This window comes from Peromyscus leucopus, chromosome 2, assembly GCF_004664715.2.
Source record: "Peromyscus leucopus breed LL Stock chromosome 2, UCI_PerLeu_2.1, whole genome shotgun sequence".
NCBI classification, from domain to species: Eukaryota; Metazoa; Chordata; class Mammalia; order Rodentia; family Cricetidae; genus Peromyscus; species Peromyscus leucopus.
The window spans coordinates 130,256,629-130,325,431 of record NC_051064.1 but is presented as its reverse complement, the minus strand read 5'-3'; the positions used below and the strand labels follow the sequence as shown (position 1 = coordinate 130,325,431).

General features: G+C 48.9%; 5 protein-coding genes across 6 annotated transcripts in view; 2 read left to right on the top strand and 3 right to left on the bottom strand.

Annotated features, from left to right (window-relative positions):
• Positions 1-8,159: 8,159 nt before the first annotated feature.
• Hdac1 (histone deacetylase 1) lies at positions 8,160-33,713 on the top strand. Its single transcript, XM_028887605.2, has 14 exons — positions 8,160-8,284; positions 15,306-15,418; positions 19,387-19,504; positions 24,948-25,022; positions 27,129-27,267; positions 27,724-27,865; positions 28,759-28,851; positions 30,780-30,888; positions 30,969-31,109; positions 31,669-31,777; positions 31,861-31,991; positions 32,311-32,463; positions 32,910-32,958; positions 33,179-33,713. Exons 1-14 carry the CDS (start codon positions 8,236-8,238, stop codon positions 33,204-33,206), a joined length of 1,449 nt encoding a protein of 482 aa, XP_028743438.1. The 5' UTR covers positions 8,160-8,235; the 3' UTR covers positions 33,207-33,713.
• Positions 33,714-33,840: 127 nt separating this feature from the next.
• Marcksl1 (MARCKS like 1) lies at positions 33,841-36,233 on the bottom strand. Its single transcript, XM_028887606.2, has 2 exons — positions 35,904-36,233; positions 33,841-35,092 (listed from the first exon to the last, which is right to left on the bottom strand). The coding sequence occupies exons 1-2, from the start codon at positions 35,988-35,990 to the stop codon at positions 34,577-34,579; spliced, it is 603 nt and encodes a 200-aa protein (XP_028743439.1). The 5' UTR covers positions 35,991-36,233; the 3' UTR covers positions 33,841-34,576.
• A 21,053-nt stretch (positions 36,234-57,286) lies between these two features.
• Positions 57,287-58,344, bottom strand: Fam229a (family with sequence similarity 229 member A). The gene is made up of 3 exons (XM_028887604.2): positions 57,907-58,344; positions 57,681-57,827; positions 57,287-57,551 (listed from the first exon to the last, which is right to left on the bottom strand). Exons 1-3 carry the CDS (start codon positions 58,041-58,043, stop codon positions 57,449-57,451), a joined length of 387 nt encoding a protein of 128 aa, XP_028743437.1. The 5' UTR covers positions 58,044-58,344; the 3' UTR covers positions 57,287-57,448.
• Positions 58,345-58,456: 112 nt separating this feature from the next.
• On the top strand, positions 58,457-60,058 carry Tssk3 (testis specific serine kinase 3). The gene is made up of 2 exons (XM_028887602.2): positions 58,457-58,779; positions 59,328-60,058. Exons 1-2 carry the CDS (start codon positions 58,635-58,637, stop codon positions 59,987-59,989), a joined length of 807 nt encoding a protein of 268 aa, XP_028743435.1. The 5' UTR covers positions 58,457-58,634; the 3' UTR covers positions 59,990-60,058.
• A 449-nt stretch (positions 60,059-60,507) lies between these two features.
• Bsdc1 (BSD domain containing 1) overlaps positions 60,508-68,803 on the bottom strand; it is a 31,438-nt gene continuing 23,142 nt past the window's right edge. For both annotated transcript variants that reach the window (XM_037202958.1, XM_037202959.1), the window contains 2 exons: positions 64,397-64,500; positions 60,508-61,913 (listed from right to left, as the gene is read on the bottom strand). In XM_037202958.1, coding sequence (XP_037058853.1) covers positions 61,881-61,913; positions 64,397-64,500 — 137 coding nt within the window. In that variant the 3' untranslated portion in view covers positions 60,508-61,880. The remainder of the gene's footprint in view (positions 61,914-64,396; positions 64,501-68,803) is intronic.

Sequence of the window (68,803 nt, the reverse complement as noted above, 5' to 3'; positions counted from 1 at the left end):
ATGGTCAGAAAAATGATGCAGATGCAGGAAAAAAAAAAAAAAAAGGCCATGTCCAGGCCACAAAAAACTCTGAATAACTAGAGTATGCTTCAAAAATATGTTCAGGTGCTATAAAAAAAAAAGAGTATAGACAATGATAAAAATAAAATAAAATAGATAGCATACAAATAATAAAGTCTTGCTGGGCAGTGGTGGCGCATGTCTTCAATCTCAGCACTCGGGAGGCAGAGCCAGGCGTATCTCTGTGAGTTTGTGGCCAGCTTGGTCTACAGAGTAAAATCCAGGACAGGCACCAAAGCTACACAGATAAATCCTGTCTTGAAAAACCAAATAAAATAAAATAAAAATAAAGTCTTTAAGGAAAAAGAATGTAATATTTAAAAAAAAAAAAAAGCCACGTAAGGATAAGAAATACACAGATTGTCTCTGGATCCTGTATGTTGTTTTGTTGACTTTAAATACTAATGAGCAAAAAACAGTAGCTGCTGAGAGATATTAAATTGTAAAAAATAAAAAAACAAAAAACAAAACAAAAAACCCTACTGAATTAAACCAGCCTATATCTTTTAAGGATGTCTTAACTTCAGAATGAAAGTCAGGACACATGTTGCATTAGGGAAGAGGTTATGTCTTTGTTTCCACAAAGAGCTATGGATTCTTTCAAAATTAATAAATACCAGATTTGATTGGGAGAGACCTCCTGAAAATCTTGGCTACTGACATAAAGAAACCAAACCAAAACAACAGCAACAACAACAAACAAACAACACAATAAGACAGGTGACATATAAGCTGATCCCTCGACGTGGCAACAGCCCTGAGACTGGATGAGACATGATATAACTTGTTAGTTGCAAAGTCGTCATGACTTATTATTACCTGCCATCCTTTCATATGGCATGGATGGAGATTTATATTATTACAGTTTGCTTATGCAATCCAAATGGACTTATAAAGTTGACAGATGCCTTTCACCTGCTTAAACATAGAGCAGAGAATCATCTTTAGCTGACTTGTGTACATCACACATTCCATACTTGTATTAATATAGACATGTATATTTCCTTTAAAAGTGTGTGTGTTTTCAAAACAAAAGGACCAGACACCAAAGAAGACAAGTGATTCAGGTAATCCAGCTTCTCAGAATGCCTCTGTTTCAGTTTCCTCAAAAATCTACATCTAAAACAACTTCAAAGTAGTTAGCTAAGATGATCAAGCCTCACAGACTACTCCAGCCTGGACTTCAGATAAGCTTTGCACTTTCCCATCACACCAAGACTGGACAACAGGTAGCTCTCCCAGGACTGGGTCATTATCTTAATTTTCTCAGGGTCTCCTTAAGTTTGCTGTTGCCCCTAGACAATAAAAATTAATTTTGAAAAAATGATGCCTACATTCCCAAGAGGTGGGATGGGCAGTTTTTGGTCATTTGGTGAGTTATGGATGTTTATCATCATTTAGGGAAGTTGGTTGCAAGTTATTATTAGTTATAGTCAGAGAGGAAACTAAACAAAAGAGGTTAGATGGTTAGATTCAGGGATCTCTTTCCTTCTTTCTTTCTGTCTTTTTTTTTCATTCATTTATTTATTTATTTTTGGTTTTTCAAGACAGGGTTTCTTTGTTTAGTTCTTGCTGTCATGGAACTCACTTTGTAGACCAGATTGGTCTCAAACTCAGGGATCTACCTACCTCCACCTCCTGAGTCCTGGGATTAAAGGCATATGCCACCACTGCCTGGCCAAGGATCTCCTTCTTAAAACATAAAGAAAGGGGGAATAAAGAAGGGTAGATTATTGAATCTATTCTTAAACTAAAATGAAACCATTAATCTCAAGTATTTTACATTGGTATAGATTTTTGTATACTGATACAAATTTAAGATTATTTGTTTTAACATACTGTATATATGTTTCTACTCTTGTTTAAGGTATTGTACCTATACAGATCATTTTAAAATGTAATGTAAAGTTATAGTCCTTAAATCTATTACTATAAACTATTTAGTATAATTAAAAAATACAGGTTAGGCCGGGCGGTGGTGGCGCACGCTTAATCCAGCACTGGAGCAGAGGCAGGCGGATTCTGTGAGTTCAAGCAGCTGGTACAAGTGAGTTCCAGGAAGGCGCAAAGCTACACAGAGAAACCTGTCTCGAAAGACCAAAAAAAAAAAAAAAAAAAAAATACAGGTTAGTATTTAGTCATCTATAACAATCAAACTTTATAGTCATGGTAGGTATGTTTTCAAGATCAAACAGATATACTTTAGACAGATAGATGATTTTCAAACACTTCAGAGACCTACAGAATATGGCATTTGAGATGTTCTAAAGACATAAGGCTTTTCATGACAGTCAGAAACATCTGCTCCTGGCAGCACCAAGCTACTTCAGAGAAGATGATAGACACTGAAGAATCTCCATATGGAATTTGCTTTAATTTGTGGCAGTTATCCACTGGGCAAGAATCTGCCTTTGCTTCAACTGCTGACAATATGCTGTTGAAATTGAACAAGTAGGACACAATAGAAGGCAACTGCCAAACTTTGCCAAGACAAGAGAGGACAGTCATTCAAAATTCCTGCTTCACAGAAAAGTGTCAGAAATTCTAGGCCCATAGGCCAGATAGATGCCCCAATGTTGCAGAGGAACCTTGGTTGACTGTCCAGGCAGTCAAATGTTTCTATCATTTTTATAGTTTGGGAAGTTTTTTGCTCTGCACTTCCTTTTTTTTTTATTTTTTTTTTTTTATTTTTGGTTTTTCGAGACATTTTTTTTTTGCTTTCTGAACTCACTTGGTAGCTGCCTCATCAAAGATCGCTCTCTGCTCCGAGTGCTGGATAAAGCGTGCGCCCACCCCGCATGCACTTCCTTTTTTACTGAGGCAGTATTTTATCCTTCTAGGGTCTCTGATGGGGTTGGAGACTAGATATACAGTTTTCTTTGTTACCAAATTTAAAAAAAGAACTTACAAAAAAATCTAAAGTTTATAAGGTTGAAAGACATAAAAGCTTAAGTTCTTTAAAATGCTTTCTTAAATCTAAGAAAATGCTTTAAGGTCTAAAATTATATTTTTAGTATGGTAATACAATTTATAATAGAAATTGGTTTAGGCTAATATTTGGACTCACTGAGATAGGATAGATAATAGAGTACTTTCTCCAAATTTGCCAAAAACAAATGGACTGGATATTGTGAAAGTAATACTTACCTGATAATTGTTCCTTTTTTGTTTGTTTGTTTTAATTTTTCGAGACAGGGTTTCTCTGTGTAGCTTTGCGCCTTTCCTGAATCTTGCTCTATAGACCAGGCTGGCCTCGAACTCACAAAGATCAGTCTGCCTCTGCCTCCTGAGTGCTGGGATTACAGGCATGTGTCACCACTGCCCAGCTAATTGTTCTTATTATATATAGTTTTATTGTGTTAGGATTAAAACCTTTCTTTTTTATTTAGACAAAAATGGGGAAATGTTGTGGGATATTTGTATACTGTGTGAAGATGTGTCACTGTGATTGGTTAATAAAAAGCTGAATGGCCAATTGCTAGGCAGGAGAGGTTAGGCGGGACTTCTGAGCAGAGAGACGAACTCAGAAGGGTTAGAATCTAGATGCATGAGACACCAGTGAGACATAGAGGGAGTCAGACCTTCAGAATGGAGGAGAGGTAAAGAGCCCTGTGGCAGATTATAGATTAACAGAAGCAGGTTAATTTAAATTATAAAAGGTAGTTGAGAGCAAGCCAAAGCTGAAGGCCAAACTGTCACAATTAGTAATATTGTCTCAGGCGGGGGGTGGGGTGGGTGGGGTGGGGGGGTGGGGGGGTGGGTGGCGGCGCCATGCCTTTAATCCCAGCACTCGGAAAGCAGAGGCAGGCAGATCTCTGAGTTTAAGGCCAGCCTGGGCTAGAGAGTATGTTCCAGGACAGGTTCCAAAGCTACACAGAGAAACCTTGTCTCGAAAAACAAAAATAAATATAAAAAATAATAATATTAAATCTCTGTGTCATTACTGGGGAACTAGCAGTCCCCAAACAGACCAACTGCAGATGTCGGATGTTTTTTCAACCATGGTGATGCAGGAATCTAAGGGAAGAGTTCCACAAATCCTTTAAAATTGAAGTGTTACCTTTGTGCTCTCTCTCTTTCCCTTTCTCTCTCATTTGGACATAAGTTCTCTTTATTATAATCCTAACTGGCCCTTTAACTCACAGAGATCTGACTACCTTCTGAATGCTTGAAGGACCAACCATGCCTGGCACCATTTAAACACATTTTTTACATTTTTTTACATTATGTGTGTATGGGTTTGTCTGTGTGAACACAGATGTGGGGACATGCATGCCATGGAATACCTACAGAGTGAGATGACAGCTTTAGAGTCTCTCTGTCTTCTACCACGTGGGGCTTGGGCAGGAAACTTAGGTCTTCAGGCTTCGGAGCAAGTACCTTTACCAACTGAGCTCATCTCACTAGCCCAGGCCACTGTTCCTCCTCTCCATCTTTACACGGCACCTCCTAAGAGTGTGAGTGTGTCACAGGTCCCTTGTCCCTTTTACACAAGCGTAATAGCTTTTTTCTCTTTTTACAGCTACTCATTTGAACGGTCATGTTTAAGCAGGGCGTGGCGGCTCATGCATGTAATCCCCGCTTTCTGAGGCTGAGGGGGAGTTTCAACAGGAGTTTGAGGCCAGGTTGGGCCACAGAATGAATTCTAGGTCATCCTATGACACAAAGTAAGATCCTGTGTCAAAACAAAACTAAATAAAGGGCTATATTTTATTTTAGATATACAGTTTTTTGTTTGCTTTTGTTTTTCAAGACAGAATTTCTCTGCGTAGCTCTGGCTGTCCTGGTATTTGCTCTGTAGACCAGGCTGGCCTTGAACTCAGAGGTTCACCTGCCTCTGCCTCCCAAGTGCCGGGTTTAAATGTGTGCGCCACCACAGCCTGAGGAAAAACTCCCAAGTTTTAAACTATGCAAACAAACAATATCTGAGTCATAAGAATATGCACTCATCCATTTATACCACCCACTTGGCCTCTGTAGGCATCTAAGGTTGTAAACCTTGTTCTACATTTTACAAAATGCTTCAATACCCATGATCTCATTCCACGATAGGTACTGTGTGTGGCCATGGAGCTGGGAAACTTTGAGGTCTTATTCTCTCCATATTGCAAAGATGGAATTGGAGTCCTAGAAAGGGACCCACCTAAAGACAGTAGGCAAGCAGCAACATAGAGGTGAAATGGGGTCTGTTTCCTGTCCATTTCTAAAGGCTTGAAGGAAATTCCCAAGGGAAAGATATATATCTTTATATATCACTATATAAAGAAGCATACAAGGATACAAGGGCTGGGCTTGGTGGTGTTCAGGCCTCAATCCCAGCTCTTTTTTTTTTTTTTTGTTTGTTTGTTTGTTTTTCCCTAAACAAGGTTTCTCTGTGTAGCCCTGGCTGTCCTGGAACTTGCTCTGTAGAGCAGGCTGGCCTTGAGTTCAGAGATCTACCTGCCTCTGTGTCCTGAAGGCTGGGATTAAAGGTGTGCGCCATCATGCCTAGCAACGTGTTTTTTGTTTATATTGCTTTGAGACAGAATCTCACTATGTAGTCTCCAGAACTCATTATGTTGACTAACCTGGACTGGAACTCTTAGAGATCTGACTGTCTGTGTTTCAAGTGCACACATCTCACACCAGGTCCATCCCAGCTCGTGAGAGGCCAAGGCAGGAGGATCCCTTGAATTCAAGATGTCAAAACCAGGATGGGTCGTGGCACATATCTTTAATACATACTGAGACCCTGTCTCAAACAACGTAAGAAGGAAGATTTCAAGACTAAACTGAGCAGTTGAGTAAGGTCCTAACAAAGAAATCAAACAAAACATAAAATACATGTTATATTGACTTAGGAACGTAGATAAGTAACTAACTCATCATAATATTGGCTGTATAGTTAAGAACTCAGTAAATAGTAAGGCTGCTTCTTCCTCCTCCTCCTCCTCCTCCTCTTCTTTTTTCTCTGATACAGGATCTCACTATGTAGCTCTGGCTGTCCTGGAACTCACTATGTAGACTAAGCTGGTTTTGATTCTCAAAGATCAACACAATGCTGGGATAAAAGGGAAGGGCATGTGCTGCTATGCCCGGATGCTGTCTTTTTTTTTTTTTTTTTTAATAGCATGGAGCCTCGTGGTCTATCAGTAATGGCTACTTGATGATTGATGGATTCAGAATCTGGTGCAGAGGTTCTGTAGGATCATGGGAGATGATTTTTCCCCCCCTGAGACACGGTTTCTCTGTGTTAACAGCCCTGGCTGTCCTAGAACTCACTCTTTAGCCCAGGCTGGTCTTGAACTCACAGAGATCCACCTGCCTCTGCCTCCCAAGTGCTGAAATTAAAGAAGTGTGCCACCACCTGGCATGGGAGAAGATTTTCACCTGCATCTAGACCCCTACACATCCTGTTACCAGACATTTGTCAATGTGTAAAGACACCCCCCCTCCCCCAGGGTCTTGTGCTTGCTAGGCAAGCGCTCTACTACTGAGCTAAATCCCCAATCCTGTCTAAAGATAATTTTGGTCGTCACAGTATGGGGGTATGTGTGGGGTGTGTGGGGTGTGGGGTGTGTGTGGGGTGTTTCTACTGACATCTAAGGAGGCCAAGCACACCAGTTAACATCCACTATGCCTAAGACAGAACCTGTAACAAAGATTTCTGTTTCAAAATGTCAATAGTGGCAAGGTTAAGAAATTTTGCTGTTGTTGGGCAGTGACGGTGCACACCTTTAGTCCCAGCACTTGGCAGAGGCAGGCAGATCTTTGTGCGTTTGAGGCCAGCCTGGTGTACAAATGTAGTTCTAGGACAGCCAGAGCTGTTACACAGAGAAAGTCCGTTTTGAAAAACCCAATCAATCAGTCAATCAATTTTGCTGTCAGCTGGGCATGTCTGTACCTGCCTTTAATACCACCATCTCCAGAGTGAGTTCTGGGACAGCCAGGGATACACAGAGAAACCCTGTTTTGAAAAACAAAACCAAACAACAAAACCCCCAGAAATGTTGCTGTTCTAATCTAATGGTGGGACCATCCCATTACCTCTGGCCTGGACTCCTAAGTCATCCTGGTTGATTGCCTAGGGTGGGGCAGGCTTTGAGTTCATGAAGCTAAGTTCTGGGAGGGTGAGATGGTTCAGTGCACAAAAGTGCTTTCTGCCAGGCTTGAGGACCTGAGTTCAATCCCCGGGACATAAATTAGTGAAAGGAGAGAGCCAACTCCTGACTCTTGCAGCTTGACCCTGACCCACCGCCCGTGCATGCCGTCGTCATAGGAGCATCCCCTCCCAATAAATTAAAGACAAAACAAAGCATCAAGTTCTGCTACTTTGTCACAGTTCTGGGGCATACAGGTTTTAAAAAAATACGTAAATTGGAAATGGAATTTAATTTGTAGCATTGAGTGACTCACACAGACCTTAAGTTCTTCAGCCTTACCTGTAAACTGGCACGCGCGCGGGGGTGGGGGGGTGGAGGGGCTGTTATATTTTACAGGGTTTCAGTATGTAGACCAGGTTGGCCTCAGTTTACAGAGATCCGATGCCTCCCTCCGCCTCCGAGTGATGGGGTTAGGGTATGCGCAACCACGCTCAACTAAAATGGAGTTTTTTTCATTAAAAAAAAAAGTCCATCATCAGAGCTAAATAATATGAAAAACTCTTGTCTCATCCACTACAGTAGGCCTCTGGCAGTTTTCTTTCTGGTCCTTGTCATTTATTTCTCTCTCCCGAGTTCTAATCCAGACCCAACCTATTCGTTTAGCTGAGTGACCTTGCGCAAGTCTTTTCCTCTGGGAAGCCTCGGCGTAGTCTGGGTAAAATAAGAAAGCTGGCCTCTGATCGTTACCCACGATCCCAACTGTAAAGCGGGGCGACAGAGTTTTCGGAGCCGATCCCTCCCCCGGGACTTGATGGTACGGCCCCGGGTCTCCCCCACCCCTCCGCTGTGGACTTTGGTACAGGCCCAGGGGGCCCGCGGCGGCTTCTCCAGGCTGCCCTTGCCCCCCGCCGAGTTCCGGGCCCGGCCCCGCGCAAGGTGATTGGTTGGAGGGAGGCCCGGGCTGTGCGCCTATAGGTGAGTCCGAGGTGGGGGGGCGGGGCGTCGGGGCTGGCCCTGCCCCCGGGTCGGACGCCTTGAGGAGCCGCGGGCGGGCGGGCGGACGGACTGACGGGAGGGCCGGGCGGTGAGCAAGATGGCGCAGACTCAGGGCACCAAGAGGAAAGTCTGTTATTACTACGATGGTGAGCGGCGGCCTGGCGGCGGGGGCCGGGCGGCGGGGAAAGCCTGGGAGAGGCGGCTGGGAAGAGGTCGCGACTGAGGGAGGAGCCTGGGAGGAGGTCGAGGCTGGGGAGGGGGGGAGGCTGAGGAAAAGTCGAGGCTGAAGGAGGTTGGGAAGAGGAAGTCGAGGCTGAGGCCGAGAGTGGGGGTCGTGGGAGGGGTAGCCTGGGGTAATCTCGGTGGGGGAGATTCCAGGGAATCGGACGTGAAGTTGGACCGGGACTCCTGGAGGGAGGGCTGAACCTGGCTCAGGGAGCATGATATGATGGAGATGGTTTGGCAGGATTATCTTTTTCTGCTGAGACTACAAAGGTCCCTCGCTGTCCCCTTGCCCCTTTTTTTTGGTGAGTTCTGCAGGACTGGCCACCCGTTTCCCCTCCCCCACCCACCCCTAAGTCTACGAGTACGGCCTGCAGTTGCGAGTTGGGATATGGGGCGCCCCGGGGGTGCAAGGGGAAAAGATGCAACTTGTTAAGACAGACTTTTCATTGAACCAGTGTGGAGCAGCTTATTCTGTCCTGGGTTGTGTGTCTGTTGGGCTGGAGGACTCATCGAGTCACATTTCCTGTCTTGAGTTCCCGTCTGAAGGGGGAGCTAGACAATGTCACCAGTACCTTTCTGTGTTAGTGCTGGGATAAGGGGATTGATGTTCAGTGTTGGGGAGAGCACAGAGAAGAGGCCTCTGAACGAGCAGGTGTGTGCGGCGCTTTGGACCCAAGAACTGGAGTGACTCACCAAGCCCAGGAAAGTCGAGGGGACAGCACCTTTATTTGAGAAAGGGTCTTACCAAGCAGCTTAGATTGGTCTTGAACTAAGAGTCTTGCTCATCTGGCTGACTCCAGGCCTGCACTACTTTGTCTAGCTTTTGTTTTCATGTTTTAGGAATAACTGTTGAGTTGTTTAGGGGATAGCTAGCCAGCCATCCAGTAGGCGGTTGGCTATTTACGCCTGAAGTTTAGAAGACAGTTATTTTTGGTAATTGTTAGTATAAAATAATGCAGATAGTTAATTTTCCATAGAAAAGGATATGAGCACTCAGGTTGTAGAAGGTGAAGAAACTCTATGTTGAAATTACTATTTTTATTTTTTGAAACGGTCTCTATGTAGCCCTGGCTGTTCTGGAACTCACTTTGTAGACCAGGCTTGCCTCCCACTCAAAGATATTCACCCTACTCTGCCTCTGGAGTGCTGGCATTAAAAGCGTGTGCCACTACACCTGACCAGTTTTAATTGTGAAGAAGTCAGCTAAGAAGATTCTGTGGCCCTGATTGCTCATTTGCCAGGCTGTCTTCCAACTGTTAGCCACATTCCTGTTTCAGGCTTACCTGTTCGGGGGTGGGGTGACACACCTTAGCTTGTTCTTGTTTCTACTTTTTTTGTTTTGTTTTTTGAGATAGGGTTTCTCTGTGTAGACCAGGCTGGCTTTGAACTCAGAGATCAGACTGCCTCTGCCTCCAGAGTGCTGGGAAAAAGGCCTGAGCCACGATACCTAGCAGCCAGCTTTGTTTGTTTGTTTGTTTTTTAATTTATTTATTTTTATGTGCATTGGTGTTTTGCCTGCATGTGTGTCTGTGTGAAGATGCCTGATCCCCTGCAACTGGAGTTACAGACAGCTGTGAGCTGCCATGTGAGCGGGTCCTTTGGAAGAGCAGCCAGTGCTCTTAAACTGCTAAGCCATTTCGACAGCCCCTCTGGGTTTTTTTTTTGTTTGTTTGTTTTTTCTTGTTTCTTGTAGATAATAAGCTTCTTGGAGAAAAATTTCTGTATCCCCGGTTCCTAAAATGTCGGGTAGCTCCTACTCATAATAGACTTAAATTTTTTTCTTTTGAGATTATACTAGGATTGCATGATTCTCCCCTCCTTTTCAATTTTCAGTAGTAGATGTTCAATAAGTACTTGTTGGTTAAATGAAGAAAGGAGGGCCTGGAGATATGGCTCAGCAGTTAATAGTGCATGCTGCTCTTGCAGAGGACCAGCTCAGTTACTAGCACCCTCTTCTGGCTTCCCCAGGCACCTGCACTCATGTATTCAGACATACCTCCACACAGACACACAACACACACATAATTAAAATATAAACTAGAATGACTGGATAAAGGGCTCAACAGTTTTAGAACACTTTTGTACTGAGGATTTGTCAGTTCCCAGGACCCACATGGTCACAACCATTTGTAACTAGTTCCAAGGGATCCAATGACCGCTTCAGGCTTCATGTGTTAGACATTAATGTGGTGCACAGACATACATGTAGCAAAACACTGATATATACAAAATAAATGATAAATTTTTATTTCATTTATCTTTTTAATGTACATTCGTGTTTTGCCTTTAGGTATGTCTATATGATAGCATCTGGCCTCCTGGAACAGGACTTACATAGTTGTGAGCTGCCATGTGGGTGCTGGGAATTGAACCTGGGTCTTCTGGAAAAGAAGCTACAGCTCTTTTAACCGCTGAGCCATCTCTCCAGCTCTCTTTATTTTGGCTTTTTTAAAGACAGGGTTTTTCAGTATAGCATTAGCTGTCTTAAAACTCTGTAGACCAGGCTGACCTTGAACTTACAGAGATCCCCCTGCTCCTGCCTCCCGAGTGCTGGGAGCAAAGGTGTGGGCCACCATTTTTGAAGTGGACAGACAATGGATAGAGAGTGGCTAGAGAAGTAAGTACACCAGAAGGTGTCATCACGGACCCAAAGGTCAGGGAGTGGGGAGTGCTGGCAGGGGCCGGGGCAAAGGCTCACTTGTAGTAAATTCAGAATAAGTGAAGGGAAAAGGACACTTTAACTTGAGATTAACTGTTTTTGAGACAGGGTCTCGGCTGTGTAGCTCTGCCTGTCCTGGAACTAACAGAGATCCACCTGTCTCTACCTTCAGAGTGCTGACATTAAAGATGTGCACCACCACATCTTTGAGATAGAGTCTTGTTTTGTAGCCTTGAAAGAGTCTTTATAAGCCAGACAGTGGTCATAGCACGCCTTCGGTCCCAGCTGGGAGGCAGAGGCAGGTGGATCTCTGAGTTCCAGGTCAGCCAGGGCTACACAGAGGAGACTTCCCCCTCTCCCAGAAAAGAAAGAGTCTTTACATTAAATAATCCAAAGACGTTGAAAGACACAGAAAACGGGCAGCTCGTGATGGGGTTATGGAGGAGACAGGTGAGCTAAGAAGCCGAAGTCCATCCAGGTGTACTAGTCATCAGTTGGTTTGTGGTCAGGACACAGGTGACAAGGACATGTGCAGGGTAAGATGGAAGGGTAGAGGAGGGGGAGAAAGCACAGCAAGTCCTCAAGGCGAGGTAAGAATGCTCGTGAGCACGGGAGGCAGAGGCAGAAAGACCTTGCCGTTGGTTTCAGGCTAGCCTGTGCGATGCAGTGAATACATGAACATTCCTTTCAGGAGGTGATGGAGGACAGTAAGAACTTCAGCAGTTGTGAAGTGGGAGCTAGGAGAAAAGTGGACTTCATTCTCAGCGAAGGGACTAGGTGCCCGAGTTTACAGTCACTTTACCCGGTGGGACTCAGATTGACTCTGCCTGTCAGGATTGCAGTGGTAGGCAAGTCAATACCTTTTATAGGCTACTTTTCTTCCTATTTATTTATTTAGTTTTTTTCCTTGGGACAGGATTTCTCTGTGTAGTCCTGGCTGTCCTGGAACTTAATCTGTAGACCAGGCTGGCCTTGAATTCCGCCTGTATAGGCTACTTTTCTAAAAAACTAAAAGGACAGAAGTTTCTATTAATGAGAAAGTAGTGAGAAAGAACATGTAGTGTTGATGATTCTCTTGATTTGATTCCCAGTACTGAAAGAAAAAGGCTAGGTCTAAAGAGAAGGAATTTTGTTTGTCGTAGCTTTGGCTGACTTAGAATTCAATGTGAGACCAAGCTGGTCTCCATCTCACAGAGAACTGCCTGCCTCTGCCTTCCAAGTGTTTAGATTAAAGGTGTGCGCCACTACACCCTGCAAACAGAATTTCCTTTTTTAAAGTAACCTGATTACAAACCATTAAGTTGGGAGTGGTGACTTGAGCTTCTAATTCCATACTTGGAAGACTGAGTCAGAGAGATTGCTGCAAATTCAAGCTCAGCCTGATCCACAGTGCCACTCTGCCTCAAAACAACAACAACAAAATAACCACTTGAGTTTGGAACCCTGTGTAAGGACTTCCTACCAAATTGTCCCACATAGTCATCCCTCTGTGTGTCTGGTTAATTTGAGACGGGGTCTTACTCTGTAGTCCTGGCTGGTCTTGAACTCCCTTCTCCTCTTATCAGCCTATGTGCTGTGATTATATTTGCAAACCACCATTCCTGGTTTCACAGAGATCTTCAGATTAAATGCAGACTTGAAGTAGGTGCCCAGAAACCTAAGGTGCCTTTTTGTGTTCTAGATTTGGAATCAAAGAGTTGACTTCCAGATCAGTTCTTAGCACTTAATTTTCCTGAGTTTCAATTTAATTCATTGATTGCTTATTGAGCCTCATGATGTCAATAGTGTATTAGTCTTTGCCTTCAAGTCCTATGAATATAAATAAATATGTAAAAACAAAATGAGCCACGTGCTATATATAGATTTCTTTTAGAGAAAAAGATCAAATTACTTGGATCCATGAGGATTGGGGCCTGAGCTGGTCCTTGTAGCATACAGTTCATCAAAAGAAAAGATAACCAAACTGGGTGTGGTGGTATAAGCCCATAATCCCAGCAGTCAGGAAGCTGAAACAGGATGATAAAGAGTCTTTCACCAACCTGCACTACGTGGTGAGGTCCTGTTTCAAAAAATAATTAAAAAGCAAGTAAAGGTGCTTGTCACAAAGCCTGATGACCTGAGTTTGAATTCTAGAACCTGTATGAAAGTGGAAAGAAAAAACTGACTCCTAGAAGTTGCCCCCTGATCTGCACATGTGCTCTGTGGCACATACACGCATACGTATTAGTCACACATGTACATTAGTAATAATACATTTTAGTTTTTTTGAGACAGGGTCTCTCTACCTAGCCCTGGTTGTCCTGGAATTCCCTCTGTAGACCACTCACAGAGAGCTACCTACAGTATCTCACTATGTATGGCAGGCTAGCTCTCTAGCCTTCTACCTCAGCGTCCTGGGTGTAAGGATTACGGGTATAGATGACTATACCTGGTTTATTTAGGCGTTATTTCCATACAATAATAGACAACAAGGGTGATTGATGGTGGGTGGGCAGCAAGCAGCAGCATAGCACACTATTGCTGTGACGAAAAACCAGGACCAAACAGGCAGGAAAGGGTTTATTGGGCTTCCACTTCCACATGTAGTCAATCTCTGAAGGAAGTCGGGACAGAACTCAAACAGGGCAACAACCTGGAAGCAGGAGCTGATGGAGAGGCCATGGAGGGGTGCTGGGGACTGGTTTTGCTCAGCCTGCTTTTTGTTTTATTTTCTTGGAACTTAACTTGATATGTCTGGGGCAAGCCCTTTTTTGTTTGTTTGTTCTTTTTTTCAAGATGGTTTTGGCTATCCTGGAACTCACTCTATAAACGAGGCTGGTCTTGAACTCAGAGATCCACTTGCCTCTGCCTCCTGAGTACTGGGATTAAAGGTGTGCACCACAACTCTCAGCCTGCTTTCTTATAGCACCCAAAACCGCCAGTTCAGAGATGCCCCACAATGGTCTGGGCTTTCCCCCATCAATCATTAACTAAGAAAATGTTTACCTGGTCTGATGGTGGCTCATGCCTTTAATCCAGGCACTATGGGAGGCAGAGGCAGGCAGATCTCTGAGTTCAAGGCCAGCCTGGTCTACAGAGCGACTTAAAGGACAGCCAGGGCTACACAGAGAAACCCTGTCTCTGGAATAAAACAAACAACAAAACAAAAATCTACAGGCTGGCCCATGGCCTGATCTTCTGGAGGCATTTTCCCAATTGAGGTTTTCTCCTCTCAGATGACTATAGCTTGTGTCAAGTTTATGTAGATATAGCCAGCACAAGGTAGATTGAACAAATCTTGACTTCCAAGCCTATTGAAGTCATAAGCATGAAGAACCATTAAAAATGTATTATCAGGGGCTGGAGAGATGGCTCAGCAGTTAAGAGTTCTGGCTGCTCTTCCAGAGGACCTGGGTTCAATTCCTAGCAACCACATGGCAGCATACAACTGTCTATAGCTCCAATTCCATGGGATCTGGCACCTTCACAGGTATACATGTAGGCAGAAACACCAATGCACATAAAATAAAAATAAATCTTAAAAAATGTTTTATCAAGTGGGAGATGTTATTAGAGTTGTACCTTAGGAAAAATGACTGGCGGTGACATGGCAGATGGTTTGACTCACAGGCCAAAGACCAGGTAAAAGCTATTTCTATAGATGAAACATGCAGCAAGAAAGTTTGGTTTTATCTATAGGCTGTGGCTTATAATTCCACGTATTAGTGATTGGTTTACTTGTTGTGGGAAAAAAATTCCTTAAAGGTGTGGTGAGATGAGTCCCCTCACCCACTGCCTGCTCTTTCTTTCCCAGTAGATTTTATCCAGTGCCTTGTTTTAGGAGTAATTAGGCTAGACTCACCCGTAAGTGCTGACTTATGCAGGGTCCCCAGGAATTACTCTTATTCAAGGTGGGAAAGAATCATGGAAATTAGAAATGAATATTAGTGTTCTGAGTTTGCTAGGTTCTCCTGGGAGAGTGTTTAACTATGTCATTAAAGGCTCTTCTCTCAGGGCTGAAGAGATGGCTCAGCAGTTAAGAGTATTAGCTGTTCTTCCAGAGGACCAGAGCTCCTTACATCCACATCAAACAATTCACAGGAAATTGACTAACCTCCACAGACACCTGCACTGGCATGCACATATCCACATATACATGTAACTGCAAGTGGTAGCGCACACCTTTAATTCCAGCACTGGTCTAGAGAGCGAGTTCCAAGATAGCCAGTGTTACACAGAGAAACCCTATCTCGATAAACCTAACTAACTAAAATAAAACCACACTTCTTTTCTTCTGAATTCAGGTGATGTTGGAAACTACTATTATGGACAAGGCCACCCGATGAAGCCTCACCGAATCCGCATGACTCACAATTTGCTGCTCAACTATGGTCTCTACCGAAAAATGGAAATCTATGTGAGTTCCTGGAGGGCTGCCCCTGCCTCACCTCATCAGCTGTTCTCTGCCGGCATTCTGCATCTTCCTTTCTCAGCTGCTCATTCACTCGGTGGCTATTATTTGGCATATGGATAAAGATTCCCTTTCTTTTTTTTCTCTTTTGAGATCCTCTTGTCTTGAGTGCTGGTTGGTTAGAAGGCCTGGAATGACAAGTTTACAGGCACAGGTACCGTGCCTGTTTTTATCCAGTGCTGAGGGGCTTTGTCCTCGTGTGCTAGAAGACTCTTCGAGCTGCACTACATCCCCAGCCTCAGTGTAAACTCAGGTCTCCTTTCCAGATACCCCTCTAACTAATTTTGTCTGAGCTTCTAATTTTAAAAGAAAAGCTGGATTTTTGGATTATATAATATCCCCTAAGTTTAAAATGTTGGCTCAAGGTTTTTGCCTTTGTTTTCATTTTTTTGGGTGAAAACTCAGAGCCTTACACATCGGCTATAATCCTAGACTTTAGACTTAATTTTATTTTTTAGCAGGTGTGCAAGCAAAACACATCAATATATCTGTAGACTAAATTGGGCTCAGTTCTTAGTTTACCCTTTTCTGGAGGCAGTGAGGAAAAAATGGAGAGTGTTTTGTTTTCTTTTGGCTTTATAGGCAGGGTTTTGTTGTGTATGCAGCTCCAACTAGCCCCAACCTTATGCAGTCTTGTTCTCAGCCTCCCAAATACATAGTGGAAGATGATGATCTCTGTGAGTTCAAGGCCAACCTGTTTTACATACATAAAGAGTTCCAGGATAGCCAAGACTACACAGAGAGACCTTGTCTCAAAAATAAAATAAATTTAAAAATCAAACAAGCTGGACAGTGGTGGCGCACTCCTTTAATCCTAGTATTTGGGAGGCAGAGACAGGCAGATCTCTCTGAGTTTGAGGCCAGCCTGTTGTATAGAGTGAGTTCCAGGACAACCAGGACTATTTCACAGAGGAACCCTGTCTCGAAATCCCCCCAAACCCCCCCCCCCCAAAAAAAAAAATCAAACAAACAAAAATGGCAAGGCCAGTTACTTTTGGGGTTGTCCCAACAGTTGGAATGAGGAAGACAGACTCAGGACCTATGTTACTTTATGGTTTACAGTTGGCTATTGATGGCTGTCTTCACAGTTTGAGTAACCCAGCAATAACAACATCCTCAGCATTTCAGAAACTGAAAGTAGATGAATTCTCTTTCCCAGATAGAGACCTGAGAAAGTAAGGAGGGAAAGTTGACGGGGGGATGGCCTTGAACTATTGATTTCCTCCTGTCTCCATCTCCCGAGTGCTGGGGTTACAGGCATGTGGCCTTACACCCAGGTTCCTAGCCTTGTGCATGCCTGGATACGGGGTGCTGGCACCAGTCTTCGTGCTGAAGCATTGAGCCAGTAGTATTCATCCTGTAACTTCTAAAGGAAACTCCTGATAGAATTTCCTTCTCAAGTCTGTGGACCTTGTCCTCCATGATAGGATTTTTATCTTCCAACACTGCCTCTGCTGGGTGGGAGTCTGGCTTGTTCTCCCACACTGTCTCTTCGCTGTCACTCTTCTCTTGGCTGTGACCTGTGTATCTCCTTCCCCAAAGCACAGAGCCATTTCATTTTATGTCGTGAACCTGATAGCTTTAGGACTCATTCCTGAAAAAAAGCTTTAGCCAAATTGCAAGTAAGTTGCTGTTCATCTCTGACCTGTTTCTATAGCTCAGCACACAGACCATAATGGAGTTAGGATTTGAGTGGTATCTTAGAAGCCATAGCCAAAACAGAGATTTTTCTTGATGTTTCGAAGAGGGTAAAGGGCTTAATGTATTATAACACAGCTTGTGGACCCCCTGACAGGATGGGTCACCGGGTGAGGGCACTTGTCACCAAGCCTGAGGACCTGAGTTCAATCCCTAGACCCCACATAGTGGAAGGGGGTTGTTCTCTGTCCCCCACTTGTGCACTGTGGCACCCCATGCCGACACATGCAGAATAAACTTCAAATGGAAAAAACAAAACAAAACTCTCGGTCTCACTTTCCCCTATGGCTATCTTTGATTTTAAGAAATGATTATCTCTGTAGCTTCCATGGCCTGGAACTTGCTATGTGACCCTGACTGGACTTGTATTCCCTCTCTTGCCCCAGCCTCCTGAGTCCTGGGATTCCAAATAGGAGTTACTCTGCCTGGCCTCTGGGTGTTTTTGGGGAAACCTAATTTCGGTTTTTTATTTCTCCTTACATTAAGGATTAAATGAGGTTCAAAATGGGGCCTAGAGTTAGATGCTTGGGTTTCCAGTTAAGTGTACCACCAGTGTAACCTTTTCTGCTGTAATTTGCAAAATTCTATTGCAAGTGAAGCCAACAATATGAACTTTAGCTTGTGCACATGAAGGGCACAGACTAAACAATAAATGTTGTGTAAACCCTAGAGAAGAGGGACATCTTTCAAGGTGATCCTTCTCTAAGGCATAGAGGAAAAGAGACTCTGTTCCTCCTTCCCAGACAGGCTTCTCTGTAGAGCCCTGGCTGGCCTGGAACTTCTCCATAGACTATGCTGTTCTTAACTCTGGGTGGGATCGCCCTGTCTCTGTCTCCAGAGGGCCTTTTGTTTGTTTTTGAGACAGTCTTACAGTCTAGGCTGGCCTGCAACTGTGTAATGTGGTCCTGATCTCTGTGGTCTTCCTCTGCCTCCTGAGTGCTGTAGTAGAGGCATAGGTCACCATGCTCAGTTGAGACCTTTCCAGAAGAAGGAAGGAGAATCGGTGGCGATGGTGAACACTATAAGCTTAATACTCGGGCTGAGGTAGGCATATGGATTCGAGGTTAACTAGAACTGAATAGTCACACAGCAGGGTTGGGGTCTAGAGAGATGGCTCAGCAGTTAAGAGTCTTGGCTGTTCTTCCAGAGGACCTGTGTTTGATTCCCAGCACCCACATGGCAGCTCACAACTGTCTGTAAGTCCAGTTCTAGACATCTAATTCCCCTTCTGGCTTCCATGGGCATTGCTCACATGTGGTGCACATACATGGAAGCAAAACACTCATACACATATGATAAAATAGATAATATTTTGAGGAAAAATGTTGGGATCATCAGGAAATTTCTAACATGTCAATGTTATTGGGAAGGACTTGATCAGAATTCTTGGTGCAGTGGTTTTATAAAAGATTTTCCAGGTGGGCATGATCACACAGCACCTTAATCTCAGCACTCAGTGAGACAAATGCAGAGACAAGTCTTTCCCTGAATTCAAGGCCTGGTCTCCAGAGCAAGTACCTGGATAGTCAGGACTACACAGAGAAACTGTCTCAAACCACAACCACCCCTCTCTCCCCTCAAATATGAATATATAGTGGCACACACCTTTAATCCCAGCACTTGGGAGGCAGAGGCAGGCGGATCTCGGAGTTCAAGGCTAGCCACGTCTACAAAGTAAGTCTCAGGATAGCAAAGACTAAACACAAACCCTGTCCTGAAAAGCCAAAAATAAATAAATAAATAAATAAATAGCATTTTAAATAAATAATATATATGTGTGTTTGTATATATGCCCAGCATGGTGTGGTGGCTTACATCTCTAATCTCAGCACCTAGAAGGCAGAGAAAGGTAGATCTTGAGGCCAACCTGATTTACATCGTGAGTGCCAGGCCACTCTACCCTACATGAGACCCTGCCTCAAAAAAATAAAAACCAAAGTTCTAGATAATTTAATCATCTTTAGTCACCCTTCCTTCCCTTGTACTCCTGGAGCCTTCTGGCCCATGACTGTGTTTTTGAATAATAAGTAATCATTTAAAAGGCACAGCTTTGTCCATCACCTAACTGTAGCTGTAATGGGAAAGGCGCTGTGCAGAGAAGCAGACAGCAGGTGCTGGGAGAAAATACAAGTGGTCAGCCAGAAGAGGGAAGACTGGCGCCCACGACGACGACTGCCCTTGGTCAGGCTAACTTGCCTTCTTCCTGTACTCTCCAGCGTCCTCACAAAGCTAATGCTGAGGAGATGACCAAGTACCACAGTGATGACTACATTAAGTTCTTACGTTCCATTCGCCCAGATAACATGTCTGAGTACAGCAAGCAGATGCAGAGATGTAAGTATGTCCCATCCCCACCCCACTCTAAAGCTCCCTGTTGGATTTCTCTTTCCATGGGGAGTTCACAACTGATTTGTCTTGTTCCCCAAAGGTACCAGCATATTCTTTTCTCATCTCATTTGGTTTTCCTTGTCTCCTGATCGTAAATAGTAGAGTTGGACTTTCTCTAGGTAGGGTTACAGTGCTGTCCAGGTGTGCTCTGACTGTAATGGGAACGGCACTACTTAGAAGTAGACCGTAGCCGGGAGGTGGTGGCATGTGTCTTTAATCCCAGCACTAGGGAGGCAGAGGCAGGAGGATCTCTGTGAGTTCGAGGCCGCCTGGGCTACAGAGTGAGTTGCAGGAAAGGTGCAAAGCTACACAGAGAGACCTTGTCTCAGAAAAAAAAAAAAAAAGAAGAAGAAGCAGACAGTAGACACTGGTCCTGCACTTCGCTCCCCCTAAGATTTCTATAGTGAAATGGGATGAGCTGTGTGGCTTTTGATTCCTGTCCAGTTGTATTTGCTCTAACTTCGTATTTAGAGTTTAGAGGCTACAAAGGACAGGCTAGATGATGCAATCTTTGAGATGAGGTGATTCTACCTCTGTCCCATGGGACCTGAAAAACTGCAGACAGAGTACATACATCCCATCTCAATCCCATTTGTAAGAATTGTGATTGCTTTTAGTCATGGGAAAGTGTGTTCAAATCTGCTTTCTGAATTGACAAAATCTTGCTGACTTCAGGGAGATCAGTTCATTCCTTACCTGCAGGTGATTTTAGGGTTTTCTGTGAAACATTGACAAGACCAAGCTCAGTTGTCAATAAAACACGCTCTTTTTAGAAAAGCAGCCTGTGTCACAGCAAGAAAATGAGCTTTCAGTTTTTTTCATGCTGGCAAGCACCTGCATGAGCTTTTTGTTTGTTTGTTTGTTTGTTTTTAGACAGGGTTTCTCTGTGTAGCTTTGGAGCCTGTCCTGGAACTCACTCTGTAGCCCAGGCAAGCCTTGAACTCACAGAGATCCGCCTGCCTCTGCCTCTGCCTCCCAAGTGCTGAGATTAAAGGTGTGCGCCACCACCACCCGGCATGTTGAGTTTTCTTGATGGTCTTGGTTTGAATACGCATCAGCCACCTAGTCCACTTTGTGTGTTGTGTGGCTGTGGCTGCGCTCACTTAGGGTGGGTGTGGCTGTGATGAACGGGATCTCAAGCTTGCTGGGCAGGTGCTGTGCCAGGAGCTGCTCACCTCTCCCTTTGTGTCCTTTTTTCTTTGAACTCTACAGGTGTTTTGTTGGGGGTATGTGTGACATTGGCAGGGTGAAGGTCAGAGGACGTCTTTGGGGAGTAGGTTCTTTCCTATCATGGGTTCCTGGGATTGAACTCAAGTCATAGGCGTTTATGGCAAGTGCTTTTACCCACTCAGCCATCTCTCCTGCTCCACCTTGACCAAGTCCTTGAGCCTCTCCGAGGGTGACCTTCCCTGTCTTATATTTGAGGTTAATGCATTCATCGTACCTACCTTCAAGGAACAATAGCTTTAGTATTATGTGATATCCCTGTTATTCACAAGTCTGTCAAGGCAGACAAAATACAAGGCCTTCGGGAATGTACAGGTTCTATGCCAGTATTCTGGTTTCTTAGAGATTAGAAAGTTATGTGTTAAATATTAGGTCTGTAATTTTTTCATTGAGAATAAAGGTGGGCATGGATCTGGACAGATGACTCTGGTTAGAGCACTAGCTGCTCTTCAGAGGACCTAGGTTTGATTTCTAGCACCTTCATGGTGGCTCATAGCCATCTGTTCCAGGTGATGTGATGCCCTCTTCTGGCCTCTGTGGGCACTGTACACATGTGGTACACATTCATAACATGCAGGCAAAACACCCACAAACATAAAATTAAAATTAATCTTAAAAAAATGAAAAGAAAAGGTGGATAGGATGAAGGTCTCAACCTCTTGAATCCTTAGACTTGGTTCATAGTGTTTCAGGAATCCAAATAGTAAAGACTTTAGATGTCACTTAGTGCAGTGCTTTCTGAAATGTCTACCCTGTCAGTAAGCAGAGCCTATGAGCTCTTTATTAACGGTTAATAGTGCTAAACCAACCGAGTGTGTGTGTGCTCTTGGTGCTCTGAGACTTTGAGAGCCTTGGTCAGTGTTCTGCTCTGCTCATAGTTAGTAAATCAAAATGGGAACCTAAATAAATGTAACTTCTAGAGCACATAGTCAGAACATGGAGCTCATGGTAAAAGCATGAGAAAGGGGCTGGAGAGATGATGGCTCAGTGGTTAAGAGCATTGACTGCTCTTCCAGAGGACCCGGGTTCAGTTCCCAGCAACCACATGCTGGCTCACAACCATCTGTAATAAGAGCTGGTGCCCTCTTCTGGCCTTCAGGGATACCCACAGGCAGAACACTGTATACATAATAAATAAAAATAAATCTTTAAAAAAAAACATTGATAGCCAGGGATGTCATTCGGACACTTGGAAGTCTGAGGCAGGAAGATGAGTCTTCAGGCTATCTTGGGATATAGAGTAAGACCAAGTATCAAAACAAAGAATGCATTTGTACTGAACACTAGCAGAGTTCAAATGCAAGAGTCCAGGCCAGTCAGGGCTACACAGTGAGGCCAAGTCTCAGAAACCAAAACAGAGCAGTGGGTTTGCTGGCACCGCTGTAATCCTGACGTCAAGAGGCCCAGGAGCGAGGGCTGCCTCCAGTTGAAGGCCGCCTGCAACCTAGTGAACCGGTGGGCTACAGTGTGAGGCTCGTCTCAGAACAAAAATAGTTCTCAAAAATAATGAACGTCCATGTTTCCTCACAGCCCAAGAAAGAAGACACGGTGAAGACCCCTGGTCACAGCTTCTTGTTTCTGTACTTTGCCGGTTCTCTTCCAACTCCCCACCCCATTCTGTGACCTTATTGCCAAGGTGTAACTTGTATCCCAAAGTTAGTGTTTAATTCTATACAGGTTTCTACAGTGCTGCCATACCATACGTTGTTGTTGTTGTTGTTTGTTGTTGTTGTTGTTGGAGATAGTGTCTAATGCTCTCTAGACCTGGTTGGTACTTGCTGTGTGATCTCAAACTCACAGAGACCTTCTTTTTTAAAAGTCATTTGTTCTTATTTTATGGCATTGATATTTTGCCTGCACGTATGTCTGTGTGAGGGTGTCAGATATTGAAATTACAGACAGCTGTAAGCTGCCATGTGGTTGCTGGGAATTGAACCCAGGTCCTCTGGAAGAGCTGTCAGTGCTCCTAACTGCTGAGCCGTCTCTCCAGCCCCACAGAGACCTTCTTAAGTGCTGATATTATAGGCATGACCCTCCCTGCTTGCTCTGTCTCCTAAGATGCTGCTTTTTTAAGACGGTAGTCTCATGTAGTCCAGGCTGGTCTTGAACCATGGAGCTAAATGAAATCTTCGGTATTCTCCTTCCACCTCCCAGGTGCTGAGATTACAAGTGTGAGTCACTGTGCTCAGCACCGTAACTTTTGGAAGCAGGCTGCCTGTGTGAGTGAGCTCTGTGTTGAATTGGGTCCTGATGGTTAATTGTCCTCTCATGTCTTATCCCCCATCCCCTCCCATGAGGGTGTCAGGGAATGTCACATCCTACAAAGGAGTATAAACTAAGACCTGCTCCTGCAGGGGAAAAGCCAAAGGTGGGGATTTATTTGCCCTTGGATAAATATCTTGACCCCAGGAACCAAAGTTCTTACTGACAGGAAAGCAAGGAAACGCCATCTCTTGCCCACTCCTAACTCAGCACCAGATTTGGGGTACTCTTCAAGGTAAAGTAGCACTGGAGTTGGTGACTCTGTTACAAAAAAAAAAATTTTTAGCCGGGCATGGTGGCACACGCTTTTAATCCCAGCACTCGGGTGGCAGAGCCAGGTGGATCTCTGAGTTCGAGGCCAGCCTGGTCTACAGAGCGAGATCCAGGACAGGCTCCAAAGCTACACAGAGAAATCCTGTCTCAAACAAAAAACAAAGAAAAACTGTCTATGTGTTTGGTGGGGGTGGGAGCATGTTACAGTTTATGGGTGAAGGCAAGAGGAGGTGACTCCTTCCTCCTTTCTGGGTTACAGAGATTGAACTCAGCTCTCCAGGCTCACACGGCAAGCCCCTTTACCTTCTGAGCCAGCTCACTGGCCCAGAGTCGATGTTTCTGGAGGAGAGGATATTGCAAGTATGGCTTTGTCTCAACGGTGCCATAACCAGGCTGGCCCTTCCCGTCCTCCTCCTCTTGCTCTACTTTGGGAGCCCTATTGATAAAACACTGGAGCAAGAGATAAGGTTGTAGCCTGACTCCTGCCCCCGACCTCCATAATTTCCCTTTCTATGAGAGAGACAGCCTGGGCTTCCTCTGACACGCCACCCTCCAGGTGTGCTTCCTGTCTGTTTGGTTTCATTTGCATTAGTGTTTGCATGTGTCTCTACATGATGCCCTACTTTGTACTTTTACCTCATGGGCTTGAAATAACTCCAGTTGTCACTTGGGGGTGTAGTAGAAAACACTGGGCTGTGGTAGTCAAGACACCTAGATCCTATTCTGTTCTGCTACTACCCGGTTATACAGCCTTCAGCAAGTCACTTAACTCCTTTGCATGTCCTCGGTCCAGTGCACAGTGGGTTCGAGTCCTGTCTTGGCCAATTCTTGGAGTTTCAAGAATCAAATGAGAATATATATGTGAAAGCACTTTGGAAAAGACCAGGATACATTTTTCAGGCCTTTGGAGAGGCAGCAAAGTGTGAGGCTTGAATTTTGCCTCCAGTATTTATTAGTAGTTCACCTCTCTGAGCCCCTTTCCCCATTTATAGGATTGGACCAAATTCTGCCTCAGAAGATTGTGTGAAGATAAATGCATCAGGTATTTAAAGCACTCAGCAGCATATGGAATGCTTTTGGCACAAAGCAAATAATTATATAGGTCTCTGTTCACTTCATCTTTCTGAGTCTATTTCTTCATTTATAAGATCGGACGAATTCTGCCTCAGAAGATTGTGTGAGGATAAATGAATGCATCAGGTATTTAAAGTGCTCAGAAGCGAGCGGCACGCCGTAACCACTATTCTGTAGGCTCTCTTCAGCAGCATTCCCAAGAGGCTGAATGCTTCCCTGTAAGACCTCTAATGCCTGTGCACAGCAGTGCTTAGCTGCTCGGAAGGCTGAGGCAGCAGGACAGCTTGGCCCGAGTGAGGACCGACTTGTGGAGCACAGTGGGATATCCCTCTAACTGGGGGCAGGACTCCTAAGTTCCCACAGACTGGTTGAAGTGAATATCATTATTGCTTATTATAATTGGTAGCCTGAATCTCCAAGAAGTTCACCTGGGCTAGAACCGAAGTTTTTCGAGTCTAATTGTTTTGCTTTTTTTCCTCATCTGGCTCATAAATATCTAAATTAAGAAACTGAAGGAATTGTGGAAACTAACCTTTTGTGTATTTCTTTCAAGTCAACGTTGGTGAGGACTGTCCAGTGTTTGATGGCTTGTTTGAGTTCTGCCAGCTGTCTACTGGTGGCTCTGTGGGTAAGGAAACAACATCAGTTCCTGGGGCTGTGCTAGACTGTTCCAGTGAGATGGATCATCTGCCTTTTAGATGAGTCCCTGGAGTGTGGCCTGTGACCTCAGAGTGGTGCTCTGGGTTTCTACTTTAGATCTTTAACACAGTACTGACAGGTGTTCTTAACTCTTCTTCTGCCAAGAGATCGTATATACAGGAATCTCCTGCAGGCCTAAAGAGTTCTTAAGACTGTATATAAAAGCAATTTGTGAACGGCAGAGTTCTTTCTATAAATGGAGGATCAATATCATCTGTGTCTTTTAAAAAAGTGAGGTCATTAACTTCTGATGTCATAATATTCCTCACAAGTCATTGCCACTGTGATTTCTGGGTTACCTTAGCATTGCCCTAAATATGCAAATACAGCCATGTGTGGCTTAAGGATGGGGACAAGAATAATGTGAGATTAAATCAAATACCAGGAAAAAATACAGGGGCAGCAGTGATGGCCTAGCACTGAAGAATACTTATTACTCTTGCACAGGGGTTTGCTTCCCAGGCCCCATATAGTGGCTCACAACTACTAATTCCAGTTTCAGGGTGTGCAATGCCCTCTTCTGATTTCTGAGGGCACCAGGCACTAACATGGTGCACATAACATCCGTGTAGGCATGCATATACCTTCATGCAGGCAAAAAACTCATACAACAGTAAACACAATATACATGTGTACTGAAACATTGTTTAAGACAAAGTCAGTGTATAGCCCTGACTTACCTGGAACTCACTAAGTAGACCACACTGGGTTCAAACTCAAGAGATCCCCCTGCCTCTGCTTCCCTAGTACTGGGATTAAAGTGTGCACCTCCACACCTGGAATACAGTGAATTTGTTTTTTGTTTTTGAGACAAGGTTTCTCTGTAGACAGCGAATTTTTTTGTTTGTTTGTTTTTGAGACAGGGTTGGTTTCTCTGTATAGTTTTGGTGCCTGTCTTGGATCACTCTGTAGACCAGGCTGGCCTCGAACTCACAGAGATCCTCCTGTTTCTGCCTCCCAAGTGCTGGGATTAAAGGCATGTGCCACCACCACCTGGCAACAGTGAGTTTTTTAAAATTTATTGTTGCTTTTTTTTTGGCAGGGCCTGTATGTAATCCTGTGTAATATGGAATTTGCTATGTAGACCAGGCTGTTCTTGGACTCACAGATTGCCTCCTGCCTCTGCTCGCTACAGTTAAAGCTGTTTGCCTCCATGCCCTGCTTAGTGAATTTTTTTTTTTTTTCAAATAAGTGTACAGTGTATCCTTATCCAGGTGGTGGTGATGCACATCTTTTGTTTTTTGTTTTTGTTTTTGTTTTTTTTTTTTTTGAACTGAGGATCAAACCCAGGGCCTTGCGCTTGCTAGGCAAGTGCTCTACCACTGAGCTAAATCCCCAACCCCGGTGGTGCACACCTTTAATCCCAGTGCTTGGGAGGTAGAGGCAGGTGGATCTCTTGAGTTCAAGGCCATCCTGGTCTACAGAGTCAATTGTAGGACAGCCAGGGCTTCACAGATAAACCCTGTCTCAGAAAAAAAAAAGTATACCCTCTAAAATATAATGTATGAGTCCAGTGTGGTGACACATGCCTATAATTCCATCACTAGGGAGTCTGAGGAAGGAGAGTAACTAGTTCAACCATAAACACACACACACACACACACACAATTATAAAATCCTCTAAGTATATACATAAACCAGTTTTCTTCAGGATCTTTTCTACATTCTTTGACTATGAACCACAGTAATTAATACTTTTACAAGTGCAGCATTAGAGGATATCCAAGGGTCTAGGCAGTACACACAGGTATGCACTTACTCATTCACTGACACCAAAATTATTCATACACGTACATACAGAAAAAAAAATTACCTGTATTGTTACTCTAATACTTTTTGTTTTATTCTACATAAAATCTATACGACCCACTAAATTAGTTTTAGAGTGTAAATGGGTTATTCTTTCCTATTGAAATGAGAAGTGGGTGACTAGTGAATTTTATAGTCTGCATTATATAAAAAACTACCCCTCTCTGGGTTCATGGGGGAAGGGGGATGGGTTAGTAACAGAATCATGTTCCCTTTCTGTGCCCAGCAAGTGCTGTGAAACTGAATAAGCAGCAGACGGACATCGCTGTGAACTGGGCTGGGGGTCTGCATCATGCAAAGAAGTCTGAAGCATCTGGTTTCTGTTACGTCAATGATATCGTCTTGGCCATCCTGGAACTGCTAAAGTATGCCTGCCTGGCCTTGTGTCTTGGAGGAGCATCTTAGGCCAGGTCCCCCTTCCCTCTCCCCCTGGGCTTACCTCCCTAGTTTGCTTTCTTTATGGTGTGCTGGCTAGGATGTGTTCCATGAGTGTCTCTGGCCATCCTTTCCTTGACGGGGTCTTGGTTTGATCTGAGCCCACGGCAAGATCTGGGGCAGCTGCTGCTCAGATCCTGCCTCCAGAGTGTCCTTGTGTGACTGGAGTTGACCCTGGCTGTAGAGTAGGAAGATCGGACATGGTCGGCTTGGTCAGGCCTCTGGAGACACCGGGCCGCTCTTCCACCTTCCTTCAGCCAGTTTCCACGTCTCTGGTGCTTAGAGATACCTGAGGGAGGCAGCTAGCCCGGTAAGCTGGGACCTGGCGCCCTTGGCGCGTCCCGTCCCCAAAGAGCCCCAGACCTCTGACCACCTTCTGATCCTAGGTATCACCAGAGGGTGCTGTATATTGACATTGATATTCACCATGGCGATGGTGTGGAAGAGGCCTTCTACACCACGGACCGGGTCATGACTGTGTCCTTTCATAAGTACGGAGAGTACTTCCCAGGAACTGGGGACCTACGGGTGAGAACTCCCTTTAGGGACCAACCACCTCACTCTAACTCTCCTATCCTGTGCCACTAAAAACTACTTCCTGCCTCAGATTCTGCCATTCAGAATACCACACTGGGGAACCTATACAGTACCTTTCATTGTTTATTCTGGAAGGGGGATGTTGGAACACAAGGAGTCAGAATTTGGGGTTCTCTGGTTCATTGTTCCTCCCTGCTCACCATAGCTCGGTTATATCACACTATTGAGCTTGAATTTGGAGTGAGGGATTAGGGTCTTGGGAGTCATCTCAAAGGTTTTCTATTTTTAGGTCACATTCCCCCTTAGCCATATGACTGAAAGCAGTGGGCTCTCCCCAGAACACCTCGTGAAAACTTGACTCTAATGTAGACCAGTTGATGGACTTGTGCCCTTCCTGAGGCTGCTCCATCTGTTTCTGTCAGCATGAATGCCCTGAGATCTCTTTGCCCTGCCAGTCGCCCTCAGGTGGAAGATGGCACTAATTGAGTTGTTTGATACAGCGAACATTCAAAGAAGTAGCTTTTCCTAGTTTGAAGTCAGTTGGAAGAGGCTTTCTTCTCCTATTGTTGCCCTCCACAGCTTCCTAGAAAGAACAGGAGAGGAGTAAAATTGTGGGCAGAGGTGTTGGGGGTAGGCTTTACTTCTGTGACTACCTGTTTGCTGGCTTAGCCGGAGGCAGAAACCCTGCGCTGTGGGGGAGGATATTGAGTCTGTCCCAGTGCAGGTTCAGGAGTATTGAGAGGCGGCAGTTGGGCTCACTGTGGCCTTCCCCATCTCATGGGCTCCTCTTGTCTCTCACTGTCTCTTTCCTTAGCCTTCCAACCCCATCTTTGAATTGCCTTCTATTTGTCTTTCAATTTTATCTTAATGTCCTTTTTGATTAGGATATTGGGGCTGGCAAAGGCAAGTACTATGCTGTTAACTACCCCCTCCGAGATGGGATCGATGATGAGTCCTATGAAGCCATTTTCAAGCCAGTAAGTGCCTTAATTCACCTCTTGGGCTACCACTGGGAAGCTAGGAAAACACCACCATAGCTGAGAGATTGCTCCTCACGGTGGCCGATGGGAGAAGGAAAAATATTTAACTTTTAACTTTGACCTTTGTGTAGTAGTGGGAAACAGACCATCTATGTGATCTGTTTTTGCCTTCTGTGAGTCTGGCCATTGCTTAGTACAGTAACATGTTAGGCACAGTCTTTGTGGAGGTAAACGATATGTACTAACAGTCTGTGGTCAGTTTTTGTGTGCCAAAACTTTTCCTGGGGGCAACGCGTCTATTTACCCCAGATAGGGATCTCACAACAGACCAATGTACAGACACCACCAAAGTCCCACTGGATGAACCAGTGAGTTTTCTTGGGGTCACTACAGAAATAGAAATGACTCAAAGAAAGGTGCACCACCAAAGCCCACCCAGCACGGGTGACAGTTCACAAGTAGAGCTGGGAGCCTGAAGCACGCTGCACAGCCTCGAGGCCGCTCCACAGGGTGTCCTTTCCAGGTGCCTGAGTTGGCCTAAATCTCTTCCAGGCGGTTCAGCTGGTTTCTGTTTCTTCCAGGCATCTAGTCTGGTCTGAGAATCTTCTTTGCAGCTTTTACTGCTTACTCTGGCAGGGAGCAGTCCTAGTTTCAGGGACTTCTAAAGCAGTTCTGAGTCCTTTATCTTCCTGCTCAAGGAGCTTCCTCGCAGGGTGGACTTGGAGACTGTTACACCACACTAATGTTTTTGTTGCTGTTGACTATTTAAGCAGAAGTTTATTAGCAAAGCAGAGAATACTCCAAAGAAAGATGGGAGCGGACTGATCTGACAGTGAGGGTACCGGCCCTCGGTGTTTCATGTCTCCACACCTTTGGAGTCGGCTACTAGATTATTCTTTTCTTTTGTGGTTGAGGGGGCTTGTTTTTCAAGACAGGATTTCTCTGTGTAACTGTCCTGGAACTCGCTTTGTAGACCAGGATGGCCTTGAACTCAGAGATCCGCCTGCCTCTGCCTCTCAAGTGTTGGGATTAAAGTTTTGCCCTACTACTGCCTGGCTATCTACTTTTAAATGAGGAGGTACCTGTGTGAAGGAAGGAGGTGGAGACTGAAGGGTGGCATTGGACAGAGGAATATCCACAACCTAGAGGTGGTTAGCGGGAGTATGGAGTGGCATGCAGGCTGTCTTAATGGGTGGTGGAAGAATGGAAAAGACTAGGGCTGGAGAGATGGCTCAGTGGTTAAGAGCACTGGCTGCTCTTCCAGAGGACCTGGGTTCAATTCCCAGCGCCCACATGGCAGTTCACAACTTCCTGTAACTCCAGTTCCAGGGATCTGTCACCCTCACACCAACACATAAAATAAAGTTAAATAAATTAAAAAAAAAAAAAAAAAGGAAAAAATGGGTAGGAAGTGGATGTTGGAGCTCACCACATGTTTTCAAGATCTTTGATGCATGTCAGGGTCTGTATTTCAAAGGGACCTTGAATGCCATGTTACAGTATTAAATTTATAAACAGAAACTTTCAATACAATATTTAATAGAAGTCATGTGGTCACTCGGCCTACTATGTACTTAGTAGTAAAGAGGACAGAAGCTTCAGTTTCGGGCTTCTGAGTGACGTATGTTAGACAAAACAAAATGGCTCGGGATAAGGCTTAAATCCATAGGGTGGAATGGGTCGAGCAGACGCAGCTAGAGGTTGTGAAGCTCCCGGAAGGAAGCAGCTTCCCGGAAATCATCCAAAGCTCAGTTGTTAGAGCTGTAAGTGTCTTTCTAGATGCAGTCCAACTGGAAAACTCCTGTCTGCCACACAGTAGGGGGAAATGGAAAGGAAGAAAGTGCTGTGCAGTCCTTTCTACCTCGTAACCTCACGTGCTTTTTTTTTTTTTTGAGACTGATGATAACTAAGGTGTGTCATTGTAGGTCATGTCCAAAGTAATGGAGATGTTCCAGCCTAGTGCAGTGGTCTTACAGTGTGGCTCAGATTCCCTATCTGGAGATCGGTTAGGTTGTTTCAATCTAACCATCAAAGGTGAGACCAGGTAGCACACACAAGGGTGGGCATGGTCTGCTGGGTTCCCCTGAAAACCAACATTCCTTTTCCTTCCAAAGGGCATGCCAAGTGTGTGGAGTTTGTTAAGAGTTTCAACTTGCCTATGCTAATGCTGGGAGGAGGTGGATATACCATCCGTAATGTTGCTCGGTGTTGGACTTACGAAACAGCCGTGGCCCTGGACACAGAGATCCCTAATGGTATTAATTCCAGGATCAGGTTGGGCTGGGTGGGAGCTGGACCTCGTGTACCTTCATTTACAATTTCTTTCCCATTTGGCCATAAGGCCTGTCATACCCATGATTGAGGCTTTTGCCTACTCTCTTGTGATAGGCAGACTGTAACCATCAGTTTTTCCCTAGTCTTCTCTTCTCTCTCTCTCTTGTTTTTGGTGTGGACATTATCAGTTTTTTGGATGTTGGGGATTTCCACTGCCTAGGCTAGTGAATAGAGGAGTACTTAGTGTTCTAGACCAGGGCCTCACCTTTCCCTCCTAGAGACACATACTCCACTAGTGTTGACACTAGAGAATGCTGTTAGATTAAGATTCTGGCCAGGTACAGTGGGTCCCAAGTGTAATCCCAGCCCAGCCACAGGACCCTGTCTCAAAAAGATAAAACAGAAAAAAAAATTAAAACCTTTTTAATTTCACTGTCTTGGAGGCATTCTTCTCTTTACTAGGTGGGTAAACAGACCCAGAGAAAGCTCCATATGCTTCTCTCTGGGCTCTGTCTTGACTCCTCTCCCATGCCCCCTCAGAACTGCCATACAATGACTACTTTGAATACTTTGGACCGGACTTCAAGCTTCACATCAGCCCTTCTAATATGACTAACCAGAACACTAATGAATATCTGGAAAAGATCAAGTGAGTGTATTGCCAAGCCACCTCTGTGTTGAACAGGCCAGGTCTGCTTTGTCTCTAACCAGAGCCTCTCCTGTTAACCATAGGCAGCGGCTCTTTGAGAACTTGAGAATGCTGCCCCATGCGCCTGGTGTCCAAATGCAGGCAATCCCTGAGGATGCCATCCCAGAGGAGAGTGGTGACGAGGACGAAGAAGACCCTGACAAACGCATTTCCAGTAAGCCCCAGATCCAGGGGCCTGTGCTCCCTGCTCAGTAGGCAGCTCCAAACTCCCTTCACCTCTCATCTCTTCCAAGCTCTGCCCAGCTGTTAGAAACCTTAGTGTTGAGACCCCTTACTCCCACCCGTCTTGGTATCTTCCTTGATGTCTTTGTGGAAGGGTGCTGAGGGTGGAACCCAGGGCCTTCTCATATGTAGGCAGGCACTCTATCACTCAGTCCCTGTTGCATCTCTTGAAGGACACTCAAACATTGGGCATAGATCCTCAAATAGCCCCTTGCTCTCATACAAATGTTTCTCTGTCCACTGCCTCCCAGTCTGCTCCTCTGACAAACGGATTGCCTGTGAGGAAGAATTCTCCGATTCAGATGAGGAGGGAGAAGGTGGTCGTAAGAACTCTTCTAATTTCAAAAAAGCCAAAAGAGTCAAAACAGAGGATGAAAAAGAAAAAGATCCAGAAGAGAAAAAAGGTGGGTTTGGATTTACCAGGACTTGGGTTTATGTAGGGCACAGGAAAGAGCTGACCGAGACCCGGCCAGCTTCTGGGGAACGTTAGTTAACTGAGTTCCTTGGGCCTTTCAGTGGCTCCTAGAAGTAGCAAGACCCACAGAACAATGACTCTTGGTCTGTGCTGGCTGACTGGGCCCGGCTCTCACATACCACCCAAGCCCTTTTCCTAGCACTTTGCCCTGTTTCCCAGGGGGCTGCCTCTGCCTGTGTTCTGGCTAAAACTGGCTGGGAAACTGGTCTAACCTGTTTGTTTTCAGCCAGACTCACCAGAGACCTGGGATGGGCTTTTCTCATTTTTCTGTAACCAGTGAACTGTAATGTTGAAGAAAGGGTTTCAGGATAGAAGAGTCCCCCTGCCTGAGCTGGGTCTCAGACTTTCAACCATCCCTGTGCTCTTATGTTCTAGAAGTCACAGAAGAGGAGAAAACCAAGGAGGAGAAGCCAGAAGCCAAAGGGTGAGGAGGAGCTGTTGGCCATCTCCCTGGCCCTGGGAGGGCAGGGAAGGCGCAGGCCAGCTGGGCAGCTGACAAAGGCCCCTTTCAGGGTCCAGTCTGTATGTCTGCAGAACTCGGAAGCCAGCAGTCACCTGGGGCAGCCAGGCTCCTGTGGAGATCCCTGCAGCCATGCTTCTGCCTCCAGCCCTCTAGGTTTCTCATGAGTCTGTTTTCTCCGCAGGGTCAAAGAAGAGGTCAAGTTAGCCTGAGCAAGATCTGCAACTGTGGCCTCTCCAAGTTCCTCACTTCTCCCCAGTCTCTCAGATTTTATATTTTCTATTCCTCTGTGTATTTATATAAAATATATTAAATATAATGTCCCCAGGGACCAGAGCCCAGGGCAGTGGTGCTGGGGGAATTCTTCCCAAAGACACCTTGTCCATCCTGCTCAGGTCTGTTTTGAACCACGTAGGGTCTGAGTGGAAAGAAAACAACCAGAAGACAAAATCCTGAACTGCCAAGTGCCTGCTTTAGGAGCTCTGTTAAGATGCCCTTATGAAGCTTTCTAGAAGGGTGACTGGCTCTTCTGGGGCCCCCTAGGTAATACCAGCCAGTTTTAGATTGGTATACCTTCCCACTGGACTCAGGCAAACAGAAAAACGCCCGTTGCCCTGTCTTCCCCCAACTCTGCAGGTGGAGGTGTTAGCCCAGCTTCCTTTTTGAGATATTTTCATTTTGTGAGACTTTGTAATAAAACAACACATTTCTATACCTCCCGCGCTTGTTTCCCAGCAGTCTCCATTTGGTTCTTAACTCTCCTCCGGGTGATCACCCTCAGACTCACCTCTCATCCTCTGGCTTGTGCAGTCTTCTTACCCGTGCCCCAGAAGACCACTCATTAAATCACCACTAAAGGACAACATTTATTCCTTTCCCAAATGTTACAGTGATCCAGATGGAAGAGAATGGTTTTAGCAGTTAGAAAAAAAAAAGTACAAATCTGGGGTTTGGCCATTAAAAGTTATTTACAACGATGGGAGGGGAAAAGGACAACAAAGTTGTTTCACATTACAGAATTCCCTCCCGCCCCAAAGCCTAATACTTGCTTATCACGTCAGAGAGATGCGGTTGATTCACAAGCTGGAGGTTTGAACTTGAGTAAGACATTTATAAAACCCAGACGGGGCAATGCCCTCCCCAGCCCAGGTGCCACTAGGCACAGCACAAGAGACTGAAAACTCAACGGGAAAGGCTGGACACTCAGGGTGTGGGAGTAGAAGCCCCCACTTCTGGCTCAGGGGTTTTGGAAGTAGAATAAACAAAACGTACTTGGAAAAGAAAGCCCGCAATTGCCTTCTGCAGGGGTGGGGCCTGGGTAAGAGGTAGGGACAGGAGCATTTCACATCACTAACCTAACTTGGGAAACCGTAAGGGACCATCTTCAACTGGCCTTAACAGTAGACCAGATGGCTGATGGGAGAATCCACAGGAGGGAGAGAGGGAACGTGGCTGGGAGGGGGCAACAAGCCCCTTCCTTTCTGGGCACAGGAAGGCAGCCAGGGCACCAGGTCCAGGCAGTGACCTCACAAGGACAGCACAGTTTTTGCAGCTTAGAGATCACCTACCTGCCCCCACCCAGCTACTCATTCTGCTCAGCGCTGGCTGATGCAGGGCCACTCTCGGCCCCCGAGGGAGTGGATGGCTCTGCAGCCTGGGGCCCTGCCTCTTCTTCCGTGTCTCCTCCCTTGGAGGCAGCACTAGCCTCTGCCCCCTTGGCCTGGGGCTCTTGGCTCTCGGGGGTGGCAGCAGCCTTCCCTTCTTGGGCAGTGCCCTCGTCGCTGCAAGCGCTGATCTCCCCCTGCTCCTGCTCTTCCTCTGTCGGTGAGGAGGCCGAGGAATCACCCCCACCCTCCTTCCGATTTCTCTTGAAGGACAGGCCACTCAATTTGAAAGGCTTCTTGAAAGAGAATTTCTTCTTCTTCTTGGGGGTCTCCTTGGGGGCGACCTCCCCCTTGGCCTCAGCTTCCTGGCTAGGGGGCGCTGGCTCGATGGCATCGCCGGTGGCCCCAGCTGCCTCATCCGTTCCGTTCACGGGTGGTGACTCCCCTTCACCCTTGGGGGTTAAGTCTCCATTGGTTTTCACGTGGCCATTCTCCTGCGGGGCAGAGGAGACAGCATTGAGGGCTGGGGCCCTTCTCTCCCTCCCCCGGGCCGCTTCTGGCCCCTTGCAGGCGATGGAACCCACCGTCGGGGTTTGCAGCAACCCAAGTCTGGCTCTGGCCTCACTCTCATCCAACATCGCCCTCGCCCCTCACGGGCGCGCTGGGACCGACACAGCCAGCAGGAGGCGCTGGGGGACGGGCCCCCACCCCCCTCCCCCGGGGCGCGCTCTCTATTTTCCGCGCGGAACCTCACCCGGCCCGGATCCCGGGCTGGTGGGCAAGCCTTGCCCCGAGCTATTGGGCGGGAAGCGGCTCCGGGGCGCTGCCTCCCCGCACCTGGACGGCCTATTTTCCCAGGCTCCCGCTTTGTGTGAACAGCCCCCACCCACCCCACGGTCTCCCCACGTCTCTGCTCCCCGCCGCTTCAAAAGCCACCGCGGGCCGCCTAGGTCGGGGCTGCAGATGGGGCGCCCTGGGTGCCCAGCACCGGTCCCGCGGCCTCGGACGCCCCCTTGGCGCGGCCTAGCAGCGCCTTTGTTCCGCGCGCGGCCTTCGGGGCGGCCTGGGGGCAGCGCCCGCGGTCCGGGCACGAACAAAGAAGGCGGCGAGCCCGGCCGGCGCCCCCTCCCGCCCCTCCCCTCGTTCGCCCGCGGGGGCTGCGGCGCCGAGAACAAAGGGACCGGGCGGGGGAGGGGGCGCCGCGTGTCCCGGGCCGGACAAAGCGCGCGGCCCCGGCCCTGGGCCCCAGAGGGGGTGAGGCCCGCGGGTAGGGGGGCCGGGGCCCGCCGCGCCGAGCGCACCCACCTGTCCGTTGGCCTTCGCGGGGGAAGCGCCCGCTGCTTCCTCGGCGGTCACGTCGCCCCGGGGAGCCTTGGAGCTCTGGCTGCCCATGATGGGGGTCTGCTGGGGGCGCCCGGAGCCGCCCCGCGCTGGCGCCGCAGGGGATAGTTCGGCTGGGACGGCCCGGCGGGCGGAGGGGTGGGGCTGCGTCCGAGGGGGAGGGGTACGGGGGCCAAGCGCGCTTCACCCCCACTCCGCAGCCGACCTGCTAGCTGCGCCCGCCGCTGCTGCGCTCCGCGCCAGAATGCCGCCCGCCGCCCGCCGAGCTGCCTATATGTATGCGCCCGGGGCTCGGGGCGGGGCCGGACATTTAAATGAGCACCCAATCGGGGGCGGAGGCGGGGTCGGGCCCGGGCCCCTCTCGTGCAGTGGGCAAAGGCAGCCGTCTGGTTCCCCCATCACAAGGCACTACTGGGGGCAGGTAGGGCTCGGTGTGGGAAGGAGAGCTGCCCGGTCCCGCCGGGAGATGGACTGGGAGGGCGCCGTCGAGGAGGAAGCACTCTGTCATCCGTTGCTCTCACTGCCTCACTTTCAGCCTGAATCCTCCTGCTCCACCGTGGAGAGGCCCCCATTCCCCGATTCTACACTGGCTCCTTGAACTCTTGGAAAAGGGCTCACATGTCCGGACTCGTCAGACGGCTGGTCCTGAGTTATGCTCTAGAAATTTGTCCAAAACTCCCACAGCACCCCACACCCTCCCATCCGCTGAGTTCGGCGCCCCCTCGGGCCAGAAGTCAAGTCCCCTCCACGTCCCTGGGGGTCTGACCTAACGTGGGGTCACTCTGCTCACAATGGTGAGATCCAACAGTCACTCTTCTCTGTCAGTGGCCAATTTCTCCTTCCCGCAGCCTGAATCCATTACCAAGTCCAATGCAGGGGGTGCAGGGCAGTGTGTGTGTGTGTGTGTGTGTGTGTGTGTGTGTGTGTGTGTGTGTGTGTGTGTGTCTGAGTGTGTGTCTGTGTCCTTGACCAGTACTCACTGTATCTGCATCCCACTTTGTAAGCAGAAGAGCCTGAGGCTCAGAGATGTTGACACATACCTGACTTAGGCCTGGTTTCCCCCTCTCTCAGGTCTGTGCCCACACCCTGGGCTTCCCCATGCAGGTAACATAATCCCAGTGAGACTCCACAGACTTCAACCACCAGTTCCTTAAAGGGAGGGAAAGACATCTAGGCTTCTCCACATCTGTGACACATCATTGGGGGCAACCCCCCCCCAAAAACCCACCCTGTTTGGAGACCTTGGTCCTTTTCTGTTTCCTTCTGTGAACTAGGTAGGTCAGTGAGAACCCCCGAGTCCTTGGTTGGGGCCGTACGCATTCAGGTGTGGACGGCTACTTCCTCTTGTCCCCTGATGGACAGAGATAGATGGGGCTGGAGGAAGCCAAGTGTCGCAAAAGCAAGGCTGTCCTGAACAGCTCAACATGTGCCTCCCTTCTAGGAGAAGCCTCCTGGGAGGCCAGAAGCTGTGAGGTGTGGAGACACCCCAGGGCCTGAGAAACCCGGGAACTTCCCACAGATATGACCATAGAGGGGTGAGGTGGCTTCTACCCTGTCCTTTCCCCTGTGCCCCTCATTCCCACCCTGCCTCTGACACTACTGGACTAGCCTCTCGTTTTACTCCAGGTTCAGAACAGGAAAGTGACGTGCCCAAAGGCACACAGCAGCTACCAGTAGCTAAGGGTGAAAAACCCCTGAATGATTTCCTACTGAGTACCTGGCAGTTCGACGAGGGTGAGGCAAGAAGAATGATCTGGGGACAGGGGGACAGGGAAGGACACCGTGTCCCCACTGCAGCTCACTCCCGGCACAGTGGCTCCACCTGTTAGCAGTAAAGGATGGACGTCCTGACATGCTCTCTGTCTCAGCCACAACAGGAGACCCACGGTGCTGCCAGGCGCTGCCTGTGCTGCCTATCAGGATTCAGAGGGGGTGTGGGGTCCTGGAGGGGCTGAGCTCAGAGGTTAGGAGTAGATCTCCAGGCTTCTGTTTTCCAGGCACTGCCTGGTGGAGATAGAGACTAGTCTCTGGGAAGAATCCAGTAAGAAAGACCATGAGGGCTAAAAGACCCCGCGTGCCCAGACGCCCTAAGAGCCTGGTGCACAGCAGAAGCTCTGCATCTTCATGGGACGTCCCAGGAGGTTGAGGAGGGGGTGCCAGGCCCTCAGCAAATGTAGGTTCTAGCAGAATCTGACTTAACGCTGGAGCTGTGGAGGCTGCGTACAGCAGCCCCCATGGCCTCCTGTCCACACTGTGGCTCCTTTCTGCCCAGCTGCTGCCAACCCAAACAATGCTCCCATTGTTCTGGGACTCCCAGAATCTGTGTGCAACTGTGTGTCCATTCGCTGTGTGATTGGCTTTGTGATTGTGTGTGACTCCGTGAGACCCTATGTGGGTTCATTTGTTGATGTGTGTTTGGTTGGTTCTGCATCTTTGTTTGGTTCTGCGTATTCAAGAGTTAGAGAGTTTTGGTGACAGCTGGTGACTCTTGGAGACTTTCTGTGTGGATACTTGGCCTTCCTTGAGACTGTGTGCTGGTGACTATGTCTGAATGTGATGGGGCATGTGGCTGGGTGCGTGTGAAGCTCAGGGAATATCTGGAATATCTGTGAGTGTAGAGGCTGAAAAGTGGCTTATTTATTTATTTATTTATTTACTTATTTATTTATTTATTTGCTTACTTACTTATTTATTTTCCAGTACAGGGTTTCTCTGTATAACAGTCCTGGCTGTCCTAGAACTTGCTTTGTAGACCTTGAACTGAGAGATCTGCCTGCCTCTGCCTCCAGAGTGCTGGGATTAAAGGCTCGAGCCACCATACCTGGCCAGAAGTGGCTATTTTGTGAAACTGTTACCAGGGGGCTTATGTGCCTCTGTGGGCCACTGAGACTATGGTGGACTGTCCTGGTCTACTGATACAACCTGGAGCTGTCACTGGATTAGAGAGAGCTTCAACTGAAGAACCGCCTGCATCTGACTGCTCTGAGAGGGTCCCTGGATTGCTGATTGTAGGAGGAGCCAGCCCTATAGGTAGGTGATCCTGAGTTGTGTAAGAAAGCTAACTAAGGGGGCTAGAGAGATGGCTCAGTGGTTGAGAGCACTGGCTACTCTTCCAGAGGACCCAGGTTCAATTCCCAGCACCCACATAGCAGCTCATACCTGTCTATAATTCCAGTTCCATGGCTTCTGATGCCCTCACACAGACCTACATGTAGGCAACACACCAATGCACACATTTTTTTTGGCGAGACAGGGTTTCTCATGGAACTCACTTGGTAGTCCACTCGAACTCACAGAGAAGTGCTTAAAGGCGTGCGCCACCATATTTTTTAAAAAGGAAAAAAGCAAGCGAGCTAAGCATGAACCCCAGAGTAGGCCAGCACGTAGCACCCCTCGGTGGCTCCCCCTGCATGCCCTTGCTTGAGTTCTGTCCCTGATTTCCCTCCATGATGGACTGTGATCTAGGAGTTAGAAGCCAAACAAACCCTCTCTTCCCCTAGATCGCTTTTGGGCGGCGTTTTATCACAGCAACAGAGATCACACTTAAACAGGGTCAAATCCTTTGGGGTGTAGGCTTTGCCAGGATGGGGTGACAGGAATAGTGATGGCCTGGATGAGGACATGAACCCGTCCTAACTAGAGACCTGTGTTCGGACACCTCCATCTGTCCCCATTCTGGTGAGGGACCCTTGCAGGAAATGAATCCCCGGCAGGAACCTGGGACCTCCACAGAGGGCAGGACTAATGAAGAGCAGAGAGCAGGAGAGGATGTCCACTCTAAACAAAGAGCCAGGGCTGGGAGGTGGAGGCACACGCCTTTAGTCCCAGCACTCGGGGCTGGAGAGATGATGGCTCAGAGGTTGAGAGCACTGGCTGCTCTTCCAGAGGACCCGGGTTCATTCCCAGCACCCACATGGCAGCTCACACCTGTCTGTAACTCCAGCTCTAGGGAATCAGGTCCTTCTCCTGGACTTTGTAGGCATACTCATGGATCACAGACATACAAGCTAGCAGAGCACCCGTACTCATAAAAACCAAACTAAATTAAAAAGAAAATTTGAAAAGGCACACTCTTGCTGGGCATGGCGGCCCACACCTTTAATCCCAGCAGGCGGATCTCTGAGTTCAAGACCAGACAAAGCCAGTCTTGGGCCAGCCAGAGCAGTTACAGGAAAACCCGATCTTGAAACAAACAAAAGGCACCCCCTAGCAGGCCTCGGAGTAGCCGCCAGGTGATGGGGGTAGGTGAACTTCCTGGTGGTGAAAACAGCGTCTGTGAAGGACTTGGGACGGGAGGAGACTTCTGGGGGGCACTTGGTTCTGCTAGAGACTCTAGGGAGTCCTACTTGGCATCCTCCGTTCCCAGCTCCAGGGCCGCGTCTCCTGAAGCGCCTGTCTGACTAGAGGCCTCGGCTCCAGCCTGGACCAGCCTCTTGCTTGGCTCTATTGCTTGTTTTCTCTCTTCTTTGGTCTCAATTTGCTGTCCGGTGAGAAGGTGAGCCCCTGATCCATACGCATGAAGACTTACCAGAATCCCTCCTGCTCACACCAGAGAGGGTTAAGTGTTGAGCCGCAGGGTCCCTGCTCACAGGAGGGGTCTATCTAGTTGAAGAGACATTCAGTGACGTAAGGGAGGAGAGAGCAAGATTCGAGGTTAGATGAGGGGCCTGTGGACCTTGTGGAGGAAGAGCAGAGAGCAGGGGACAGTAGAAGCAGTGGATTTTCTACGTGGGTGGATGGAGCGAAGGGACTAACCTGGGACAAGTCTGGGAGACAGGATCCTAGGCTATAGGGGATGAGTGGAGAGGGCAGTGGGGAGAGGTAGTGCTGGCCCCTCCTTTCCTGTTTTGGATGACAGGCAGTGAAACATCTGAGGCTGGGCATGAGAGAGGAGCTCAGGGAGTTGCGGAATCTTGCCTTGCTGAGTTTGCGGGGTTCAGGGGAGGTCCAGGAGGGCGTCAGGAGGCGACCAGAACTTGACATGCTTCTGTACATAGATGCACATATTTCCTGAGCCAAGGGCTAGTGGCCTGAGAGGAACAGCAGGCAGGCTTTAAGGCAGGACTAACCCCGGGAAAGCTGGGCCTCTGGTTTCTGCTGTGCATGAGGTCATCCAGGAAGTACCCAGGCTTCAGGAGCGCTGCTGGGCGGGGGTAGGCAGCCGGGGAAGGCCTGGGAAGAAGCCAGCTGACAGAGACAAGAACTTCCAGAGTGTAGAGTGAAGGAGATCCCTGAACACGGGAGGGAGAGATCTTCAGAAAGCCAGGCAGGACTGATGGATGGCCACTCAGTGTTGACTGACTGAGTACATTATCCTGGAGGTACAGCCATCATAGTTCCCACGGTCAGAGGAGGAAGCTGGAGCTCAGTGACGAGCTTCCATAGGAGTATACTGACAAGAGGCCAGCACGGGGGTGGGGGTGGGGGTGGGGGGGTGGGGGATGGGGGTTCCAGGAGCTTGAAGAGCAAAGGCACCAGGTGCTATGCTCAGCTGGAAGCATCCAGAAAAACACTTCTGGTGGACAAGAGTGGCCAGGGGCTCGGCAAAGAGGAGCCCATGGAGGACAGGGTCCAGACCCTCAAATTCTGGCTTCTGGACCTAGGGTTGCTTTTCACAGACCTGGGCTCTCTGGGTTCCAGCTCAATTGTCAGATGGTATCAGTTCTGTAACCTGCCTGTCACTTCTAGGCCTGGAGCCCTTGCTATGGATTCTGGCCACCTCGGGGGAGGTCTGAAATTTCCCTTTCAGAATTTTAGGCTGTCCTGAACTTTTGTTTTTCCTTCCCTGTCCTTTCCTTTGAAGTGTGTATGTGGGGGGTTGGGGGAGGTTACTGGTGCCAGGGCAGGATTGCTGGCACATGAGTTGATTGGATTGGCACATTCTCTGCCCAGTTGAATTCTGTGGGGCTTGGTTGCCCTGATAGCAGAGGCTCGTGCCCCTGGCTCAATTCACCAAGCTTGATGAGGTCACCAGAAATTCAACCCAGTTATCTGGGCTGTGGCGAGCCTGCCCTTGCCCCGGCTCCCTCCCTCTTCATGACTTTTAGTTTCTTTTCAACTCTTGGGCACCTTTGAGGAAAGACTATCTGGACAGTGAAATTTGGAATTGCTCTTAACTTTCCAGCCAAAATCCCCCAGAAGGGGAAGTCCCTTTAACAGGGAAACTGAAACTCCCAGTCCATCTCCACTGATACCCTTTCCTCTACATAACCTCCCTGACACCCTTTCCCTCTGCTCCCCGGTCAGCCTATCCCCCCGGGTGATCTAAGCCATGCTACCTTCCACTTTTGTAACTGGAGGCAGGCTCCCTCCCCTGAGCCATGCTCTGCCATCTCTCAGATGAGGACACTGGGAGCCATTCAGGTTGCCATAAGGTGTGGTGTTGGGGCAATGGCAGTGGAGAATTGGTGACTTCAGGACCTCTGAGCCTAAGCATTGAGTCTGTAAAATGGGAATAGCCACCTTACCCACCCCCTAGGGCTGTTGATTGTGAGTTAGAAGAGCTAGGGCCATCAAGGAAAGCCCAGAAGCACTGTGCCTGAGAATATAGCTCCTGGAGACATTCAGAAATGTTTCCTTCTTCTCCAGAGCTCCTGGAGACATTCAGAAATGTTTCCTTCTTCTCCAGAGACCCAAGAGCTTCGACTCTGCAGCTATTCATCCCCTTAGTGTTAAGCTTCCTGCCACCTCAGGGCGTTTGAACATGCCCCTTCCCTCTACAGAGAAACCTGCACTCTGACTTTCCACTCTTCTTTTTTTTTCTTTCCTTTTTCTTTTTTCTTTTCTTTTCTTTTTTCTTTCTTTTCCCTTTTTTCCTAAATAGAGGAGACAAGGTTTCTCTGTGTTGTTTTGGTGTCTGTCCTGGATCTCGCTCTGTAGACCAGACTGGCCTCAACTCACAGATCTCTGCCTGGCTCTGCCCCCCAAATGCTGGGACTAAAGGTGTGCACCACCATTGCCCGGCCACTCTTTTCCTTTTTATAGTGTGTATGTGCCTGTGTGTGTGTGTGTGAGTGCATCTGTGTCTTAGTCTGTGTGTGCATCTCTGAGTATGTGTGTGTGTGTGTGTGTGTGTGTGTGTAAGTCTGTGTGTATGTGCCTGTGTGTGTGTGTGTGTCTTGTGTGTCTGTGTGTGATGTATGCATGTGGAGTTTAGAGTATGAGTACCCGAGATGGAACTCAGGTTGCCAAGCTTTGTGACAAGCCACTTCATCTGCTAAAGCCATTTCTCTGCTCCTCTACTTTTAACACCCTGATCAAAGCATTCCTCAGGAACTTTCTAGATTCACCAAGGGGAAAGAATAACTCTTTCCATGATTCCAGGCTTAGGGCTTCTGCTCAGCACTCTCCACACAGAAAACAGGGCCGAGACGCTGCCCCGCTCAGCTCAGCTTTGCCTTTTTGTACTTTTCTTCAGCCCCTGCTCTGAGGGAGATCTGCTTTCCCCTGGGCCGCAGGACCTCAGTGTTCCATCTGCCACTAACCATGTCCCCAACTGCTCTCCACCGTCCCAGGCCACCACTTTCCAATACAGCTTGCTCTTTTTTTTTTTCTTTCTTTCTTTTTTTTTTTTTTTGTTTTTGTTTTTGTTTTGTTTTTAGTTTTTTTGTTTTTTGAGACAGAGTTTCTCTGTGTAGCCCTGGCTGTCGTGGAACTCACTTTGTAGACCAGACTGGCCTTGAACTCACAGAGATCTGCCTGCCTCTGCTGAGATTAAAGGTGTGCACCAATCCCTACCTGGCTAACTTTTGCTTTTTCAGTGTTGGGGATGGAACCCATTCATCTGAGCCAGCCAGAGTCCATCCTCAAGGTGTGTGTGCCAGCACTGAGATAGACCCCAGCCCAGTGAGATAGACCCCAGCATAGAGATAGACCTCAGCACAGTGAGATAGACCCCTGTCCATCAAGATAGACCCCAGCATAGAGATAGACCCCAGCCCAGTGAGACAGGCCCCAGCACAGTGAGATAGACCCCAGCCCAGTGAGATAGACCCCGGCCCAGTGAGTTAGACCCCAGTTCAGTGAGATAGACCCCAGTTCAGTGAGATAGACCCCATGAGTCCCAGTGAGATAGACCCCAGCCCAGTGAGATAGACCCCAGCCCAGTGAGATAGACCCCAGCCCAGTGAGATAGACCCCAGCCCAGTGAGATAGACCCCAGCACAGTGTGATAGACCCACACACAGCGAGATAGACCTCAGCCCACTGAGCGACCCCAGTGTCCATTGAACTATATACCCCAACCCACTGATCTACACCCCTGACCAATTTTTGCTGAATAATTAAGAGAAAGAATGAAAGGCTTAATGAAATGTGAAATCAAACATGCTCTATTTGAGTCCAGGCCTGGTGATGCATGCCAAAAATCCCAGCACTCAGCAGGTGGAGGCAAGAGGATCTCTGTAGGTTTGAGGCTAGCTGGCCTACATACATAATAAGTTCCAGGAAAGCCAGGATTACACAGAGACACCCTTTCTTAAAACAAAACAAAACCCAAACAAACAAACAAACAAAAAACAACTGCCAAACAAAAGGCAACCAATGAATCAACAACAAAACAAACATGCTCCATTTGGCTTGGTCACTCCTGGGGCTCTCTGTTGCTCTAGAACACTGTCTGCACCTAGCAATTAAGGTCTGCACTATCTGGTCCCTACCACATGCTCTGGCTTCCAGCCCAGCCCTGTTGCTCTTTTTCCGGCCTTTGCACCAGGGTCCCCTCTGCCTGACTGTTTTTCCGTGCTGTGTCTTGAAAGGAGCTTGCTGCAGTCATGGATGCCAGAGGAGGCAATCAGGAGAGGCAGCCAACACTGGCACTCCACGAGCCCTGTGTTCTCCCTGCTCTCGGGAACTAAGGGCATAACCTCAGAGCCGAACTTGAAGATGCCCAGAGAAGTCCATGGAGAAAGCAGGCTGGCGGTTAGTGGATGGAGGAGCCTGAGCTGAAAAGGAGGTGGCCTTTCTCGAAGTGACCCCTGGGGACACAGTGGGACGCATTAGAGACAAAGTATGACTCCAGAAGGCTGAGCAAGAAGTGCAGGCATGGCACCTGAAGGGAGAAGTCCAGTGTGGAGGGAGTGACCCTGGGCAGGGGTGTCCTCAAGGCTGAGGGAAGAAACAGTTTCTGGAAAGAATGAACGATCTATTCACTTGCCAAATGCAATGAGAGGCCAGGGGAAAGGACAGAGGAGGAAGGCTGAGGGTGACCCTGACGTTGGGCTGGTGGGCAAGGGTGGCAATGCAACCCCGGGCAAGCCTAGAGCAGAGCAGGGCCCTGTGTGTGGAAGCAGGAGAGTTGGGGTCGGGATGACTTGAAGTGCCTTCGGGATGTCACTAGGGTCTGTGAGTTTGGAGTAAAAATACGCATTGCAGAAAGAGAAATAATCTGTCCGCCAGTCTGTGTCTTCTCTCCTTCTCACATGTCTGTGAGAGACTATATGGTGGTAACTGAGATCTCTGTCCCCAGCCCAGACCTGTTCTGGACCCAGCTGCCTTTAGAGGTCATTCTGGATGTCCCCACAGGGACCTATGGGTCACGGACACACCGGGCCCAGGTAAACAGAGATTGGAAGGGACCGTTAGAAGCAAGAAGTTCAGAGAAGAGTCAGTTGGACTGGTTGAGGTGACTGGTCTGGGCGGGGGTGGGGGTGGGGGGGGGGGTGGGGGCGGGGGGGTGGCAGGCGGGCTGTAAGATAGACTGGAGACAGCCAGTGGGGACCAGGCCGTGGCAAGCGGAGGAAACAACCTGGGAGTCTGCTGGTCCCGGGAGCTGGACACTGTCACTGTCTTTACTTTTTTAATTTAATGACAGGATCTCACTAAACTGTAGTCTTTCCCAGCCTGGAACTTGCCTATTTAGACCAGACTGGCCTCAGACGAACAGAGATCTGCCTGCTTCTGCCTCCTGAGTGCTGGAATTAAAGACATGTGTCACCATGCCTGGCCCCCTACTGTGTGTCTTTCTCAGGGTAGCAGCCTTAAGACTTCTATCTTCTGGCCATGGGCACTTTCAGCCAGGCCTTTACGGGGAGGTGTGGGTAGGCCAACTGCTGGCCTCACCACCACAGAGAACCTGCGAGAGTGTATATGAGAAAGCAGACTGGTGCCTGAAAGCCATGGACTGAACTGACTTGTGTAGACCATGGTCCTCCCCTGCTTTAAACCTGTACGTGTCTCTCAGTTTCCTCCTACATCATGTCCAACTCTGTGTTCTCCACAGCTCTGACCCTCAGCTGACCTTAGCTGGCAGGCAAACCTAGTTGCATGTCTGGTGGCCTGAGGCTTTGGCTCACAACTGCCCAATCTGTCCTCCCTCACTCTGCCCTCCTGCCTGGAATGCTGCTCTCTGGGCTTCCCCGGAGCCTTCCTGACTCTTCAGAGAATCCACTATGCCCCAAATAAGCTAGGTCACCCTCCTGAGACCCTCACTCAGTTGGCCTGTTTCCAGCATGAGTTCTGCCTGCCCTGGTAGGGGTGCACGGGTGAGACAGGTGGAATGAGATGCCCATGGGGGTAGACGACACCCCCAAACACACAAAGTGGAGACAGTACAGGGGAACAGAAGCTGTTTAATTGGGGCTTGAAGTGCAGAAACCCAGAGTCCTCGGAGGAAGCGAGGAGGTGGGTAATCATCACAGAGAGGGGACGCCCGATTGTGCGGTGCGTCCAGGACACCTTTGTTCATCGTTGGCTTGGCGCAGGCCTGCCTTGGAACCATTATGCAAACATCCTAAAGTCCATATCCCCAAATTCCTAGAAAACAGACACCTGTGACCCTCCTCTGGAACTGCAAGGCACAGGGAGTCTAGTTGAGCATTCCAGGTGACCTGAGCTCAAACAGCCCTGCCACAGAAGAGCTGATGTCTTTGGATGAGTCATTCAGTGTCTGTGGGCCTCAGGCTCCTCGTATGAGGCCATTCTGGGTGTGACGGTCCCATCTGCAGGTAGAGCTGATGCTGAGTGGAAAGAGGTAAAAAAGGAAACTAAATCTCAGTCATCTCGGCTGTTGCCTAGGTGTCTCCTCCTGTCGTCCCTTCCCCTCCGCACCCTGCCAAGTTCCCATCCATACAGAGCTGCTCGGTTGCAATGGATGCTTGTGCGATTAATCATCTCTGTCCTTCGAGATTCAGCTCCCAGGAGTTTCAGGAAACTGTCACTCCCCGCCATTGCCAGGTCTTCCCTGAACTTTCTGTCTAGACAGAACCTGCTACTTCGAGGCCAGCCCACCAGAAAACCTGACAGGAAAGGCTGGGGCTGCCTCCACAGGGGCTGTGGTTAAACAGGACGACTTCCTTCAGGGCTGCAGGATGCTGCTCTGGAAAACAGCCAAAGTCCCGGGACCTATGCACTTCCGGGAAGGGCTGCTTCCAGGGAAAAGCCAGGTCCTTCTGGCTAGGCCAGTCTTCTGCTGGAGTAAATCAACTGGGCAGTTGTCCTGGGGACCCTCTGGGGCCTTTAAAAACCCAATCCATGTCCCCTGAGATCACAGAGATGGCAGACAGGGGCAGAGCCACGGAATATGGGTCACCAACCAGATATATGCTGTTGTCTCCATATAGAACACTTCCTAAGAGCTAGAAATGGCTGATCCCCTCAGCCTTTGAGCTGACAGAACTTCCTGACCCACTGATGCACTCATTTACTGAGTCCACGATGTGTCAGGCTCTGTCTAGACTTGTGAGCAAGATGGCCCCTGCCTAACCCACATGAAGCAGCACCTGGCCCATCCCTGTTCTCAAACACAACACATGTTGCTTATCTCTGACACCTTTTTATGATCTGTTTTCCCGGAGAAGTGAGCTCTAGGGGAGCAGGGACCTCAACTGTCTCACCAGTGTGATGCCCAAGAACTCAGCACAGAAAAAAAGCCTGCCAGCCGGGTGGTGGTAACAAACACCTTTAATCCCAGCACTCGGAGGCAGAGCCAGGCGGATCTCTGTGAGTTTGAGGCCAGCCTGGTCTACAGAGCAAGATCCAGGACAGGCACCAAAACTACACAGAGAAACCCTGTCTCGAAAAACGAGGAAAAAAAAAAAAAAAAGCCTGCTGGGCTGCCAAAACAGGTCTGATAAATAAATGGACATAGAGACCAGAGGCAGTTTAGACACACAGACTTCTTCAGAGTGCTACAGAAATAGGAAGCACACAGACACACGCAGGAGGATTGCCTCCATAGTGTCCTGCCAGCCAACTCTGAGCTGTTCTTTCCTTTGGCCATTCATTTATCTTGCCTGCTAGGCCATGGGCTGGAATCACTCTTGCCCGGAGGCCTACCTAGATAATAGTTGAGGATATCTTGTTCCCTAAATTCCTTTTGCTGGGCACACAGCTGGCATTATGTTTGGGACTCTTATTTTTGGAGACAGGGTATTTCTATGTAGCCCTGGCTGTCCCGGAACTCACTCTGTAGAACAGGCTGGCCTCGAACACACAGAGATTTGCCTGCCTCTGCCTCAAGGTGTGCTGGGATTAAAAGCATGTGCCTCCACACCGGGCTCTTTTGTTTTTTAAAAAAAATGTGTATATGTGTATCTGTGTGTGTGCATATCACTGGGGTGAAGGTGCCCCCAGAGGTCCGAAGAGTGTAGGACCCCTTAGAGCTGGAGTTACAAGAGACTCTGAGCCGCAAACATGCGTACTGGGAATTAAACTCAGATCCCCGGAGGAGCAGCGAGCGCTGTAATGGCCAGGCCGTCTCTCCGGCCCGTTTTGAGCCCCTTCTTTGGTGAATAGGCATTTCAGCGTAGCCATATTTGCCAACCTTTAGAATAAAATGTTCGTGGGCAGGCAAGGTGGCTCAGAAGGTAAGGGTATTTGCCGACAAGCCTAACGACTTAAATTCAATCCCCAAAATCCACATGGCGGAAGGAGATTGATTCTGGCCGGTTGTCCTTTGACCTCCACACACAGGATGTGGCTCACACCTACCTCTCCTTAAAAAAAAAAAAGTGACCTCTGCCTCCCGAGTGCTGGGGTTAAAGGCGAGCGCCCGGCTGAAGCTACTTTTTAAATCTCGGTGCAGGCCAAAACTACAGAGGCTGGAACTTCTTTTCTGCCTCGCCCGTCCCCACCACCCCCGGCCCCGCCCAAGCCCCGCCCCCAGCCCGCCCTAGCGGGCGTAGGGAAACCCGATGTCTTCCTCCTGCCTGGGAACTGGGAGTTAAGGTTCCTCCACCAGTGCTTCCACCTGGAGGGGCCTGACCCTGGGCCGACACGGTGGGCACCAGGCTGCCCGCCCACCTCTCTCGGCCCCGCCCCCTGATCTGGCCCCACCCCTTTCCCCCGAGGACACGTAGCCTGCTCAGGCCTCACCCTTCCCCGAAGGCTCGAACCCCCATCCCCCCAGGCCCTCGGTCCACTGCTCCCGCACAGCAACTTCCTCGATGGCTCCGCCCCGGTCCGGCCCCGCCTCCTTCCCCCGAGAGCCCGGGCCCTCCCTGGCCACGGCTACCCCGAGAGCCCCTACCCCTCTCCCGGGTGGGCTCCTCCGCAGTCCGTGGCCGGTGCACCGACGGCGGGTGGCCAGGAGGGTGGCCGGGCCACAGCAGCCTCTTGTGCTCGGGCCAGTGCCAGGCGACACCCGGCAGGCATTAGCGCTGCGGGCTCAGTAGTTCCCAGGCTGAGACGGCCCCGATGAGGCCCGGCCATGGTAGCTCCAGAAATACGTTTCTGGTCCAGGCAGTGCGAGATTGGTCACTTCGGGAGAGTACGACCCGGGGGTTCTTCTCCCACCGATCTCACCGGTCGAGATCACTGTTGTCGACCCAGAGAGATAGAGACTTGGAGGGCCCCAACCTGCCTCTTCCCAAGGACCTGGGCACCTCCCTCCAACCCCCAGATCTGTGGCCAGGTCAGGGTGTTTTTTCCAGCAACACTCTCTCCCTCAGTTCTCATCGGGACAAGAAAATCCACCACGAAGCGGGCAGTCTCAGTGAATGGCGTGTCCAGTCCTCTTGACCCACCGAGTGTTGGACTATTTAAAATCCGCCTAAGTGTGGAGGGGGAGGCCTGACAGGCCATAGTTGCCCTGGGCTCGCCGCTTTTGGTATCAGTTGGCAGAGGGAGTTGGGTCTGAGTTGGTCTTTGGTGGGATCGAATCCCCACCAGTCTCTCCAAGTTCCCCCAAGAAAGGACCCCCAGCTCCTTAGGCCCAGGGCCTAAAGGAAGGGCAGTGTGGAGTGCTGGAGAGAGACACCCCCCCCCACTCTACCCAGAGGTCTCCAGCCTCCACTCCCACACCCCTGTTGCAATGCTCACTGGGGACCCACATCTCAAAGGCCTTCTCTGTCTGTATAGTTACAAACACATGGGCCTGAAAAATAGGGGGATCCCCTGATACCTCCCTTGGCCACCACTCCAGATAATTAAAATTCTCCATCTGCTCTAATTCACTCTTTTGGCTGCAGAAGAAACTGAGGTTTGGAGCAGGCAGTCAAGAACAAAAGGGTGAGAGGCCTGTGTGCCCCTGTCCTGTTGGAAGCATGGTGCTCAGGGCTCTGAGCCCAGGCTGGGTCCTGCCCCCTGACCTGGAGATCCTGAGGAATGTCCTGGCCTAGCTCCCTTTCCCACACGGCCAGTTTGGGCTATTTACCCAGCGGTGACTCACACCGGCTTCAGGAGAGAGTGGGCAGCTGTTCTGAGCCCCCAGAATCCGCACAGGCCCTGACTTGCCCCCACCCCAGTTGCTCAGCCACGTCTAGGGATCTCTTTTCTCTCCTCGGACAGTCTCCCTCTGCCAAGCTCTTCACTTCCCTGCCTTTCAGCCTCCCCCTTGCCTATCTCTGCCTATCTCTGCAAGAACGGAAAGCCTTCCTGTCCCACTCCCTTCTCCAGCTCCCTCGCGGGCCAATATTCTTGAAGAAGTGGACTTGGTTATGTCGCCCCCGCTGCAATCTGGTTCTCTCCGGTACCTTTCCATGGGAACAGCTCCCCAAGGTCATCACGGACCTCCTTGTTGCTAAGTCCAGGGGATGGGTGGAGTCGTTATCTGACTTGGACCCCACACTCACGCAGTCAGAATCTCCCTCCCGCTGGAGATACTTCGGGCCCGTGTTTTGGGGACACTGTGCACTCCTTCTCTTCCTATCTCAGCAGCTTTCCCTGGGTGGCAGGCTCATGATCTTCAGCCTCCCCCCTTCTCTGTGGTGTCCCCGGGCATGGGAAAGCCCAAGCCTCAGTTCCCATGCTCACTGTCTTTCAAGCTGGCCTCTGCCCACCCCCACCTGCCTCCTGGTGGCTTCCAGGGAAGTGTGACCACAGCAGCCAAGCTCCCACCTCATGGCAGTCAAGTTCTCAAGTAGAAATACTTGCTTGAACCAAAAGTCGAGGCTTGGTGCTGCTGCGGCTACCTCTTCTTCCTCTTCCTCCCTCTCCCTCTCCTCCTCCTCTTCCTCTCCTCTCCTCCTCCTCCATTTATATACTCTATGTGGTGTTTTGCCCTCATGCATGTCTGTTCTCCGCTCATTTGCCTGGTGCCCATGGCCGCCAGAAGAGGGTGTTGGGTCTCCTGTCACTGGGGCTGCTGTGTGGGTGCTGGGATTAAACCTGGGTCACCTCTCCAGTCTAGCATCTTTTTTTAAAAAAATAATTTGCTTAACTTTGTGTGCATTGGTGTCAGATCCTCTGGATCTGGAGTTACAGACAGTTGTGAGCTGCCATGTGGGTGCTGGGAATTGAACCCCGGTCCTCTGGAAGAGCAGCCAGTGCTCTAACCACTGAGCCCCCTACTCCTACCCCAGTCTAGCACCTTAAATGAAATGTATAAAGCACAGGTGATTGGTTTTTATTTATTAATTTTTTTTTTCAAGAAACAGGGTTTCTCTGTTGTTTTGGTGCCTGTACTGGATCTTGCTCTGTAGACCAGGCTGGCCTCGAACTCACAGATTCGCCTGGCTCTGCCTCCCAAGTGCTGGGATTAAAAGCATGTGCCACCACCACCCGGCCTTATTTATTTATTTATTTATTCATTTATTTAGAGACAGGGTCTAGGGATTAACAGTGTGTACGTCGCGCCGATTTTTTTAAAAAGTATTTATTATCTGTATATGTGTGTTCATGAACACACGTTCTAGGGTAGAAGCCAGAGGGGGACATTGGGTGTCCTGTTCTGTGGACTTCCTTATTCCCCTGAGACAAGAGCCCCGACTGCCAGGAAGCCTCAGTGAGATCCTCCTTTTCCATTCACCCCAGGGCTTGGGGTTAAAGACAGGTTAACCTGTTAAAGAAAAAAAAAAAAAATCACAGCTAGGCAGCAGTGGTGGCACACGCCTTTAATCCCAGCACTCAGGAGACAGAGGCTGGAGAATTTCTGAGTTCAAGGTCAGCCTGGGCTGCAGAGGAGTTCCAGGACAGCCAGAGCTACACAGAAAAACCGTGTCTGGAGGGGGAAAAAAAAAGATAGGAAGATCTCTGTGTGAGGATCTGCCTGGGACCTGATGTGTCAGGACAAGTGACATGAAGCCACTGATGAGATTTAAGGAGGAGTGACTTCTGGGGCTGTAGATTAGACCAAGCAAGCAGGGAGGAGGCTGTGCGTGGTTAGGGGGCTGCTGGAGGAGTCTGGATGGCTGGTGAGGGGGTCTCACTCAGAATGGTGCCGGGCGAACTTGAACAGGCCCTTTGCCTGGACTGGGGGTTGGAGGAAACAGGAAGGAACGGAACGCCTCCGAGGCTCATTCCCCAGTGTGGGGAAGGGGCAGTGTGTGTGGAACACCATTTCCCCGGGGCTGTCCACTCTGCTCTACCCGGTGCAGGGTTGGCCCCTGCCTTCCCCTGGTCTCCCATTCATCTTTTTTTTTCCTACAGGAGCAGACGGAGGCTCAGGAAGTCAAGGCTGCTGACAAGGCTTACTACAGGGCACAGGGGAGGAGGAGGCAGAGGAAGCTGGGTCAGAGCCCGGATGTGATGGACTTCAGGGAAAGTGACATCTGTGGTTTCCTCAGAGCCTGGAAATTCCACTGGCACTGACTTCGTCAAGAGCACACACACATCCTGGGGTCTGGTCCGCGATCATCCTGGGGCCCCCCTCTAGGGGTTGGCTGAGTCTGCAAGGCCACCACTCCCTGACAGGTCCCCAGATGAGAAGCTGTCACTACACACTTCGCATGGCCTGGTCCCAGTGTGTGACCTGCACCTCCTGCAGCCCTTGGAGGGAGGCTGGCTTGTCCCTGTTGTACCTATGGAGCTTGGAGGGGTTAAGGAATGCGCTCAGTTCCACACTGGGATGGGGCAGAGTGAGGATTTGAACTGAGGTCTGACTGACACCCGAGCTTCTGCTTTTTACCTCCTGTTCTATATTAAGCCTGTCCACCCTCTGGTGATTGGCTCAGCAAGGGGAGGAGGCTTTGTGGGGGATTCGCTCGTGGTTGGGGCGGCTGCCCCCCTCTCATATCGAGAGATGGGAAATAGTGCTGACGTCAATTGTTGCCATGGTGATACAGCAACCCTTTCCCTGCCGTCTCCATGGAAACCTGGGGGGTCCATCTGTACTTGGATTCGCCCCCTCCTTCTAAAAGGGGGTCCCTTAGGGAGGGGCCAGCTAATAAGGTATCTGAGAGAGAAGTCAGAGAAGGCAGTGATTTAAACATCTTTTTCTGGGTCCCTTCTCATGGCTCAGGCCCACGGACTAAGGCTTGGAGCAGGGGGTCCTGTACTGGAGTCTCTGGCCAGCTCCACCCCTGGGAATGAGGAATGCAAAACTACCTTTCTAACTAGGGATTTTTCTAGAAGCAGTCCCTTCTCTAGGCTCCAGATCCAACCCTCTGCAGACTGATGACTCTTGCCTGCCTGCCTCTGTGCTGCCCTTGAAATCAAAGGTCAGAGGACGAGCACTTTCAACCTCAGTTTTTTCAAGGACGAATCGAGTCTGGCCTCCAGTCTGGTACTGTAGAGATATGGCCTGACCAAAGCCTGGCAGAGGGGACATAAACCTCCCCCCTCCTTTTCAGGCATGGGCATGGAAGCTCAGAGAGGTCATACAGTCAGTGAGTGGCAGAGACAGGATTTGAACACAGGTTTGGAGTCGAAGCCGGAGGCTTTTCTAGGCAGAAGGAGGAAGGACCAGAGAGGAATGGAAGACAGGCGAGTGGAGTCCGGCTTAGTCTGTTGTCTGCAGAACAAAGTTCACTCTCCTCAGCTTGGGCCTCAAGGCTTCCTTGGTGTGCCTTTTCTTCTGCTGACCCTGGAGCTTCTGCGGTAGACGTGGACTCTCAGCATGCAACAGGGACTGGGCTTGAAAATTTAGTTCCTGAACGTGCTTTCCACCTTCCTGCCTTAAAGCCTTTGCCCACACACAGTGTTTCACCTGCAGTGTCTCTTTCTCTGGCTCACCGACATTCTAGAGCTAGTTAGCTCCATGGTCTGTCTGGCAAGGTCAGAGCCTGAGTCAGCCTCCCTATACGCTTGTATAGGAGGCGGCAGGAAATGCTTATGTTATAGGGGTTTAGTTGTTGTTTGTTTTTAGCATTTTTATTTATTTACTATTTTTATGTTTTGTGTTTTGTGTTTTTTAAGGTTGAGAAGAGGGTGGGGCAGGGAAGGAAGTACCAGAGATGAGACGAAAAAGGGAGAATGGTAAGGATTTTGGCATTTCAGGGCTGGATGAGTCCACAGAACCTAGCATTTAAGGACCACCTGGGAGAGCGAGCTTGTGTAGAAATCAACAAGGGTACTTAACTGGGTGTGGTGGTGCCGGGTAATCCCAGCCCTGAGAAGGCAGTAGGAGGATGTGGAGTGCCAGGCTAGCCTGTACGGCATAGAAAACCTGCCTTAAAAAATAAAAAGGGGCGGGTGTGTGTGTGAGGGGGGCCGCTGGAGAGATGGCTCAGTGGTTAAGAGCACTGGCTGCTCTTGCAGAGAATCCAGGTTCAATTCCCAGCACCCACATGGCAGCTCACAACTGTCTGTAACTCCAGTTCCAGGGAACCCCAACACCCATGGCAAAACACCAGTGCACATAAAAATAAAGTTAAATAAAAAAAAAATTTTAAATGTTTAAAAATAAATAAATAAAAAGGGGTTGGAAACGCAGTTAAGAGCACTGGTATTCTCCCAGAGGTTCTGGGTTTGATCCTAGGCACCCAAACAATAGCTCACAACTATCTGTAACTCCAGTTCCAGGGGATCTAACACCCTCTTCTGGCCTCTGTGGACAGTGCATGCCCATGGTGAGCAGATACTCATGCTGGCAAAACATCCATACATATAAACTAAAAATAAACCAGTCTTAAACAAAACAAACAAACAAACCATTTAACAGCACTCGGGAGGCAGAGGCAGGCAGATCTGAGTTCAGGGGCAGCCTGGTCTACAGAACGAGTTTCAGGACAGCCAGAGCTACACAGTGAAACCCTGTCTCGAAAAATTTTTTTCTACGCCAGGCGGTGGTGGTGCACGCTTTTAATCCCAGTACTCAGGCAGCAGAGACAGGCAAATCTCTGTGAGTTCGAGGTCACCTGGTCTACAGAGCGAGTTCCAGAACAGCCAGGAGGACTGTTTCACAGAGAAACCCTGTCTCGAAAAATTTTATTACAGTGTTCTGTCTGCTTGTATGCCTGCAGGTCAGAAGAGGGTATCAGGTCTCATTATAGATGGTTGTGAGCCAGCATGTGGTTCTGGGAATTGAACTCAGGACCTCTGGAAGAGCAGTCAATGCTCTTAACCTCTGAGCCATCTCTCCAGCCCCCATATTTTAATATTTAAAGAGAGAAAAAAATACTCCAACAAATTATAGGGCCAGATGGAGTGTGATTTACTTGGGAGGTTGAGGGTTGAGTCAGGGAGATCAAAGTTAGAGGCCAGCCTGGGCTACAAAGTGAGATTCTGTTGAAAAAAACAAAAACAAAAAAGTCCCTCAAGACCCCAAAATAACTACCACCACTACCATTATTTCTATAGAATAACAATAGCAAAATTTGAAGTGTGTTCCACTTAAATGGGCTCCCTTCTCAGGAACCTTCCTGTCATGGTTCCTGCTGTGGGGAGGGGGTGTTCAGGCATTTAGTTTGAGGAGATGAGAGACTTGCATGTTCCAGCATTACCCATTATCTGGGACACCTTGGGCAAGTCCTTTAATTCTCATCTATAAAACAGGTAATTAAGAAATTTGGGGGTGGGTGGGGCTGGAGAGATGGCTCAGTGGTTAAGAGCACTGACTGCTCTTCCAGAGGACTCGGGCTCAATTCCCAGCATCCACATGGCAGCTCACAACTGTCTGTAATTCCAGTTAATTCCAATTCCAGGGGACCTGACGCCCATGACAGAACACCAATGCACATAAAAGAAAAAAAGAAAGGAAAGAAACTGAAGGACCAGGAATGGTGTTGCACACCTTAGCTCCAGCACTCAGGGAGGAGAGGAAGGTATATCTCTTGAGTTCAGAGACAGCCTCATGAGCAAAGTAAGTTCAAGTTTTTGTTAGAAAAGAAAAAAAAAGCAGACTTGGGCAGTGGGGGTGGATGCAGAGGTGGCTGGTGGTTAAGAGCACTTGTTGTTTTTGCAGAGGACCCGGGTTCGATTTCCAGCACCCACACAGTGGCTCAAAAACATCCTTAACCTTCAAGGAATCCAACAGGCATACATGTGGAGCACACACATGTATACAGGCAAAACATTAATATCCATAAAGTAAAATAAAAATCTAAAAAAAAATTAAGACGCTTTTCAAAAAATTTTCTCCTCAGTAAGAGTGCTGGTCTTAGTTGGAAGCAAAGGTCCAAACAGATAGGGTCATCCCTTGACCCTACAGCAGGCCCGGGAACAGCAGGCAGGCAGCTGAATCTAATTCTAGCTTGGGAGAATTACATAGACTTGCTGTAGTCAGTCTTTTATTATTATTATTACTTTTTTTTCCTGCATAGTCTGCTCATCTTCCTGTCCCTTGCTTCAGTCCCAAGCTGCTGTGAGCAGACAGTGTCCCACAGAGGGATGATTCGCTGGCGGACCCAGGACAGGGGAGGGGTGACAAGCCCCTAGACCAGTGGTTCTCAACCTTCCTAAGGCTTCGACCCTTTAATACAGTTCCTCATGGTGTGGTGACCCCAACCATACTATTATTTTCGTTGCTACCTCATTAACTGTAATTTTGCTACTGCTATGAATTGCAATGTAAGTCTCTGTGTTTTCCTATGGTCTTAAACGACCCCCTGTGAAAAGGTCATTCGACCCCTGAAGGGTCGAGACCCACAGGTTGAGAACCACTCCCCTAGAGGCAGGCGTGGCTGGGAACTGGAGGTGGGTCGAGGGCGGGTGTGAGGGAGGAGGCAGCCCAAGGGATAGTCGGGTGGCACTGGCTAGGGCAGAGCAGCCAGTGGGCCCGATCCGACGGATACACATACACGGCCAGCCCGGAGTGGAAAGAACAGTTTATGCTGTGCTTTATTAAAATGTGCATCATTCTTTTATTTTAAAATGTGCATCATTGTCTCGTGCTCGGCGCGTGCGACCTCAGCGTGGTGGCCCGCGGCTGGCCTCGTCCTGCCCGGCTCCTGCGGAGCTGCCGTGCGCAGGCGCACTCAGGTGGCACGGGCCCGGGGGCTCCCGCCCATGGCCAGGTAGACGTCGATGGGCACGTGCAGCAGCGTCAGACAGTGGCAGCCCGGGCAGCGTCGGAGCGGCCTGGCGAAAGCGGCAGGCGACAGGGGCGCATAGTGTTGGGGCACGCCCTGGGGGTGCGCCTGGGGTCCTCTAGGGTGGGGCCCTGGGGATGGCATGGGGCGGGGCCGAGGGGCAGGGCATCGGCCTCACCTGACCGGGTTATGATCCGTAGCTACAGGCTCCGGGCTGTCCTGGGACTCGGGGGCGGAGGCAAGGCCAGGGGAGTCTCCGGCCTCAATGGGGAATCTTCGACCCTGTGGGGTCTCCTGGGCACTCATCTCCAGGCCCCGGGGCACTCTGCGCGGGGAGTGGCAGTCAGGCGACTCCGGGGCCCTGGGCGCTCCCTGCCCGTGCCTCCTCTTGTGTCGTGGCTTACCTGCCGGAGACCGAGGCCAGTCCCAGGCTGGAAGCAACTGCCCGAGCCCTGGCCGCGGGAGGACGCTCCGGTCCAGGCGGAGCCTGGCAGGTGTCTGCTGCGTGCCCGGGTCCCAGCGTCGAAGGGAAGGGCTGCATTGTGACCCCGATCTCTGCGTGCTGACCTCACACAGCCTGTTCCTCGATGGAATTCTAGGCCGGTCCGGGCCATTCGGGCATTTAGTGAGGGCCCGGGCCTGAAGCCAGAGGCTTCTGGCGACCGCACCTTGGTGACCCGTTCGCACTATCCCTCAACACCTCGATGGAGACTTCGGAGATGAGGGTGACCTGTGTGGAAGCAGAGCCCACACGGAGAAGCCCTGCATCCCTGGCCTACACAGCCAGCCGGGCCGCTTCTCCGGCACTGTTCCCACTCGGTGCCTCCCTCATGAATGACTTAACTCGGGCTGGGTTTGCTGGTGGCGGTGAGGGCCAGCAGGGACACTGCCCATGTTGTCTGAGGGTCACACAGCATTTACATCACAATTGGGCAGGAGTTTAAAAATGTCTGGTCCTCTCCCTCCCCACCACCTGTGGCTGTGTCCAGACGGAGAATGTTCTAGCCCTGGAGGCAGCTGTGGATGAAGTCCTTGGGGGGAAAAGAAGCAGGCCAAGGGCGATGGTGGAGTAGCGCTGCCTCACGGAGGCAGCATGAGCTGAGAGGGTGACAAGAAGGAGGCGCTACACAGCATGGAGGACTTTCTACTCTCCAATGGGTACCAGCTGGGCAAGACCATTGGGGAAGGGACCTACTCAAAAGTCAAAGAAGCATTTTCCAAAAAACATCAAAGAAAAGTGGCAATTAAAATTATAGACAAGATAGGAGGGCCAGAAGGTGAGCTGGGGCCCTTTGGGGGGTGGGCTAGCCAACGCGGGGGGAGGTGCTCTTCTCAGAACAGTTCTCCTTCCTTTTTAGAATGACAGAAAGCAAGCCAGGTTACTGCTTCAGGTCTGTAATAGAGGGGTGTGGGGAACCCAGGATCGTTGCATCTTTCCACATCCACAAAGCACAGGGCAAAGGGCCTCAGTTTTTCCTGTCCCAGGAGGTGTTAGCTAGGAGATGACAACTGGAGCCGAGAGGTGGGGAAGGGACAGGTAGACAGGGCTCCTGGAAGGATCCTGGGATTCAACAGCATTATCTGAAGTCCCCAGGCACCCCCTTACCTGTGGTCTCACAGGCTGCAGGGACGAGGTTCCAAGGATGAGCTAACCATGAAGTAATAAAAGGGAATACTTGCTGCTAGAACATCCTCGACTATTCAGGGAGTCAAGGAGGAACACAGACGTGGTGGGTGTCAGGGAGCCGGAAAACAAGAGTCAGGAGGGAGGAATTAGGCCCTTCTACTTTGATAGCCCATTTTGCCTCCCTGCTTTCCCCCTCAGAGTTTATCCAGAGATTCCTGCCTCGAGAGCTCCAGATTGTCCGTACCCTGGACCACAAAAACATCATCCGGGTGTATGAGATGCTGGAGTCGGCGGATGGAAAGATCTACCTGGTGATGGAACTGGCTGAGGGCGGGGATGTCTTTGACTGTGTGCTGAACGGAGGGCCACTTCCCGAGAGCCGGGCCAAGGCCCTCTTCCGCCAGATGGTTGAGGCTATTCGCTACTGCCATGGCTGTGGCGTGGCCCACCGAGACCTGAAGTGTGAGAACGCCTTGTTGCAGGGCTTCAGCCTAAAGCTGACCGACTTTGGCTTTGCCAAGGTGCTGCCCAAGTCACGCAGGGAGCTGAGCCAGACCTTCTGTGGCAGCACAGCCTACGCCGCTCCCGAGGTGCTGCAGGGCATACCCCACGATAGCAAGAAAGGTGATGTCTGGAGCATGGGTGTGGTCCTGTATGTGATGCTTTGTGCAAGTCTACCTTTTGATGACACAGATATCCCCAAGATGCTGTGGCAGCAACAGAAGGGGGTGTCCTTCCCCACTCATCTGGGCATCTCAACCGAATGCCAGGACCTGCTGAAGCGGCTCCTGGAACCAGATATGATACTCCGGCCTTCAATCGAAGAAGTTAGTTGGCACCCATGGCTAGCAAGCACTTGATAAAAGCAATGGCAAGTCCTCCCCAATAAAGTAGGGGGAGAAAGCAAACCCAAAAACCCGCTTCTAAAATGGTGATATATATTTTACACTTTAAGTTCCCTTTATCCATAGCTTGCTTCTACATCCCCAAGGTGGCCGGCCCCACGGGCCCCTTACTAGGAGAGCTTTTCCTTTCTTCCTAGAACTAAGGGCCTTATATTTCTCTTTTATTAATGGTTCTCAAATCATCATGGGCAAGGAGAAGAGAGGAGGAACATGACCCGCCAGAACCACAGGTGCTACAACCTGCTTTCCAAATAAAAGCAAAAGCATTTGGGCTGCAGACTGGCCTCCTGCCTCCATGGCGTGGTGAGAGGCTGGCTGGACTGCTCCCTTTCTCAGACCAGAGGCCTCAGCTCAGGACCCCAGCTACACACCCCAGCCATGCTCCAGGCAAGAAGTCACACTTGCAGCTGTAGGAGCCTTTCCAAGACTCCAGTATGGCTGCCATGGGGGACAGAACCATCCCCAGACACTTCTGGCTTCTGTTCAATCACTTTAATGCTGTTATGGCAAATCTGTAAAAGGTTCAGGACAAACTTTTTTTTTTTGTTCCTTTTTTAATTACAAAACTAACAGCTGTTAGAATTTTTCTTTTTTCTTGTTTTTTTTTTTTTTTTTCTTTTCCCAGCTACAAAATACTCTGGGGAGATGCATTATAATTTAAAATATATAATATTGCACAAACAACCAAAAGGTTAATTAAACTAATTACAAAGAGAAAAATCCCATCCCATCAAAAAAAAAAAAAAAAAAATTTAGTATTCTCTCCATCCTACCCCGTTTGAAATGCCCACCATTCACAAGGCCTTGACAAGATCCCTTTAAATAAGCAGCTGGTGGCTGCACCAGCACACAGAATCAGCAGAGTGGCATCTGTGAAGCACCGGGTCTCTCTGTGGCCCTCACTGAGCCCCAGTGACTGGCTTCAGGAAGGAGGACCCCTGCAGGAGACAGCCGAGTCTCAGGGTGCTCACCCCAGCCCATCCCTTCAGGAGCAGAGGGCCGAGGAGAAGCTGGCCTGATGGACTGTGAGTACTTGCTTCCGCTACTTCGTACAGCTCCGGGCTAGCTGTGTCCTAAGCTATGGGAGTCAAGGTAGCAGCTGCTCCGAGAGAGAGCCAACCAGGCGACACACAGAGGGGCTGACAGGGCTCCCCGCTTCTTGGGGAGGGAAAGAAACACAAGAGCAGACTCTCGCAGTGGCACGGCTGGGCTAAGGACTTGGGTGCATCTGACATGAAAACGCCCTGGGAAGATGGAGGGATACCCCGGTGTGTGCTCAAGGAGAGTCAAGGTTTGGTCTTAGCTTCTGAACCCATAGGACCTTTCCAGAAGTGGAAACGCTTGGGAGGGAGATTCCAGAGAGAGGCAAATTTCCCAGAGATGATTGCCTCTTACTCATTGGACAGGAACCAAATGCTGTTCACTGTCCCTGTGCAGGCAAGGGCAGGTGGCAGAGCCTTCCTTGTGAGCTGACTAGCTTACAGGGTAGAGTGCATTATCTTGGCCTCCTCAGAGACCTGGGCTTCAGCTCCTGTCTGCAGGAGACAGCTACCCCAGGAGGTTTCCCAGCAGGAGTCCTAGAAGAGCAGAGAAATGCAGGTGACGTGATGTATGGGTCCTCCTAAGGCTGGCACATGTCAGACTTCTGGATTTGTATTTAGAAAGGCTCTTCCAAGGTGTGAGAGCAGAGGGCCAGCAGGGAGCCACCAGAATCTGCACCAACGTCTAGATGGCAGAGGCCCTCTGTGGGGGGGACATTCTCAGTGTCTTCCAAGGCTGGCTGAGATTAGCAAGCGAGGGAGGTGGGATGTGCCGTGGGTGGGGGAGCTGCTTGCTCTGGCTCCCCTCATTCCCAGTCCTCCCACTCTGCATCTTCCAGCTGCAAAGACGAAGAGAGAGTCAGCACAAACGCACTTATCCCGAGTCAAGCCCAGAGCCCACCTCCCGAGCTGAGCATGGCGACCACTGGACAGGGCCCATCCCCACATGGAATTTAGGGATTCCACCGGGGAACACACTGCCTGAAGGAGGGCCTTGCGGCTCTCACTGCTTCAGACTACACTTCCACCAGCTAAACCCAGCTCCGCATGGTGGCCTGCCTGAGGAGCATGTGCTTCTGCTGAGCAGACAAAGGCCATGCGTCCTAAAAGCCAAGCACTGAGAGCATCACTGTGACTACCAACAGGGTAGCAGGGCTGCACTGCTGATAGAGCTAAAACTTTTCTCTCATCTTGTCAACTTTAAAGGAGTCAGGCAAGCTTTAGGGAGTCTCCACTTGGAGCCACCTGTCACAGGTCAAATGGACTCTTTCCTCCCACTCCTGCTGGATCTATGTTCTCTTTGCACAAGGCCTTTCTGCACCCTCACCTCCAGATCAAGTCTTCCTCTTGTCACTCTTGGCCTGCTCTCAGCTGACTCCTGCTGCAGTGGGATTGAGGCGGCCTGCTCAGGTATACTGCCTGTTAGGTTTTGTTGTATGTTTGCTTAAGCTCTCTCAGAGCTGGAGATCAAACTCAGGACCTCCCGAATGCTTTGGCGAGTCACAGCACAGAGCCACATTCCCAACCAAGCATATCAGCTTTTATTTATTTATTTTTAAAAATTTTTATTTATTCATGCATTTTATGTATATGAGTGCTCTATTTGCATATACGCCTGCATGACAAAAGAGGGTATCAGAGAGAAGAGGGCACCAGATCTTATTATAGATGGTTGTGAGCCACCATGTGGGTGCTGGGAATTGAACTCAGGACCTCTGGAAGAGCAGCTGCTGCTCTTAACCTCTGAGCTATCTCTCCCACTCCCACCTATCAGGTTTTCATGAGAGCTAAAAGACATAAGCTAGCAAATCCTTAAGGCATAACAGGACATGGGGTCTTCTGTAATAGTGGGGTCACAGGTACAAAACAGTCTTGAATAGGTCATTAATTCCCTAGCTTTTCAATATGAAGAACCAGGTCCTTGTCATTGAGCCTGGTGGTTCATGCCCACAATCCCAGAACTCAGAAGGCTAAGGCAAGAGGACTGATGCAAATTCATGGCCAACCTGGGATATAGTGAGTCAGTGATAAACCCCCCCCCCACACACACACACCATAGGGGGGGAAAAGGAAAGAAAGGAAGAAGAGGGGAGAGAGAGAAAGGAGAGAAGGAAACACACACAGAGACTGGGACTCAGATCCTGTGTCTCACTAATTCTCTACACTTCTTTTTTCTTTGTTTTTTCGAGACAGGGTTTCTCAGTGTAGCTTTGCATCTTTCCTGGAACTCACTTGGTAGTCCAGGCTGGCCTCGAACTCACAGAGATCCACCTGGCTCTGCCTCCCGAGTGTTGGGATTAAAGGCATGCACCACCACCTGGCTTTTTCTTTTGTTTTGAGACAGAATCACTTGTGCAGCCCTAATTGTTCTAGAACTCGGTATGTAGACCAGGCTTTGAGTATCTGTCTGCCTCTGTCTCCTGAGTGCTGGGATTAAAGGTGATGTGCGCCTTCATTTCCAGCCGAAATTGGACCAGCTCTTGATTTGGGAGGCAGCAAAGAATGAAAACTATAAAAGGCCCATGTAAACTTACTAGCAGGAATGGGGTTTGTGGTGTTTGTCATTAATGTCCACTGGACGCCATCATATGACAGATACCACATGTAACAGCGTTTACATGGTTTACCCTGCTAAAGCTTTTGAGCTGGCTACTTTTAGTCTTTTATTTCAGGAGGACAGAGGGCAAATGACTTGGTCTCAATCAAAGACCTTCTGTCTCCAAGGCTAGGAACCTGCTAAGGTCTCATAAGTCACAAGGCCAGGGGCAGGCTTCAGCATCTCTCTCTCTCTAATCTAGGCCCAGGTCAGCCTGAATTTGCTGTGTACTTGAGGCAGTAATCTCTATGTCTTCCTGGGCACTGGGTTTCCACTGGGAGAGTGTCACCATGCCCTGCTCAGCATCTGTTTCTTTCTTGTTCCTTTGGTTACTGTGATGCAGACCTAAGGTTAAGAACTCACTCATGCCGGGTGGTGGTGGCGGCGGGTGCACGCTTTTAATCCCAGCACCCGGGAGGCAGAGGCAGGCGGATCTCTGTGAGTTCAAGGCCAGCTTGGTCTACAGAGTGAGATCCAGGAAAGGCGCAAAGCTACACAGAGAAACCCTGTCTGAAAAAACAAAAACAAACAAACAAAAAACACCCCCCCCAAAAAAAAAGAACTCACTCATGAATCCAGTCTAGGACTGAGCAGCAGCATCCCTTCCTGCAGGCATTAGCTCAGCAGGATGTAGGGAGTCACATCAGGCTAGCAAGGTTTATTGGGAAAGGACTTCTATCCTGATATCATTGGACTAGCCTGCCCTAGTGGACCAGACCTACTTACCTCACCAGAGGCATCCACTTTGGAGAGTGCGATCTGCACTTCTTCTTCTGTCATGTCCAAGTCAAAGTCCTTCTCCCAGTCCTCACTGATGTCCGTGCTTGAGCCTGGAATCACAAGCCACATGCTGTAAGCAGCGCGTGACGAGGAGGGAGTGTCTAAAGACGGTTAGTAGGCACGCTTGTTCGCTCGCTCGTGTGTGTGTGTGTGTGTGTGTGTGTGTGTGTGTGTGTGTGTGTGCAATTTTTTTTTCCTCCTCAAGACAGGGTTTCTCTATGTAACAGCTCTGGATTCACCTGCCTCTGCCTCCCAATTGCTGGGATTATAGGCGTGTGCAATCGTTAAAGGAGATGACATGATACAACATCTTTTCTTTTTTTTCTTCTCCCTAGACAGGGTTTCTCTGTGTAGTCCTAACTGTCCTGGATCTCACTCTGTAGACCAGGCTGGCCTCAAACTCACAGAGATCCACCTGCCTCTGCCTCCCAAGTGCTGGGATTAAAGGCAGGTGCCACCATGCCTGGCTGATACATCTTTATAATCACTTTTAACTGGGCTCAATGATCTTACAGAAATCTAAGGAAAAATCCTGGAAGCAACAAAACATTTAGATTTGTAAGGGATATAACCCAGTAGTAACATACTTACACAATACAACCAAGATCTAGTTAGATCCCTAGTAACATACACACACACTCTTACACACTCAGGGCTGGGATATCGCTCAGTGTTTGCCTATATGCACAAAGCCATGGGTTCTGTCCCCAGGACTGCAGAAAACCAGCTGTGGTGGCATATGCTGGGCTCTCTAGCACTTGGGAGGCAGAGGCAGGAGAATCAGGAGTCAAGGTCAGCTTTGACTACACAGATTTTTTTTTCCAGGCCAACCTGGTGTACATGAGAACTTGTCTTTTTTTTTTTTTTTTTTTTTGAGGCAGGGTCAACTATATAGCCCTGGTTGGCTTAGAATTTGCTATATAGACCAGGCTGGCCTCAAACTCACAGAGATCCATTTGCCTCTGACCCTTGAGTGCTGGGATTAAAAGCACATGTCAGCAAGCCCAACCCCTCCCTGGATTTATAGGAATTTAACAACTGCTAGAAGGAAGGGTTCCCGAGCCACCCTCCCTCCCTGGGGATCTACAGCAGTGAACAGTTGCTGGGGAGAGAGAGAGACAATTCCTCTAGTGGTGTAGTACTGGTAAATTGCCCATGATCCTGTAAATAGCTCCTTATCTAGGCTCTGGTAAGTAATCCTAATTTAACTCATGGAGGTAATGGGCGGTGAATATGATTCAAATACATTGTACATGTGCAGAGTATCCTACCTCTTCACAGTGCTGGGACTAGAAGCATGAGTCATCATGTCTGGCTTATTTTTTTGAAACAGGTCTTACTATGTAACCCAGGCTGGCTGCAAACTCATAATCCTTCTGCCTCAGCCTCTCAAGTGCTGAGATTATAAGCCTCGAACCACCATCTAGCTGACAAATCTATTTTATCCTATTCATAATTTTTTATTTTTTGTTTCCGAGACAGGGTTTCTCTGTGTAGCCCTGGCTGTCCTCAAACTCAGAGATCTGTCTGCCCCTGTCTCCTGAGCGCTGGGATTAAAGGTGTACACTGCCGCCGCCACCACCACCAGCAGCCCGCCTTCCCCCAGACCTATTTCTAATTTTTTGAGACAGGGTCTCAAGTGTTCCAGACTAGCCTCAAGGCTCACTACGTAGCTGAAGACCCTCATTCCTCTACTTTCTAAGTGATGAGATTACAGTGTGAGCCACTGGGCTTGGTATATGCAGTGCTGAGGATCAAACCCAAGGCTTCCCACAAGCTGGGCAAACCTTAAGTCCAACCTTTTCACTTCACTCTGTTCTTTTTCCCCCACTGCATTTACTTTCTAACATATACTCAGGCTAACTATGTTTATTATCCAATAATAAAGGGTATAAACACAAGCTTCAAGAGGACAGGAATATTTGTATTTTTTTTCTTTCTACACTCCCTGTTGCCTAGAACATCAAGTTGATACCTAATATTCATAGGGCTTTTATCTAAGTCAGCAGTTAGACAAGTATTGCCCATGGATCAAAGTCAATCCACTGTTTCTATGGAACACAGGGGCCTGCAGAATGGCTCAGTGGATGCTTACTATCCAGTCTAACAACCTGAGTTCAATCCCCAAAACCCACATGATGGGAAGGAGAGAACCAACTCACAAATTGTTCTCTCACCCCAAGCTTGCTCACAGGTATACGCGCACATGCGCGCGGCTGGAGAGAACTCAGTGGTTAAAAGCACTTGCTATTCTTGTAGAGGACCTGATTCTATTCCCAGCACCCACACAGCAGTTCACAACCTTCCATAACTCCAGTTCCAGGGGATCCAGCATCCTCTTCTGACCTCAGGGCAGTAGACATACATGTGGAACACTAATACACACTCAGGTAAACACTCATACATATAAAATCTATGTGGCACAATCCTTTTTTGGTATTTTGAGACAGAGACTCTGTATCTAAATAAAAAAATTTAAAAGTCTTCAAAAATTTTTTTGGGCAGGTGGTAGTGGCTCATGCCTTTAATCCCAACATTCAGGAGGCAGAGGCAGATGGATCTCAGAGTTCAAGGCCAATCTGGTCTATAAAGCGAGTTCCAGGGAGCCAGGGCTACACAGAGAAATCTTGTCTCAAAAAACAAAAAATAATAATAATAAAAAAAAATGGAACACATCCCCGTCCCTTGTTTACATGCTGTCTGTGGATGCTGTGTGGTAACAGCAGAGTTCAACAGTTGCAGCAGAGGGCTGAAACCTTGTCTGAGCTCAGACAAAGTTTACCACTTGCTGCTTCGCGGGATTCTGACACAGTACAACGACAGCTTTAAACATACTTGGGCAGTATTTCTTCTAGGCAATACTGAAAGCATGTGTGTCCAAATTATCAGTAAGACATGTACTGCAAGACAGCTGTCCTGCTGCACACTCTGCACACAGGCCTTTCCTGCTCTGCTCTTCCCCATCAGAGCAGTGTGGTTATAAGGTCTCTGGAGCTCGGCAGACCCGGGCGATCACTATACCTACCGTGTAGTAGTGGAAAGATTATGCTGAGCTGCAAATTATTCAAATTACACTAGAAAAAGGTCTGGGAAGTAGCTCAGTTGGTAAAGCCCTTAGCATGTACAAAGCCCTAGGTTCAATCCCCAGCACTGAAAACAAAGAAACAAACAAAACCCAGGTGTGGTGGCATACCCTGTTATCTCAGCACTTGGGAGACAGAGACAGGAGGGAGGCTCAGCTGTTCTTGTTCATCTTCAACTACTTATGGAGTTCAAAGCTAGCCTAGGATACATGACATCCGTTCTTAACTGTAACAAGGGCAAACCACCCTCTTCGCAAGGACCACTGGAGGAGCTTACTAGAACACACATTCCTCCTGCCCTGCGTTTGGACTCAGCAGACCAGTGTGGTCCAAGGTTCTGTGTTAGACATCCGGGTTAATTCTATAAAGAAATGAGCTTGTTGTTGGAGAAGCAAGGGCATATGCATTAGAGGTATGAGTGTCAAGTGCCAATGACATGGCGAGTGTGGCAGATATTTAACAATGGAGAGGCAGGGGCATATTTCCTTCAAAGGTCTTATCTCAGAGTTAAGTCATTTTACATGCGGTCCACAGCAAGCAAGTCAGAGCAGACCTACAGCCAAGACTCGAGTTCTGATCCTGGATCGAAAGTCTCCTTGTGCTGTGCCTTCGGGACACGCATCTGCTTATCTGTCAGTGTGGCTTCCTGTGGGTCAAAAGACACATTCCTGGCCAGCTCCTCGTGTGGCTGTGGCCACGATGGCTTCCCTTGATCTCTCAAACTTGAAATTCTCTTCAGGCTTAAATGTTAGGGCAGAGCCTTCCAGGATGCAAATGCATCAACTGAGACTCAGGGCATCTCACAGCTTCCTGATTTACACATGACAGAAGGAGGACTCTCATAGCACAGATGGGAACCACTTTCCTGTCCTGTCACACAAGGGGCGAGTGACAGAGCTGTTTAAGAACACTGAGACTTCACGATGGAGTCTGCTCTGTTCTGTGTTTTCAGGTAATTACTAACCCGAAAGCACTATCACCCACAGTGTAATTTTTTGTGTAATAGCTTTTCTACTTCCTCAGATAAAGGGAGATTAAAAACAGGCCTCACAGGTAATGGTGAAGCAGGCCTTTAACCCAGGGCTATAGGCCATACATTCATCCCAGCTTCCCTTCCCTGCTCTGCAGAGGAGCTGAAGACCAGCGCCATTGGAGCATCTCGGCTGCAGCGCACAGACCCAGCCTCCAGTCACCCCGGGGTGTGCTACGGGTGGAAGAGGGAACAGGAATCAGTACCCAAGTGTCCACTCTTTTTGTCCGTTCCCCCGGC

What these genes read in the sequence shown, in the direction of transcription:
- Tssk3 (XM_028887602.2), top strand. Translation starts at nt 58,635, where the DNA reads ATGGAGGACTTTCTACTCTCCAATGGGTACCAGCTGGGCAAGACCATT. An exon ending in CAAGATAGGAGGGCCAGAAG is followed by an intron (nt 58,780 to 59,327) that starts GTGAGCTGGGGC and finishes TTTCCCCCTCAG; the next exon opens with AGTTTATCCAGAGATTCCTG.
- Fam229a (XM_028887604.2), bottom strand. Translation starts at nt 58,043, where the DNA reads ATGCAGCCCTTCCCTTCGACGCTGGGACCCGGGCACGCAGCAGACACC. An exon ending in CTGGCCTCGGTCTCCGGCAG is followed by an intron (nt 57,828 to 57,906) that starts GTAAGCCACGAC and finishes CTCCCCGCGCAG; the next exon opens with AGTGCCCCGGGGCCTGGAGA. An exon ending in ACGGATCATAACCCGGTCAG is followed by an intron (nt 57,552 to 57,680) that starts GTGAGGCCGATG and finishes CGCTTTCGCCAG; the next exon opens with GCCGCTCCGACGCTGCCCGG.
- Marcksl1 (XM_028887606.2), bottom strand. Translation starts at nt 35,990, where the DNA reads ATGGGCAGCCAGAGCTCCAAGGCTCCCCGGGGCGACGTGACCGCCGAG. An exon ending in CCGCGAAGGCCAACGGACAG is followed by an intron (nt 35,093 to 35,903) that starts GTGGGTGCGCTC and finishes TCTGCCCCGCAG; the next exon opens with GAGAATGGCCACGTGAAAAC.
- Hdac1 (XM_028887605.2), top strand. Translation starts at nt 8,236, where the DNA reads ATGGCGCAGACTCAGGGCACCAAGAGGAAAGTCTGTTATTACTACGAT. An exon ending in TTTCAATCTAACCATCAAAG is followed by an intron (nt 30,889 to 30,968) that starts GTGAGACCAGGT and finishes TTCCTTCCAAAG; the next exon opens with GGCATGCCAAGTGTGTGGAG. An exon ending in AGATCCAGAAGAGAAAAAAG is followed by an intron (nt 32,464 to 32,909) that starts GTGGGTTTGGAT and finishes CTTATGTTCTAG; the next exon opens with AAGTCACAGAAGAGGAGAAA.